The sequence below is a fragment of the Pseudophryne corroboree genome, chromosome 9 (genome assembly GCF_028390025.1).
Source record: "Pseudophryne corroboree isolate aPseCor3 chromosome 9, aPseCor3.hap2, whole genome shotgun sequence".
Classification (NCBI taxonomy): domain Eukaryota; kingdom Metazoa; phylum Chordata; class Amphibia; order Anura; family Myobatrachidae; genus Pseudophryne; species Pseudophryne corroboree.
Window position 1 is genome coordinate 244838783 of NC_086452.1, and position 72089 is coordinate 244910871.

At 43.9% G+C, this 72089-nt stretch overlaps 1 long non-coding RNA gene and 1 pseudogene across 1 annotated transcript; one reads left to right on the forward strand and one right to left on the reverse strand.

Moving 5' to 3' along the window:
- Nucleotides 1–2717: 2717 nt before the first annotated feature.
- LOC134956938 (uncharacterized) lies at nt 2718–48170 on the forward strand. Its single transcript, XR_010186316.1, has 5 exons — nt 2718–2968; nt 13908–14007; nt 28928–29027; nt 39071–39170; nt 48077–48170. It is a non-coding gene; the product is annotated as an uncharacterized LOC134956938 (long non-coding RNA).
- Nucleotides 48171–50264: 2094 nt separating this feature from the next.
- On the reverse strand, nt 50265–50383 carry LOC134963274 (5S ribosomal RNA; annotated as a pseudogene).
- Nucleotides 50384–72089: the final 21706 nt, after the last annotated feature.

The window sequence follows — 72089 nt, forward strand, 5'->3', positions numbered from 1 at the left end:
AAGCAGACTTCCTCAGCAGAGATGATCTCCATCCAGGAGAATGGGGCCTCCACCCAGAAGTCTTTGCAGAGGTAGCAGATCGTTGGGGCATTCCTCAAATAGATATGATGGCATCGCATCTTAACAAGAAGCTTCAGAATTATTGTTCCAGGTCAAGAGACCCACAAGCAATAGCAATGGATGCACTGGTGACCCAGTGGGTGTTTCAACCGGTGTATGTGTTCCCTCCACTTCCACTAATACCAAAAGTTCTCAAGATCATCAGAAGAACAAGGGTTTGAGCAATTCTCATTGCTCCAGACTGGCCAAGGAGTGCTTGGTATCCAGATCTTCAGGAGTTATTACCGGAAGATCCTCAGCCTCCTCCTCTTCACGAGGACCTGCTTCAGCAGGGGCCAAGACTTGCTGCAGCTGCGTTTGACAGCATGGCTGTTGAGCGCCAGATCCTAGTCCATAAGGGTATTCCCAGTGAAGTCATTCCCTCACTTATTCTGGCCAGGAAAGGTGTAACGTCCAAACATTACCATCGTATTTGGAGAAAATATATATCTTGGTGTGAATCCAAGAAGTCTCCTGCGGTGGTGTTTAAATTAGGATGTTTTATCCTATTTCTACAGGTGGGTGTGGATGCTGGATTGAGATTAGGGTCTATCAAGGTCCAAATTTCGGCCTTGTCCATTTTCTTTCAGAAACAGTTGGCTTCCTTTCCTGAGGTCCAGTCGTTCGTGAAGGGGGTTCTACGCATCCAACCTCCCTTTGTGCCTCCTGCGGCACCATTGGATCTTAATGTGGTGTTGCAGTTGAAGTTTCTCACTTGGAAACTGGTCATGCTGTTGGCCTTGGCCTCAGGCAGACAAGTGTCTGAATTAGGGGCTCTGTCACACAAGAGTCCTTATTTGATTTTTCATGAAGATAGAGCTGAACTGCGGACATGTCAGCATTTTCTTCCAAAGGTTGTGTCTTATTTCCATATCAACCAACCTGTGGTGGTGCCAGTGGCTTCTGACACCTCAGCCATTTCAAAGTCCTTGGATGTCGTCAGAGCGTTGAGGATTTACGTTACAAGAACGGCTCAGATAAGGAAAACAGAATCTTTGTTTGTCCTCTATGACCCCAACGAGATTGGGGGTCCTGCTTCTAAGCAAACTATTGCACACTGGATCAGAGATACCATTCAGCAAGCTTATTCCACGGAAGGATTGCCGTTACCGAGTTTGGTAAAGGCCCACTCTACAAGGAAAGTGGGTTCTTCCTGGGCGGCTGCCCGGGTGTCTCGGTGTTGCAAATTTGCCGAGCAGCTACTTGGTCAGGGGCAAACACGTTTGCTAAGTTTTACAGGTTTGACACCTTGGCTGCTGACGACCTTCAGTTTGGTCAGTCAGTTCTGCAGGAACATCAGCACTTTCCTGCCCGTACTGGGAGCTTTGGTACATCCCCATGGTACTAAAATGGACCCCAGCATCCTCTAGGACGTAAGAGAAAATAGGATTTTAATTACCTACCGGTAAATCGTTTTCTCATTGTCCGTAGAGGATGCTGGGCGCCCGCCCAGTGCTCATTTTTCCTGCAGAATTACATTTTATATTTTTACACAGGTTCTCATGTGTTAAGATGTTCACAGCTGTTGCTGTTATGTTATGCATGCACGTTAGCATGGGTTATGTTGAAAGCCATGTTAGGCAGCATGTTTTGTATGGTGTGAGCTGGTGTGAATCTCGCCACTAGTTTAATGTAAATTCTTCTCTCGAAGTTGTCCGTCTCCTCGGGCACAGTTCCTATACTGAGGTCTGGAGGAGGGGCATAGAGGGAGGAGCCAGTTCACACTGTTGAAAAGTCTTGAAGTGCCGAAGGCTCCTGCGGAACTGTCTATACCCCATGGTACTAAAATGGACCCCAGCATCCTCTACGGACTATGAGAAAAGGATTTACCGGTAGGTAATTAAAATCCTATTTTTCACTACAAGGTCCATAATGCATTGGAAAATCAACAGATGTGTTCCAATCTGTGAAAGGAGAAACCTTCGGTCTACAGTGCAACATTGCTGTCTATTGGTCGTTCCATTTTTCATGGCTGGAGTCTGGTCACGTGACCGGTCTAATCACATGGGCGGAGTTCCGGGAACTCATAGATAGTGTGATCACTGTTACATGTTTCTCAAGAAATGTCCTTTTAATAATTTACAATATAGGAGAGATTGTTATATATGCTGCATGAAAACGTAAGGTATATTCACCATTACTGACCTACATTGGATGTTGATTGAAACCTTTAGGATTTCTGCTGTACATAAAAAAGTTTTCTACTACAAATCCCACAATGCATTGCAGCAACAATAAATGTATTGCAATTTGTGATAGGACAATCCTAGTGCTCTGATTGTTTACCTTCTCCTTATTGGATATTACGTGGTCTGAGCTTCTGTTAAGTGACCATAATGATCACATGATTGGAAGTTCAGACACCCTTTGATAGTAAAAACTGTTATTGTTATTACAACCTTTGACTATTTATCACTGTTTTCTAAATATAATAATGTGGTATCTTTGATAGGACCTGGGGGACTCTCCCTGACATGGTTTTAAACATGTTTTATAACGGCTTGTTATAATTGTATTAATGCCAAATTGATTCAGACAGGTGATATTGATTTAGCTACCCAACAGGGTATATAAAAAGGCTTAAATTGCCATTTGCTATACTCTCCTGAGGAAGCTGGTTATACCAGAGAAACATGCTAAGCCCTCCACGCTGCCTACTGTGTTTTGCCACTTGGATCTTCAATATATGCTGACAACAATTGGACCTTCATCTACCTGTTTGGGATTTTCAAGCACCTGGCCTCATGGAACCCCGCCTTTTAAGAACAATCTTTCCTAAGCCAAGGATTAAGGGGACTGCATCATCCGAAATTGGCCCTCCAGTAATATTATTCCCACTGCACATGGGACATTGCTAACTTTTCATCCGGTATGCTATATATTCCCAATACAGGAACATTGGGGGTAATTCCAAGTTGATCGCAGCAGGATTTTTGATAGCAACTGGGCAAAACCATGTGCACTGCAGGGGAGGCAGATATAACATGTGCAGAAAGAGTTAGATTTGGGTGTGGTGTGTTCAATCTGCAATCTAATTTGCAGTGTAAAAATAAAGCAGCCAGTATTTACCCTGCACAGAAACAGTATAACCCACCCAAATCTAACTCTTTCTGCACATGTTATATCAGCCTCCCCTGCAGTGCACATGGTTTTGCCCAGTTGCTATCAAAAATCCTGCTGCGATCAACTTGGAATTACCCCCATTGAACATACAAATCAAGTCCTAGTTAGCCATTTCATCTATACCTGTGGCAATTCTACCTATAAACACAGACAGTGTAAACTTTCACCATGTTGCTTTTATTGCAATCCTTTTTACTGTTTGTAATCTAATGTATTTGTTACATTTATTATTATACAAGTCATATTGTCTTTCATAAACAGCCAGCGCCAGTGTATGTATATATTTAACTTTCTCTTTGATCTCCAGGAATTGACCTTCCCTACACTGGCTGCTGTTGATAGCGCACTTGATAATTTGTATATTTCACTTGGTTGCTAATTTGCTTACATATCTGATCACTGAAGCTAATTTGAAACAGATATTTTATATATATATATATATATATATATATATAAGGTAGCAAATACACTCGGCACTCCTGCTGTCACAATCAAAGCATCTTGCCCGGTGCCCTCCTTCTATGTGTAATACAAATGCAGATTGTAGGCGGCACTCACGGTCTTATGTCAAATAAATGACCCGGACACTCCTGGGTTCAATACAATGTTTCGGTTTTTATAAACCTTCGTCAGGTATGAAAGATATACAAGGAATGAGCTTACCTTTATACATAAATTGAATCACCAAGTGAAAAAACTCGTGCAGCACCACATCCCATACTTCCGCTGACGTCATCACTAGTAGACGGCGCCAATACGGTGACTTTGACAAAATCAAAGTGAGACCATCACCATGGATACATCAACAGGATTTGCATATTGTACATACAACACAGTTAATATAACACAATCACTGCAATCATAGAAACATGACATATTAGAGGAAGCAATTAAAAGAAATCATTTCGTTTAATCCATGCGGGGAGACAGTATTTAATAAGTGAATCCATTTGATCTCAAGTTGCAAAAGGATTCTTCCTCTGTCACCCCCCCCCCCCCCTAATATCTTCCTTCACATGATCCACCATCATATAACGGAGAGAAGACAGGCTATGTTTGCAAGCTTTAAAGTGTTTAGCAACGGGCTGATCCACGTTCTTCCCCTCTAGTATCTGCTTGATGGCACTACGGTGTTGTGCCATCCGTTCTTTGAATTGGCATACCGTTTTGCCAATATAATATAAACTACAGGGGCACCTGATACAATATATGACATACTTGCTAGTACATGTGAATACATGTCTTAATTTAATCTGTTTTCCATTGTGCGGGTGTCTAATATAATTACCAGTATCTAAGTAAGTACATGTGGTACAGCCTAGGCATCTGTAATTGCCCGGCTTTCTTCTCATAAAATGCTCAGGGTATACTGTTGAAAAATTAGAAATATCAGTATGTACCACATGATCTCCGATGTTCTTTCCCCTTGTATAACACGGGAGTAAAGCCCGATCGGACAATTCAAAAAGGTCTGGGTCAAATTGTACTACTGGCCAGACCCTTTTGGCAGTGCTAATAATTTTCTTAGTTGATACTGTGTAATTATTTACCCAGATCACAGTGGAATCCTTCTTATTAGGCTTATTACTAGTGTTGTCCTTTATTTTAGGTGCTGCAATTGCCTTAGTACTAGCCAGTTGCAGGTCTCTGTTGTTGTAACCCCTTTCCAGGAATTTTTTTGTCATTATGTCCATCTTACTCACTTCATCCGCGGGATCACTGCAAATGCGGTGTACACGCAGATATTGTGAGTAAGGAAGACCTCTTTTAAGCGAGCTGGGGTGATGACTGGAAGCATGAAGCATATTGTTACAGTCAGTGGGTTTTTGATAAATAGATGTAATAAAATATACACCACTAATTTTAACTTCTACATCAAGAAAATGTAAACTCTCTTTTTGGATATTCCAAGTGAACTTGATGTGCTGATCCATAGTGTTAACCTGTAACATCATATCTTTAAACATCTCCTCTGTGCCCCTCCACAGGAGGAACACGTCATCTATATATCTCGTATACAGGGGTATATGCTGAGCAAATTCCTGCCTGTCAAAGAACAATTGATTCTCAACTACGAACATAAAGGCATTTGCATAGGTTGGTGCGACACAAGCTCCCATCGCACAACCACGGGTCTGCAGGAAAAATTCATTATTAAAAATGAAATAATTCCTTTCCAAAACCAATCTCTATAGTTGCAAAAAAAATGTCACATCAGGACCATTGTAAAGATTATTATCAGTGATCAAAATTCGTACAGCCTCAAGCCCTCTATCATGAGGGATGTTAGTGTACAGGCTGACGACATCAGCCATGCACAACCAGCAATCTTCTGGAATGGCACCAAAGTTACTTATTTTATGTAAAAACATGGTCGTATCCTTAAGATAGGTACTTCTATCTTGCACCACCGGCTGAAGGTAGTGATCAAGATATTTAGAGACTTGATAGTATAAGGAGTCCCTGGCAGACACTATAGGTCTGCCAGGTGGCTTCTCACTGTTCTTGTGCAACTTAGGAAGAAAATTAAAGATTGGTACCCGGGGATGTTCACAACACAGAGCTTTTTTCACAGACTCTGTTATGTGACCAACCTCCACAGCAGACAACAAAACCTCCTCAAGCTCCCTTTGATAGGCAGCAGTAGGGTCATTCTCCAATTTAATATACACGTGTTCATCACATAACTGCCTATATGCCTCCTCTTTACAATCACTTATATCTTGCACCACAATACCCCCACCTTTGTCGGCAGGGCGTATCGTTATATCTTTACAGATGGAAAGATCACGCAAAGCCTTCCATTCTGCTGATGATAAATTCTTATTACAAGTAACATTTTCTCTATCACATAAATCAATGCAATTAGTAATTGTTCTAGTGAAAGATTTGATAGCTATGTTGGAAGAATAAGGGTCAAAATTAGATTTCAATCTGACAGGACATGCTGGTTTATCAACCGTCACCAAAGGCTTATCAGAGTCATTCTTACTAAAAAACTCTTTCAATCTCAATTGTCTGTTCAGGCGACTTAAACCAATTTTACTATTAAGACTATTATGAAGATTTGTTGGGACAAAATTGAGACCTCTGCTCAATACCGCAATTTCACAATCAGACAAAGGGCGTGATGATAAATTGTGAATCATTTTTTTGTTGTTTTTGCAGCTCGCTTTGGTTTCCCTTTCACATTGGCCGCCTCTTCGGGTTCTTTGTCTCCTCCTCCATCCATCTTGGCCCTTGATTTCACCCCTAAAGGGGATCGGCCCCTCGATTTGGCATGACTGGTGCCCGGGAGTTCTGATTCACTATAAGAGGTTCCACTAGAGGTATCAGTATCTTGAGATGATCGTCCTGCTTGTTTATTAAATTTGTTGAACCTCTTGCGATAAGGTCTCCGCCCACCCGATTGAGGGTTAGCCCAGTAATAAACCCGTAATTACACAGTATCAACTAAGAAAATTATTAGCACTGCCAAAAGGGTCTGGCCAGTAGTACAATCTGAACCAGACCTTTTTGAATTGTCCGATCGGGCTTTACTCCCGTGTTATACAAGGGGAAAGAACATCGGAGATCATGTGGTACATACTGATATTTCTAATTTTTCAACAGTATACCCTGAGCATTTTATGAGAAGAAAGCCGGGCAATTACAGATGCCTAGGCTGTACTACATGTACTTACTTAGATACTGGTAATTATATTAGACACCCGCACAATGGAAAACAGATTAAATTAAGACATGTATTCACATGTACTAGCAAGTAGTGATGAGCACCGGAAATTTTTCGGGTTTTGTGTTTTGGTTTTGGGTTCGGTTCCGCGGCCGTGTTTTGGGTTCGAACGCGTTTTGGCAAAACCTCACCAAATTTTTTTTGTCGGATTCGGGTGTTTTTTTCAAAAAACCCTAAAAAACAGCTTAAATCATAGAATTTGGGGTTCATTTTGATCCCAAAGTATTATTAACCTCAATAACCATAATTTCCACTCATTTTCAGTCTATTCTGAACACCTCACACCTCACAATATTATTTTTAGTCCTAAAATTTGCACCGAGGTCGCTGGATGGCTAAGCTAAGCGACCCAAGTGGCCGACTCAAACACCTGGCCCATCTAGGAGTGGCACTGCAGTGTCACGCAGGATGGCCCTTCCAAAAAACACTCCCCAAACAGCACATGATGCAAAGAAAAAAAGAGGCGCAATGAGGTAGCTGTGTGAGTAAGCTAAGCGACCCTAGTGGCCGACACAAACACCTGGCCCATCTAGGAGTGGCACTGCTGTGTCACGCAGGATGGCCCTTCCAAAAAACACTCCCCAAACAGCACATGACGCAAAGAAAAAAAGAGGCGCAATGAGGTAGCTGTGTGAGTAAGCTAAGCGACCCTAGTGGCCGACACAAACACCTGGCCCATCTAGGAGTGGCACTGCAGTGTCACGCAGGATGGCCCTTCCAAAAAACACTCCCCAAACAGCAGCACATGACGCAAAGAAGAAAAAAAAATGCGCAATGAGGTAGCTGTGTGAGTAAGCTAAGCGACCCTAGTGGCCGACACAAACACCTGGCCCATCTAGGAGTGGCACTGCAGTGTCCTTCCAAAAAACACCCCCCAAACAGCACATGACGCAAAGAAAAATGAAAGAAAAAAGAGGTGTAAGATGGAATTGTCCTTAGGCCCTCCCACCCACCCTTATGTTGTATAAACAGGACATGCACACTTTAACCAACCCATCATTTCAGTGACAGGGTCTGCCACACGACTGTGACTGAAATGACGGGTTGGTTTGGACCCCCACCAAAAAAGAAGCAATTAATCTCTCCTTGCACAAACTGGCTCTACAGAGGCAAGATGTCCACCTCATCATCATTCTCCGATATATCACTGTGTACATCCCCCTCCTCACAGATTATCAATTCGTCCCCACTGGAATCCACCATCTCAGCTCCCTGTGTACTTTGTGGAGGCAATTGCTGCTGGTCAATGTCTCCACGGAGGAATTGATTATAATTCATTTTGATGAACATCATCTTCTCCACATTTTCTGGATGTAACCTCGTACGCCGATTGCTGACAAGGTGAGCGGCGGCACTAAACACTCTTTCGGAGTACACACTTGTGGGAGGGCAACTTAGGTAGAATAAAGCCAGTTTGTGCAAGGGCCTCCAAATTGCCTCTTTTTCCTGCCAGTATAAGTACGGACTGTCTGACGTGCCTACTTGGATGCGGTCACTCATATAATCCTCCACCATTCTTTCAATGGGGAGAGAATCATATGCAGTGACAGTAGACGACATGTCCGTAATCGTTGTCAGGTCCTTCAGTCCGGACCAGATGTCAGCATCAGCAGTCGCTCCAGAATGCCCTGCATCACCGCCAGCGGGTGGGCTCGGAATTCTGAGCCTTTTCCTCGCACCCACAGTTGCGGGAGAATGTGAAGGAGGAGATGTTGACAGGTCGCGTTCCGCTTGACTTGACAATTTTGTCACCAGCAGTTCTTTGAACCCCAGCAGACTTGTGTCTGCCGGAAAGAGAGATCCAAGGTAGGTTTTAAATCTAGGATCGAGCACGGTGGCCAAAATGTAGTGCTCTGATTTCAACAGATTGACCACCCGTGAATCCTTGTTAAGCGAATTAAGGGCTCCATCCACAAGTCCCACATGCCTAGCGGAATCGCTCTGTGTTAGCTCCTCCTTCAATGTCTCCAGCTTCTTCTGCAAAAGCCTGATGAGGGGAATGACCTGACTGAGGCTGGCAGTGTCTGTACTGACTTCACGTGTGGCAAGTTCAAAAGGTTGCAGAACCTTGCACAACGTTGAAATCATTCTCCACTGCGCTTGAGACAGGTGCATTCCACCTACTATATCGTGCTCAGTTGTATAGGCTTGAATGGCCTTTTGCTGCTCCTCCAACCTCTGAAGCATATAGAGGGTTGAATTCCACCTCGTAACCACTTCTTGCTTCTGATGATGGCAGGGCAGGTTCAGGCGTTTTTGGTGGTGCTCCAGTCTTCTGTACGTGGTGCCTGTACGCCGAAAGTGTCCCGCAATTCTTCTGGCCACCGACAGCATCTCTTGCACGCCCCTCTCGTTTTTTAAATAATTCTGCACCACCAAATTCAAGGTATGTGCAAAACATGGGACGTGCTGGAATTTGCCCATATTTAATGCACACACAATATTGCTGGCGTTGTCCGATGCCACAAATCCACAGGAGAGTCCAATTGGGGTAAGCCATTCTGCGATGATCTTCCTCAGTTGCCGTAAGAGGTTTTTAGCTGTGTGCGTATTCTGGAAAGCGGTGATACAAAGCGTAGCCTGCCTAGGAAAGAGTTGGCGTTTGCGAGATGCTGCTACTGGTGCCGCCGCTGCTGTTCTTGCGGCGGGAGTCCATACATCTACCCAGTGGGCTGTCACAGTCATATAGTCCTGAGCCTGCCCTGCTCCACTTGTCCACATGTCCGTGGTTAAGTGGACATTGGGTACAACTGCATTTTTTAGGACACTGGTGAGTCTTTTTCTGAGGTCTGTGTACATTTTCGGTATCGCCTGCCTAGAGAAATGGAACCTAGATGGTATTTGGTACCGGGGACACAGTACCTCCAACAAGTCTCTAGTTGCCTCTGCAGTAATGATGGATACCGGAACCACGTTTCTCACCGCCCAGGAAGCCAAGGCCTCAGTTATCCGCTTTGCAGCAGGATGACTGCTGTGATATTTCATCTTCCTCGCAAAGGACTGTTGGACAGTCAATTGCTTGGTGGAAGTAGTAAAAGTGGTCTTACGAGTACGACTTCCCCTCTGGGATGACCATCGACTCCCAGCAGCAACAACAGCAGCGCCAGCAGCAGTAGGCGTTACACGCAAGGATGCATCGGAGGAATCCCAGGCAGGAGAGGACTCGTCAGAATTGCCAGTAACATGGTCTGCAGGACTATTGGCATTCCTGGGGAAGTAGGAAATTGACACTGAGGGAGTTGTTGGGGTGGTTTGCGTGAGCTTGGTTACAAGAGGAAGGGATTTACTGGTCAGTGGACTGCTTCCGCTGTCGCCCAAAGTTTTTGAACTTGTCACTGACTTATGATGAATGCGCTGCAGGTGACGTATAAGGGAGGATGTTCCGAGGTGGTTAACGTCCTTACCCCTACTTATTACAGCTTGACAAAGGCAACACACGGCTTGACAAATGTTGTCCGCATTTCTGTTGAAATACTTCCACACCGAAGAGCTGATTTTTTTGGTATTTTCACCAGGCATGTCAATGGCCCTATTCCTCCCACAGACAACAGGTGTCTCCCCGGGTGCCTGACTTAAACAAACCACCTCACCATCAGAATCCTCCTGGTCAATTTCCTCCCCAGCGCCAGCAACACCCATATCCTCCTCATCCTGGTGTACTTCAACACTGACATCTTCAATCTGACTATCAGGAACTGGACTGCGGGTGCTCCTTCCAGCACTTGCAGTGGGCGTGCAAATGGTGGAAGGCGCATGCTCTTCACGTCCTGTGTTGGGAAGGTCAGGCATCGCAAACGACACAATTGGACTCTCCTTGTGGATTTGTGATTTCGAAGAACGCACAGTTCTTTGCTGTGCTTTTGCCAGCTTGAGTCTTTTCATTTTTCTAGCGAGAGGCTGAGTGCTTCCATCCTCATGTGAAGCTGAACCACTAGCCATGAACATAGGCCAGGGCCTCAGCCGTTCCTTGCCACTCCGTGTGGTAAATGGCATATTGGCAAGTTTACGCTTATCATCTGACAATTTTATTTTAGATTTTTGAGTCCTTTTTTTACTGATATTTGGTGTTTTGGATTTTACATGCTCTGTACTATGACATTGGGCATCGGCCTTGGCAGACGACGTTGCTGGCATTTCATCGTCTCGGCCATGACTAGTGGCAGCAGCTTCAGCACGAGGTGGAAGTCGATCTTGATCTTTCCCTATTTTTGGAACCTCAACATTTTTGTTCTCCATATTTTAATAGGCACAACTAAAAGGCACCTCAGGTAAACAATGGAGATGGATGGATACTAGTATACTTATGGATGGACGAGCGACTGCCGACACAGAGGTAGCTACAGCCGTGGACTACCGTACTGCATCTGCTGCTAATATAGACTGGATGATAATGATATAAAATATATATATATATATATATATATATCACTACTGCAGCCGGACAGGTATATATTATATAATGACGGACCTGCTGGACACTGTCAGCAGCACTGCAGACTCCTAAAGTAAGCTACTAGTAGTATCAAGAAGATAGAAAAAAAAAAACACCACAGGTAGGTGGTATACAATTATGGATGGACGAGCGACTGCCGACACAGAGGTAGCTACAGCCGTGGACTACCGTACTGCGTCTGCTGCTAATATAGACTGGATGATAATGATATAAAATATATATATATATATCACTACTGCAGCCGGACAGGTATATATAATATAATGACGGACCTGCTGGACACTGTCAGCAGCACTGCAGACTCCAAAAGTAAGCTACTAGTAGTATCAAGAAGATAGAAAAAAAAAAACACCACAGGTAGGTGGTATACAATTATGGATGGACGAGCGACTGCCGACACAGAGGTAGCTACAGCCGTGGACTACCGTACTGCGTCTGCTGCTAATATAGACTGGATGATAATGATATAAAAAATATATATATCTATCACTACTGCAGCCGGACAGGTATATATTATATAATGACGGACCTGCTGGACACTGTCAGCAGCACTGCAGACTCCTAAAGTAAGCTACTAGTAGTATCAAGAAGATAGAAAAAAAAAAAACACCACAGGTAGGTGGTATACAATTATGGATGGACGAGCGACTGCCGACACAGAGGTAGCTACAGCCGTGGACTACCGTACTGCATCTGCTGCTAATATAGACTGGATGATAATGATATATATATATATATATATATATATAACTACTGCAGCCGGACAGGTATATATTATATAATGACGGACCTGCTGGACACTGTCAGCAGCACTGCAGACTCCTAAAGTAAGCTACTAGTAGTATCAAGAAGATAGAAAAAAAAAAAACACCACAGGTAGTTGGTATAGAATTATGGATGGATGAGCGACTGATGACACAGAGGTAGCTACAGCCGTGGACTACCGTACTGCGTCTGCTGCTAATATAGACTGGATGATAATGATATAAAAAATATATATATATCACTACTGCAGCCGGACAGGTATATATTATATAATGACGGACCTGCTGGACACTGTCAGCAGCACTGCAGACTCCTAAAGTAAGCTACTAGTTAGTATCAAGAAGATAGAAAAAAAAAACACCACAGGTAGGTGGTATACAATTATGGATGGACGAGCGACTGCCGACACAGAGGTAGCTACAGCCGTGGACTACCGTACTGCGTCTGCTGCTAATATAGACTGGATGATAATGATATAAAAAATATATATATATCACTACTGCAGCCGGACAGGTATATATTATATAATTAATGACGGACCTGCTGGACACTGTCAGCAGAATGCGTTTATAGAATAAAAACACCACACGACGAGTGTTTAACTTTTTCAGGCAGACAATCACAATATACTGGTGGTCAGACAGTGGTCACTGGTCAGTCACACTGGCAGTGGCACTCTGGCAGCAAAAGTGTGCACTGTTAAATAATATGTACTCCTGCTACTGCTCCCCAGTCTCCCCCACAATTAAGCTGTGTGAGCACTGAGCACTCAGCACAGTCAGATATACATAGATGATGCAGCACACTGAGGCTGAGCACAGATATGGTATACTGTTACTGTGTCACTGTGTATAATTTTTTTTCAGGCAGAGAACGGATTATATTAAATAATAATATAATAAAAAAAACTGCACTGGTGGTCACTGGTCAGTCACTAGTAAACTCTGCACTCTCTGAGTACTCCTAAGCTCCAGTAAATCAAGTGTCTCACTCTCACTCTCTCTCTTCTAATCTAAATGGAGAGGACGCCAGCCACGTCCTCTCCCTATGAATCTCAATGCATGTGTGAAAATGGCGGCGACGCGCGGCTCCTTATATAGAATCCGAGTCTCGCGATAGAATACGAGCCTCGCGAGAATCCGACAGCGGGATGATGACGTTCGGGCGCGCTCGGGTTAGCCGAGCAAGGCGGGAAGATCCGAGTCTGCCTCGGATCCGTGTAAAAAGGCTGAAGTTCGGGGGGGTTCGGATTCCGAGGAACCGAACCCGCTCATCACTACTAGCAAGTATGTCATATATTGTATCAGGTGCCCCTGTAGTTTGTATTATATTGGCAAAACGGTATGCCAATTCAAAGAACGGATGGCACAACACCATAGTGCCATCAAGCAGATACTAGAGGGGAAGAACGTGGATCAGCCCGTTGCTAAACACTTTAAAGCTTGCAAACATAGCCTGTCTTCTCTCCGTTATATGATGGTGGATCATGTGAAGGAAGATATTAGGGGGGGTGACAGAGGAAGAATCCTTTTGCAACTTGAGATCAAATGGATTCACTTATTAAATACTGTCTCCCCGCATGGATTAAACGAAATGATTTCTTTTAATTGCTTTCTCTAATATGTCATGTTTCTATGATCGCAGTGATTGTGTTATATTAACTGTGTTGTATGTACAATATGCAAATCCTGTTGATGTATCCATGGTGATGGTCTCACTTTGATTTTGTCCCAGTCACCGTATTGATGCCGTCTACTAGTGATGACGTCAGCGGAAGTATGGGATGTGGTGCTGCACGAGTTTTTTCACTTGGTGATTCAATTTATGTATAAAGGTAAGCTCATTCCTTGTATATCTTTCATACCTGCCGAAGGTTTATAAAAACCGAAACGTTGTATTGAACCCAGGAGTGTCCGGGTCATTTATTTGACATAAGACCGTGAGTGCCACCTACAATCTGCATTTGTATTACACATAGAAGGAGGGCACCGGGCAAGATGCTTTGATTGTGACAGCAGGAGTGCCGAGTGTATTTGCTACCTTGTTACAGGTTGGACTGCCATATCCAAACCATTACTAGGGCACCCGCTTTCCTCTGAACCACGTGGGTCAGTACCTTCTTTTGTTGTTTTTAATTCACGCATGGCTGTACACCATGGATACGATCTCAGAGGATAATATAGGATACAGAGCCACTACGCTGCCGACGGGGGAAACTCTGTCCTTATCCGACATTGATGCAAATCGTATTCTGGTTACGGACAGGCTGGCACAGTCCTCTGGGGCTGCAACCAATGAACAAATTTACACAGATTTCCTGAGACTCAGGAACAGGGAAACTGACTTTTATTTACATGGAGTATGTCTATCTGACTATTTTCGGGACAAAAAAATCCCCAGGGGTTTCCGTATAAAAAACATGCCCACGATTCGGCGCTATAATCCCGACTTTTGTCGGAAATGGGCAGCTGTACTTAATAAAGCCTCGTTTGATTTGATGTTGCTCGTCATTGAGGAGGCTACGAGGGAATTAACTATGACTAGAGAGAGAATTAAGACTCTGGAGCAGAGCAGCTTGAACATCTTGATTTCAGACACATCTGTAGATTGGGTCTCCAAATTAAACGCAGAGGTGGATAAATATAAATCCGAGTTAATCAAATTTAAAACCAAAAAATTGGCCACTGTGAATAGAGATTATGACGAAAACCGGGTTTATTACTGGGCTAACCCTCAATCGGGTGGGCGGAGACCTTATCGCAAGAGGTTCAACAAATTTAATTAACAAGCAGGACAATCATCTCAAGATACTGATACCTCTAGTGGAACCTCTTATAGTGAATCAGAACTCCCGGGCACCAGTCATGCCAAATCGAGGGGCCGATCCCCTTTAGGGGTGAAAACAAGGGCCAAGATGGATGGAGGAGGAGACAAAGAACCCGAAGAGGCGGCCAATGTGAAAGGGAAACCAAAGCGAGCTGCAAAAACAGCAAAAAAATGATTCACAATTTATCATCACGCCCTTTGTCTGATTGTGAAATTGCGGTATTGAGCAGAGGTCTCAATTTTGTCCCAACAAATCTTCATAATAGTCTTAATAGTAAAATTGATTTAAGTCGCCTGAACAGACAATTGAGATTGAAAGAGTTTTTTAGTAAGAATGACTCTGATAAGCCTTTGGTGACGGTTGATAAACCAGCATGTCCTGTCAGATTGAAATCTAATTTCGACCCTTATTCTTCCAACATAGCTATCAAAGCTTTCACTAGAACAATTACTAATTGCATTGATTTATGTGATAGAGAAAATGTTACTTGTAATAAGAATTTATCATCAGCAGAATGGAAGGCTTTGCGTGATCTTTCCATCTGTAAAGATATAACGATACGCCCTGCCGACAAAGGTGGGGGTATTGTGGAACAAGATATAAGTGATTATAAAGAGGAGGCATATAGGCAGTTATGTGATGAACACGTGTATATTAAATTGGAGAATGACCCTACTGCTGCCTATCAAAGGGAGCTTGAGGAGGTTTTGTTGTCTGCTATGGAGGTTGGTCACATAACAGAGTCTGTGAAAAAAGCTCTGTGTTGTGAACATCCCCGGGTACCAATCTTTAATTTGCTTCCTAAGTTGCACAAGAACAGTGAGAAGCCACCTGGCAGACCTATAGTGTCTGCCAGGGACTCCTTATACTATCAAGTCTCTAAATATCTTGATCACTACCTTCAGCCAGTGGTGCAAGATAGAAGTACCTATCTTAAGGATACGACCATGTTTTTACATAAAATAAGTAACTTTGGTGCCATTCCAGAAGATTTCTGGTTGTGCACGGCTGATGTCGTCAGCCTGTACACTAACATCCCTCATGATAGAGGGCTTGAGGCTGTACGAATTTTGATCACTGATAATAATCTTTACAATGGTCCTGATGTGACATTTTTTTTGCAACTATAGAGATTGGTTTTGGAAAGGAATTATTTCATTTTTAATAATGAATTTTTCCTGCAGACCCGTGGTTATGCGATGGGAGCTTGTGTCGCACCAACCTATGCAAATTGTTAGGTTCCTGGTGCTCAGAACAAGGGAGATGTTCATGAAGTGAGTCCAGAGCACCAGGACGTAACGCTGGGAAAGGGGAATGGTAAGGGAATAGCCTCTTGCGCCCTAACTCTGTCTCACCCGTGCTGTCAGAAATCCCTTGCGAGACTATGGTTTCTTGAGCCCTTGGCAGCCGCGTTTGAAGGGCGGATTATGTCTGCCCAACTCCGATGCCCCCCGGTCTTAGTGAGAGACAAAGGGAAATCCGAGACAGGATGATAACAAGAGGCCCTCTAACTAAGCAAACAGGCCAGGGGCTACAAGCTAACTAAAAACCTAAAGTATGTGCGGAGAAACCACCAAAGGAAAATAACAACAAAGGAAATGCTGATCACACGCCGACACAATACCTTTGTGTACCAGCGGTGACAGCATAAGCAGAACCCTCTGCAAAACACCAGGGACAGAAACAATAATGAAATACAGCGGCCTAGGCCAACGGACGTGGCAGAGCCGCTACTCACGGAACCGGTACGAATACTGGCAAACGGACAGGAACCCTCAATGATGCCGACACACACTCTCAGAACTGGAGGACAGGCAGAATCCCAAACGACAGACCGGTGGACACCAGGAAAACAGGAACTTGACCAGGGATAGGCAAAGCCACTGGACCTCAGGGCAGGAACGCCTAACAGCAGGACACAGGATCAGACACAGGAATCGACACAGGGACTGACACAGGAATCAACACAGGAAGCAGCTAGTCAGACACTGCTATACAGGAGCTCAGGGACTGGCAGGAACCAGGTCAGACTTCAAGCAGACTGAAAACCAAGAAATATCACCAGCATCTGTGAATTGCAGTCAGCCAGCATATAACAGAGAGGCCTAATTAATAATATCGTGCAGCTGCCCTCTAGCATGATTCCAAACTGACAAGATACAATTAGCAGCCAGGTGAGGCTGAACACATGGGAGCAAGCTGCAATTACACAGACCCACCAGCGGCAGCAGACAAGAGTATTCTAAAACAGAGCAACGGGAAATCCTGGCATGCAAGACAACTTTATAAACATAAAATAGGAATGAACCACTACCTGTGGTTCATAACAGTATCCCCTCCTTAAGGATGAGCTCCGAGCACCCCATGACACCCACGGGGAACATAAACAGAAGTATAACATAAAATACAAAACAGGAATGAGCCACAGCCGTGGCTCATAACATTATCCCCCCCTTGAGGAGGGGTCAAAAGACCCCAAAATTCAGACTATCCAAAACAAGGGATTAAAAAAAAAAAAACCCTGACACACTGGTCTAACAGACAAGAAAACAAAAAACAAGCTGTAGCAACAACTTGTAACAGTGCCCTCCCCTTGATGGTGGCCACTGGACACAAGACAAGGAAAAAAAAAAACTTTCTTTTTTTTTTATCAAGGCAAGAGTCAAAAATTATTTCTTTTTCTTCTTCTTCTTCTTTTTACAAAGCTCTTTAGGTCTGACCAAGGTAATTCCCCAAACATTGTCTGAACTGATGGTACCACCCAGGAACCTGAACCAATTTCTTTGGAACCATATCTTTTAATAATTGCATCACAGAATGCTAGGGGATCCTGAAGAATGGGATCTTCAGCTTTCATTAGGCTGGTCGCCCACTCAAAAGGCTCTCCTCTAAAAGAATAAATCAGATAGGGCCCAAGGTTTTCTGAAGTGATGCCCAGAAATGGTCTAGACAACATAATAGTGTAATAGTGTTTGAAAAGCGCCAGAAATTGGGCTAAGTCCCCATCAAAGGTTATGGATGTTTATTTATTTATTTATTAACAGTTTCTTATATAGCGCAGCAAATTCCGTTGTGCTTTACAATTTGAAATAACAATAACAAACTGGGTGATAACAGTCATAGAGGTAGGAAGGCCCTGCTCGCAAGCTTACAATCTATAGGGAAATAGGCATATATACACAAGGAAAGGTGCTATCTATTGCATAGAATGAGAAGACATGTGAGGATATGTGTGGACTGTACAGAGTGGATGTAATTTGATAGGAAGGTTTATGAAAGTTATGTGGGCGGTTCAGGAATTTGATACGCTTGCCTAAAGAGGTGAGTTTTGAGGGAACGCTTGAAGGTTTGGAGACTAGAGGAGAGTCTTATTGTGCGTGGTAGGGCATTCCACGGGGTGGGTGCAGCCCGATGAAAGTCCTGCAGTCGTGAGTGGGAGCGAGTAATGAGTGTGGATGAGAGACGCAGGTCTTGTGAAGAGCGCAGAGGTCGGGTTGGAAGATATTTTGTGATAAGCGAAGTGATGTACGTTGGTGTAGTTTGGTTAATGGCCTTGTGTGTGAGTAAAAGTATTTTATATTGAATGCGGTAGAGTACAGGTAACCAATGGAGGGACTGACAGAGTGGATCTGCAGACGATGAACGTCTAGCGAGGAAGATAAGCCTCGCCGCTGCATTCAGAATGGATTGTAGTGGTGAGAGTCTTGTTTTGGGAAGACCAGTTAGGAGACTATTGCAATAATCAATGCGGGAGATAATGAGAGCGTGGATTAGAGTTTTAGCAGTGTCTTGTGTAAGGTATGGTCGTATTTTGGATATGTTTTTTAGATGCATGTAACATGATCTTGAGACAGATTGAATGTGGGGAACAAAGGACAGATCAGAGTCAAGGATGACACCTAGGCAGCGAGCTTGTGGGGTAGGGTAGATAGTAGAGTTTTCAACAGTGATAGAGATATCAGGTTGGTACCTACTATTGGCCGGTGGAAATATAATTAACTCTGTCTTTGAAATATTAAGTTTGAGGTGGCGAGATGTCATCCAGGATGAGATGGCAGAAAGGCATTCAGTGACACGGTCCAGTACAGATAGGGACAAGTCAGGGGAGGATAGGTAGATTTGAGTATCATCTGCGTACAGATGATACTGAAAACCAAAAGAGCTGATTAGTTTACCAAGAGATGAGGTATAGATAGAGAAAAGCAGAGGACCCAAGACTGAGCCTTGCGGTACTCCAACTGAAAGAGGTAGCGAAGAGGAGGTAGATTCAGAGAAGCGAACACTGAAGGAGCGATTAGATAGGTACGATAGGAACCAAGAAAGGGCTGTGTCTTTAAGACCTAGGGATTGTAGTGTCTGTATGAGAAGAGAGTGGTCTACAGTGTCAAATGCAGCAGATAGATCTAGAAGAATAAGTAGTGAGTAGTGGCCTTTAGACTTCGTAGTGACCAAATCATTAACCACTTTAGTCAGTGCCGTCTCTGTGGAATGTTGGGAACGGAAGCCTGACTGAAGTGGGTCCAACAAAGTGTATGAGTTAAGAAAGTGTGTGAGTCGAGTGTAGGCAAGTCTCTCAAGTAGCTTAGAGAGACAAGGGAGCTGAGAGATAGGGCGGTAGTTTGAGAGAGCATTAGGGTCAGAATTTTGTTTTTTTAAAATGGGAGTAATCACTGCATGCTTGAAGAGTGAAGGAAAAATACCAGTAGAGAGAGAGAGATTACAGATGTTAGTTAAGGTAGGGATGAGCACCAGAGACAGAGCTTTACTTATTTGTGAGGGTAAAGGATCAAGAGGAGAGGTAGTAGAGAAGCAGGATGAGAAGAGTGATGATACTTCATCTTCATTTGTTGGATCAAATGAAGAAAGAGTGCCAGAGGGTTCAGGTACAGAACGGAGCAGGTCACTGGCTGCCGAAGAGCATACCATTTCATCTCGGATCTTATCAATCTTCTCCTTGAAGTAGGAAGCAAGATCCTGTGCCTTGATAGTGGCTGGTGGGGTAGGTGCGGGAGGATTCAGAAGTGATTTAAATGTATTAAAGAGTCGTTTGGGGTTAGAGGCTTGAGCAGAGATAAGAGTTTGGAAATATGTTTGTTTGGTAGTGTCCAGGGCATTTTTATAAGAATGGTAGACTGTCTTATATGTGAGGAAGTCACTTGAAATACGAGATTTACGCCACTGACGTTCAAGTTTTCGTGTGAGTTTTTGTAGTTGTCTTGTTGATTTGGAGTGCCATGGTTGACATCTAGGCCTACGTGGAGTGTGATGGGTAGCTGGAGCCACTTCATCAAGGGCTAGTTCTAGAGTCTTATTAAGGTGTGATACAGCCTTCTCAGGAGAGGTGAATGCAGAAATAGGTGAAAGCAGTTGTTGGAGTGAAGTGGAAAGTTCTTGAAGATTAATTGTGTTAATATTTCTGCGAGTTTGAGGAAGATTGGAGAACTTCCGCAACACAGGGTTTGAATTAACAGAGGAAAGCATGCAGGTGATAAGGTTGTGATCTGATAGGGGGAAAGGAGTGTTAGTGAGTTCAGAGATGGAGCATAGTCTGGTGAATACTAGATCAAAGTAGTGACCCGCCTGATGAGTAGAGGAGTCAGTCCATTGGGAGAGGCCAAGAGAGGAGGTTAGAGAGAGTAGTTTGGAGGCATGCGCAGCAGATTTTGGACAATCAATAGCAATATTGAAATCGCCCATGATAATGGTGGAGATGTCAGAGGATAGAAAGTGAGGGAGCCAGGCAGAAAAATCTTCCAAAAATTGTTTTGGATGCCCAGGTGGGCGGTAGATAGCTGCAACACGCAGAGAGAAAGGAGAGTAAACCCTAATGGAATGTACTTCAAATGATGTAAATGTGAGTGATGGAACCTGTGGTAGAACAGTATATGCAAAAGATTGGGAAAGTAAAAGTCCAACTCCTCCTCCTTTATGGTTATCGGGTCTGGAGGTGTGTGTAAAGTGGAGACCACCATGTGCCAGTGCTGCAGGGGAGGCTGTGTCAGATTGTGTGAGCCAGGTTTCTGTTATAGCCAGCAGATTGATGTTGTTAGATATGAAGAGGTCATGGATAGATGTTAATTTATGTTAACATCTATCCATGACCTCTGTTGAGATATCAGAGTCAGGATCTGTTTCCTTCTCATCTGACTGACTGGAGTGCTTTGCTAGGACCTGGTCACTATTGACCTTACTCGAGGCTGAGACTCTCTGAACCCCACCCGGGGCTGAGACTTTCTGAACCACACCCGGGGCAGTGACTTTCTGAACCCCACCCGGGGCAGTGACTTTCTGAACCCCACCCGGGGGAGTGACTTTCTGAATCCCACCCGGGGCAGTGACTTTCTGAATCCCAACCGGGGCAGTGACTTTCTGAACCCCAACAGGGGCAGTGACTTTCTGAACCCCAACCGGGGCAGTGGCCTCCGGGAACCCCGCTGGGGCAGTGGCCTCCGGGAACCCCGCTGGGGCAGTGGCCTCCGGGAACCCCGCTGGGCAGTGGACTCCGGGAACCCCGCTGGGGTCAGCACCTCGGATTCTTTCACTGGGACCGGGCCGTTGGCCTCCCTGACTGGGATCGGGCCATCGGCCTCCCTCTCTGAGTCGATAATTATCGAAAGTTCTCCCGGGACTATGACTTCCGGGACTTTTGCTGAAGCAATAACGTTCAGATCCTCCACTAATGCTATGCTTCTTAAGTTCTTTCCTGGGGAAGCGACTTCTAGACCCTTCTTTGGGGCTGCGTCTCTCGAGACCCCACTTGGGGATATTACTTCAAAGATCCCTTCTGGGGTTTTGCTTCTCGAGTTCCCATTCAAGAACTATGGTTTTAGAGACCCTTTCTAGGGTTGCGCTCTTCAAGTCCCTACCTGGGGTAACAGCTTCTGAGACCCCTTCTGGTATGGACACCTGAACTACAATATTTGATGTCCCTCTATAAGCTTGGGCATCGGGTACCGCACCAGCACTCTGGGCATCGGGTACCGCACCAGCACTCTGGGCATTGGGTACCGCACCAAGATCCTGAGCTACGGGCACCACTCCAGGACCCTGGGCTACGGGCACCACTCCAGGACCCTGGGCTATGGGAACCACTCCAGGACCCTGGGCATCGGGCACCACTCCAGGACCCTGGGCATCGGGCACCACTCCAGGACCCTGGGCATCGGGCACCACTCCAGGACCCTGGGCATCGGGCACCACTCCAGGACCCTGGGCATCGGGCACCACTCCAGGAACCTGGGCATCGGGCACCACTCCAGGGGCTTGCAACTCCGCTTCCACAGGAACCTCAAGAGTGGAGAGAAAAATTCTCTTTTGATTCCTGAATCTATAATGGGGCTCCCTTGCCCAAGGACCCCAATTATAGGACAGAGAGCTTTTTAGTGTGGGTTGTGTGACAAGTACCTCTGCCACAGTAGAGACAGGAGTAGGTCTTGTATCCTGACTCAACTTGGCCAGAGGGCAAGACTCGTCACCACACTTTGGCTTGCGCAACTCACAGGTCTGCAGATAGTGGCCTAAACCCCCACAATATAGGCACAAGTTTAAGTTTCTGCGACGCAGACGCTCCTCTTCTGAGAGCCTGGGCCGCAGAAAACTTTTAAACCTTTTCTCTTCAATTAAACCAGAGGATTCTCTTGTCACCATACTGTGAACAAGAGTCTCTTTAGAGATAGATGTACTCTCAACGACTTCTGGCAAGATGAGCAAGATTTTAGTCAGAAGGTTTTGCAGTTGCTTTAGGGATTGCTGCAAAACTTCTAGTCGCTCTGGTCTCAAAGCACTGAAAACAGAGTTCAGGGCTGCGACCGATGCCTGCAGGGCTTGCATAGTAGACATAGGAGGATTTAAAACTAGACAAGACAAGACAAGGCAAGATAACATTTTTGCTAAACAAAACAAGACTTTTTTTTTTTTTTTAAACACCGGACTGGATTCTAAACAGCGGACTGGATTCTAAACACCGGACTGGATTCTGCACACTGAATTCTAGACAGGACTGGATTCTAAACACCGGATTGGATTCTGCACACTGAATTCTAGACAAGACTGGATTCTAAACACCGGATTGGATTCTGCACACTGAATTCTAGACAGGACTGGATTCTAGACTAGACACTGGACTGGGCCAAAAAAGAAAAAAGTTTTATTTCTTTTTTGTGGTATGGCTGGTGATAATGTTAGGTTCCTGGTGCTCAGAACAAGGGAGATGTTCATGAAGTGAGTCCAGAGCACCAGGACGTAACGCTGGGAAAGGGGAATGGAAAGGGAATAGCCTCTGGCGCCCTAACTCTGTTGTCTCACCCGTGCTGTCAGAAATCCCTTGCGAGACTATGGTTTCTTGAGCCCTTGGCAGCCACGTTTGAAGGGCGGATTATGTCTGCCCAACTCCGATGCCCCCCGGTCTTAGTGAGAGACAAAGGGAAATCCGAGACAGGATGATAACAAGAGGCCCTCTAACTAAGCAAACAGGCCAGGGGCTACAAGCTAACTAAAAACCTAAAGTATGTGCGGAGAAACCGCCAAAGGAAAATAACAACAAAGGAAATGCTGATCACACGCCGACACAATACCTTTGTGTACCGGCGGTGACAGCATAAGCAGAACCCTCTGCAAAACACCAGGGACAGAAACAATAATGAAATACAGCGGCCTAGGCCAACGGACGCGGCAGAGCCGCTACTCACGGAACCGGTACGGACTGTCTGACGTGCCTACTTGGATGCGGTCACTCATATAATCCTCCACCATTCTTTCAATGGGGAGAGAATCATATGCAGTGACAGTAGACGACATGTCCGTAATCGTTGTCAGGTCCTTCAGTCCGGACCAGATGTCAGCATCAGCAGTCGCTCCAGACTGTCCTGCATCACCGCCAGCGGGTGGGCTCGGAATTCTGAGCCTTTTCCTCGCACCCACAGTTGCGGGAGAATGTGAAGGAGGAGATGTTGACAGGTCGCGTTCCGCTTGACTTGACAATTTTGTCACCAGCAGTTCTTTGAACCCCAGCAGACTTGTGTCTGCCGGAAAGAGAGATCCAAGGTAGGTTTTAAATCTAGGATCGAGCACGGTGGCCAAAATGTAGTGCTCTGATTTCAACAGATTGACCACCCGTGAATCCTTGTTAAGCGAATTAAGGGCTCCATCCACAAGTCCCACATGCCTAGCGGAATCGCTCTGTGTTAGCTCCTCCTTCAATGTCTCCAGCTTCTTCTGCAAAAGCCTGATGAGGGGAATGACCTGACTCAGGCTGGCAGTGTCTGAACTGACTTCACGTGTGGCAAGTTCAAAAGGTTGCAGAACCTTGCACAACGTTGAAATCATTCTCCACTGCGCTTGAGACAGGTGCATTCCACCTCATATATCGTGCTCAGTTGTATAGGCTTGAATGGCCTTTTGCTGCTCCTCCAACCTCTGAAGCATATAGAGGGTTGAATTCCACCTCGTTACCACTTCTTGCTTCAGATGATGGCAGGGCAGGTTCAGGCGTTTTTGGTGTTGCTCCAGTCTTCTGTACGTGGTGCCTGTACGCCGAAAGTGTCCCGCAATTCTTCTGGCCACCGACAGCATCTCTTGCACGCCCCTCTCGTTTTTTAAATAATTCTGCACCACCAAATTCAAGGTATGTGCAAAACATGGGACGTGCTGGAATTTGCCCATATTTAATGCACACACAATATTGCTGGCGTTGTCCGATGCCACAAATCCACAGGAGAGTCCAATTGGGGTAAGCCATTCTGCGATGATCTTCCTCAGTTGCCGTAAGAGGTTTTTAGCTGTGTGCGTATTCTGGAAAGCGGTGATACAAAGCGTAGCCTGCCTAGGAAAGAGTTGGCGTTTGCGAGATGCTGCTACTGGTGCCGCCGCTGCTGTTCTTGCGGCGGGAGTCCATACATCTACCCAGTGGGCTGTCACAGTCATATAGTCCTGAGCCTGCCCTGCTCCACTTGTCCACATGTCCGTTGTTAAGTGGACATTGGGTACAACTGCATTTTTTAGGACACTGGTGAGTCTTTTTCTGAGGTCTGTGTACATTTTCGGTATCGCCTGCCTAGAGAAATGGAACCTAGATGGTATTTGGTACCGGGGACACAGTACCTCCAACAAGTCTCTAGTTGCCTCTGCAGTAATGATGGATACCGGAACCACGTTTCTCACCGCCCAGGAAGCCAAGGCCTCAGTTATCCGCTTTGCAGCAGGATGACTGCTGTGATATTTCATCTTCCTCGCAAAGGACTGTTGGACAGTCAATTGCTTGGTGGAAGTAGTAAAAGTGGTCTTACGAGTACGACTTCCCCTCTGGGATGACCATCGACTCCCAGCAGCAACAACAGCAGCGCCAGCAGCAGTAGGCGTTACACGCAAGGATGCATCGGAGGAATCCCAGGCAGGAGAGGACTCGTCAGAATTGCCAGTGACATGGCCTGCAGGACTATTGGCATTCCTGGGGAAGGAGGAAATTGACACTGAGGGAGTTGGTGGGGTGGTTTGCGTGAGCTTGGTTACAAGAGGAAGGGATTTACTGGTCAGTAGACTGCTTCCGCTGTCGCCCAAAGTTTTTGAACTTGTCACTGACTTATGATGAATGCGCTGCAGGTGACGTATAAGGGAGGATGTTTTCCGAGGTGGTTAACGTCCTTACCCCTACTTATTACAGCTTGACAAAGGCAACACACGGCTTGACAAATGTTGTCCGCATTTCTGTTGAAATACTTCCACACCGAAGAGCTGATTTTCTTGGTATTTTCACCAGGCATGTCAATGGCCCTATTCCTCCCACAGACAACAGGTGTCTCCCCGGGTGCCTGACTTAAACAAACCACCTCACCATCAGAATCCTCCTGGTCAATTTCCTCCCCAGTGCCAGCAACACCCATATCCTCCTCATCCTGGTGTACTTCAACACTGACATCTTCAATCTGACTATCAGGAACTGGACTGCGGGTGCTCCTTCCAGCACTTGCAGGGGGCGTGCAAATGGTGGAAGGCGCATGCTCTTCACGTCCAGTGTTGGGAAGGTCAGGCATCGCAAACAACACAATTGGACTCTCCTTGTGGATTTGTGATTTCGAAGAACGCACAGTTCTTTGCTGTGCTTTTGCCAGCTTGAGTCTTTTCATTTTTCTAGCGAGAGGCTGAGTGCTTCCATCCTCATGTGAAGCTGAACCACTAGCCATGAACATAGGCCAGGGCCTCAGCCGTTCCTTGCCACTCCGTGTGGTAAATGGCATATTGGCAAGTTTACGCTTCTCCTCTGACAATTTTATTTTAGATTTTTGAGTCCTTTTTTTACTGATATTTGGTGTTTTGGATTTTACATGCTCTGTACTATGACATTGGGCATCGGCCTTGGCAGACGACGTTGCTGGCATTTCATCGTCTCGGCCATGACTAGTGGCAGCAGCTTCAGCACGAGGTGGAAGTCGATCTTGATCTTTCCCTATTTTTGGAACCTCAACATTTTTGTTCTCCATATTTTAATAGGCACAACTAAAAGGCACCTCAGGTAAACAATGGAGATGGATGGATACTAGTATACTTATGGATGGACGAGCGACTGCCGACACAGAGGTAGCTACAGCCGTGGACTACCGTACTGCGTCTGCTGCTAATATAGACTGGATGATAATGATATAAAAAATATATATATCACTACTGCAGCCGGACAGGTATATATTATATAATGACAGACCTGCTGGACACTGTCAGCAGCACTGCAGACTCCTAAAGTAAGCTACTAGTAGTATCAAGAAGATAGAAAAAAAAAACCACCACAGGTAGGTGGTATACAATTATGGATGGACGAGCGACTGCCGACACAGAGGTAGCTACAGCCGTGGACTACCGTACTGCATCTGCTGCTATAATAGACTGGATGATAATGATATAAAATATATATATATCACTACTGCAGCCGGACAGGTATATATAATATAATGACGGACCTGCTGGACACTGTCAGCAGCACTGCAGACTCCTAAAGTAAGCTACTAGTAGTATCAAGAAGATATAAAAAAAAAAAACACCGCAGGTAGGTGGTATACAATTATGGATGGACGAGCGACTGCCGACACAGAGGTAGCTACAGCCGTGGACTACCGTACTGCGTCTGCTGCTAATATAGACTGGATGATAATGATATAAAAAATATATATATATATATATATATATATATCACTACTGCAGCCGGACAGGTATATATTATATAATGACGGACCTGCTGGACACTGTCAGCAGCACTGCAGACTCCTAAAGTAAGCTACTAGTAGTATCAAGAAGATAGAAAAAAAAAAACACCACAGGAAGGTGGTATACAATTATGGATGGACGAGCGACTGCTGACACAGAGGTAGCTACAGCCGTGTACTACCGTACTGCGTCTGCTGCTAATATAGACTGGATGATAATGATATAAAAAATATATATATATCACTACTGCAGCCGGACAGGTATATATTATATAATGACGGACCTGCTGGACACTGTCAGCAGCACTGCAGACTCCTAAAGTAAGCTACTAGTAGTATCAAGAAGATAGAAAAAAAAAAAAACACCACAGGTAGGTGGTATACAATTATGGATGGACGAGCGACTGCCGACACAGAGGTAGCTACAGCCGTGGACTACCGTACTGCGTCTGCTGCTAATATAGACTGGATGATAATGATATAAAAAATATATATATATCACTACTGCAGCCGGACAGGTATATATTATATAATTAATGACGGACCTGCTTGACACTGTCAGCAGAATGCGTTTATAGAATAAAAACACCACACGACGAGTGTTTAACTTTTTCAGGCAGACAATCACAATATACTGGTGGTCAGACAGTGGTCACTGGTTAGTCACACTGGCAGTGGCACTCTGGCAGCAAAAGTGTGCACTGTTAAATAATATGTACTCCTGCTACTGCTCCCCAGTCTCCCCCACAATTAAGCTGTGTGAGCACTGAGCACTCAGCACAGTCAGATATACATAGATGATGCAGCACACTGAGGCTGAGCACAGATATGGTATACTGTTACTGTGTCACTGTGTATCATTTTTTTTCAGGCAGAGAACGGATTATATTAAATAATAATATAATAAAAAAAACTGCACTGGTGGTCACTGGTCAGTCACTAGTAAACTCTGCACTCTCTGAGTACTCCTAAGCTCCAGTAAATCAAGTGTCTCACTCTCACTCTCTCTCTTCTAATCTAAATGGAGAGGACGCCAGCCACGTCCTCTCCCTATGAATCTCAATGCACGTGTGAAAATGGCGGCGACGCGCGGCTCCTTATATAGAATCCGAGTCTCGCGATAGAATACGAGCCTCGCGAGAATCCGACAGTGGGATGATGACGTTCGGGCGCGATCGGGTTAGCCGAGCAAGGCGGGAAGATCCGAGTCTGCCTCGGATCCGTGTAAAAAGGCTGAAGTTCGGGGGGGTTCGGATTCCGAGGAACCGAACCCGCTCATCACTACTAGCAAGTATGTCATATATTGTATCAGGTGCCCCTGTAGTTTGTATTATATTGGCAAAACGGTATGCCAATTCAAAGAACGGATGGCACAACACCATAGTGCCATCAAGCAGATACTAGAGGGGAAGAACGTGGATCAGCCCGTTGCTAAACACTTTAAAGCTTGCAAACATAGCCTGTCTTCTCTCCGTTATATGATGGTGGATCATGTGAAGGAAGATATTAGGGGGGGTGACAGAGGAAGAATCCTTTTGCAACTTGAGATCAAATGGATTCACTTATTAAATACTGTCTCCCCGCATGGATTAAACGAAATGATTTCTTTTAATTGCTTCCTCTAATATGTCATGTTTCTATGATCGCAGTGATTGTGTTATATTAACTGTGTTGTATGTACAATATGCAAATCCTGTTGATGTATCCATGGTGATGGTCTCACTTTGATTTTGTCCCAGTCACCGTATTGATGCCGTCTACTAGTGATGACGTCAGCGGAAGTATGGGATGTGGTGCTGCACGAGTTTTTTCACTTGGTGATTCAATTTATGTATAAAGGTAAGCTCATTCCTTGTATATCTTTCATACCTGACGAAGGTTTATAAAAACCGAAACGTTGTATTGAACCAAGGAGAGTCCAGGTCATTTATTTGACATAAGACCGTGAGTGCCACCTACAATCTGCATTTGTATTACACATAGAAGGAGGGCACCGGGCAAGATGCTTTGATTGTGACAGCAGGAGTGACGAGTGTATTTGCTACCTTGTTACAGGTTGGACTGCCATATCCAAACCATTACTAGGGCACCCGCTTTCCTCTGAACCACGTGGGTCAGTACCAACTTTTGTTGTTTTTAATTCACGCACGGCTGTACACCATGGATACGATCTCAGAGGATAATATAGGATACAGAGCCACTACGCTGCCGACGGGGGAAACTCTGTCCTTATCCGACATTGATGCAAATCGTATTCTGGTTACGGACAGGCTGGCACAGTCCTCTGGGGCTGCAACCAATGAACAAATTTACACAGATTTCCTGAGACTCAGGAACAGGGAAACTGACTTTTATTTACATGGAGTATGTCTATCTGACTATTTTCGGGACAAAAAAATACCCAGGGGTTTCCGTATAAAAAACATGCCCACGATTGGGCGCTATAATCCCGACTTTTGTCAGAAATGGGCAGCTGTACTTAATAAAGCCTCATTTGATTTGATGTTGCTCGTCATTGAGGAGGCTACGAGGGAGTTAACTATGACTAGAGAGAGAATTAAGACTCTGGAGCAGAGCAGCTTGGACATCTTGCTTTCAGACACATCTGTAGATTGGGTCTCCAAATTAAACGCAGAGGTGGATAAATATAAATCCGAGTTAATCAAATTTAAAACCAAAAAATTGGCCACTGTGAATAGAGATTATGACGAAAACCGGGTTTATTACTGGGCTAACCCTCAATCGGGTGGGCGGAGACCTTATCGCAAGAGGCTCAACAAATTTAATAAACAAGCAGGACGATCATCTCAAGATACTGATACCTCTAGTGGAACCTCTTATAGTGAATCAGAACTCCCGGGCACCAGTCATGCCAAATCGAGGGGCCGATCCCCTTTAGGGGTGAAAACAAGGGCCAAGATGGATGGAGGAGGAGACAAAGAACCCGAAGAGGCGGCCAATGTGAAAGGGAAACCAAAGCGAGCTGCAAAAACAGCAAAAAAATTATTCACAATTTATCATCACGCCCTTTGTCTGATTGTGAATTTGCGGTATTGAGCAGAGGTCTCAATTTTGTCCCAACAAATCTTCATAATAGTCTTAATAGTAAAATTGATTTAAGTCGCCTGAACAGACAATTGAAATTGAAAGAGTTTTTTAGTAAGAATGACTCTGATAAGCCTTTGGTGACGGTTGATAAACCAGCATGTCCTGTCAGATTGAAATCTAATTTCGACCCTTATTCTTCCAACATAGCTATCAAAGCTTTCACTAGAACAATTACTAATTGCATTGATTTATGTGATAGAGAAAATGTTACTTGTAATAAGAATTTATCATCAGCAGAATGGAAGGCTTTGCGTGATCTTTCCATCTGTAAAGATATAACGATACGCCCTGCCGACAAAGGTGGGGGTATTATGGTGCAAGATATAAGTGATTATAAAGAGGAGGCATATAGGCAGTTATGTGATGAACACGTGTATATTAAATTGGAGAATGACCCTACTGCTGCCTATCAAAGGGAGCTTGAGGAGGTTTTGTTGTCTGCTATGGAGGTTGGTCACATAACAGAGTCTGTGAAAAAAGCTCTGTGTTGTGAACATCCCCGGGTACCAATCTTTAATTTGCTTCCTAAGTTGCACAAGAACAGTGAGAAGCCACCTGGCAGACCTATAGTGTCTGCCAGGGACTCCTTATACTATCAAGTCTCTAAATATCTTGATCACTACCTTCAGCCAGTGGTGCAAGATAGAAGTACCTATCTTAAGGATACAACCATGTTTTTACATAAAATAAGTAACTTTGGTGCCATTCCAGAAGATTTCTGGTTGTGCACGGCTGATGTCGTCAGCCTGTACACTAACATCCCTCATGATAGAGGGCTTGAGGCTGTACGAATTTTGATCACTGATAATAATCTTTACAATGGTCCTGATGTGACATTTTTTTTGCAACTATAGAGATTGGTTTTGGAAAGGAATTATTTCATTTTTAATAATGAATTTTTCCTGCAGACCCGTGGTTGTGCGATGGGAGCTTGTGTCGCACCAACCTATGCAAATTGTTAGGTTCCTGGTGCTCAGAACAAGGGAGATGTTCATGAAGTGAGTCCAGAGCACCAGGACGTAACGCTGGGAAAGGGGAATGGAAAGGGAATAGCCTCTGGCGCCCTAACTCTGTTGTCTCACCCGTGCTGTCAGAAATCCCTTGCGAGACTATGGTTTCTTGAGCCCTTGGCAGCCGCGTTTGAAGGGCGGATTATGTCTGCCCAACTCCGATGCCCCCCGGTCTTAGTGAGAGACAAAGGGAAATCCGAGACAGGATGATAACAAGAGGCCCTCTAACTAAGCAAACAGGCCAGGGGCTACAAGCTAACTAAAAACCTAAAGTATGTGCGGAGAAACCGCCAAAGGAAAATAACAACAAAGGAAATGCTGATCACACGCCGACACAATACCTTTGTGTACCGGCGGTGACAGCATAAGCAGAACCCTCTGCAAAACACCAGGGACAGAAACAATAATGAAATACAGCGGCCTAGGCCAACGGACGTGGCAGAGCCGCTACTCACGGAACCGGTACGAATACTGGCAAACGGACAGGAACCCTCAATGATGCCGACACACACTCTCAGAACTGGAGGACAGGCAGAATCCCAAACGACAGACCGGTGGACACCAGGAAAACAGGAACTTGACCAGGGATAGGCAAAGCCACTGGACCTCAGGGCAGGAACGCCTAACAGCAGGACACGGGATCAGACACAGGAATCGACACAGGGACTGACACAGGAATCAACACAGGAAGCAGCTAGTCAGACACTGCTATACAGGAGCTCAGGGACTGGCAGGAACCAGGTCAGACTTCAAGCAGACTGAAAACCAAGAAATATCACCAGCATCTGTGAATTGCAGTCAGCCAGCATATAACAGAGAGGCCTAATTAATAATCTCGTGCAGCTGCCCTCTAGCATGACTCCAAACTGACAAGATACAATTAGCAGCCAGGTGAGGCTGAACACATGGGAACAAGCTGCAATTACACAGACCCTTCAGCGGCAGCAGACAAGAGTATTCTAAAACAGAGCAACGGGAAATCCTGGCATGCAAGACAACTTTATAAACATAAAATAGGAATGAACCACTACCTGTGGTTCATAACAGTATCCCCTCCTTAAGGGTGAGCTCCGAGCACCCCATGACACCCACGGGGAACATAAACAGAAGTATAACATAAAATACAAAACAGGAATGAGCCACAGCCGTAGCTCATAACATTACCCCCCCCTTGAGGAGGGGTCAAAAGACCCCAAAATTCAGACTATCCAGAACAAGGGATTAAAAAAAAAAAAAAAAACCTGACACACTGGTCTAACAGACAAGAAAACAAAAAACAAGCTGTAGCAACAACTTGTAACAGTGCCCTCCCCTTGATGGTGGCCACTGGACACAAGACAAGGAAAAAAAAAATTCTTTTTTTTTTATCAAGGCAAGAGTCAAAAATTATTTCTTTTTCTTCTTCTTCTTCTTTTTACAAAGCTCTTTAGGTCTGACCAAGGTAATTCCCCAAACATTGTCTGAACTGATGGTACCACCCAGCAAGGCTGCATTCAAATCAGAGACAGGTCTCTTACCCTTGGGAGCTGAACTTTCTGGTAAAGTACTATTATTAGAAGAAGAAGTCAGAAAAGCACATCCTGCAGTCAAAACAACGGGCTGGGACTCTTGTGCCGAGTTTACAGTATTTGGTGGACTCTCAGCAGACAAGACGGGTGACTTAGAGGAACCTGAACCAATTTCTTTGGAACCATATCTTTTAATAATTGCATCACAGAATGCTAGGGGATCCTGAAGAATGGGATCTTCAGCTTTCATTAGGCTGGTCGCCCACTCAAAAGGCTCTCCTCTAAAAGAATAAATCAGATAGGGCCCAAGGTTTTCTGAAGTGATGCCCAGAAATGGTCTAGACAACATAATAGTGTAATAGTGTTTGAAAAGCGCCAGAAATTGGGCTAAGTCCCCATCACAGGTTATGGATGTTGAGATATCAGAGTCAGGATCTGTTTCCTTCTCATCTGACTGACTGGAGTGCTTTGCTAGGACCTGGTCACTATTGACCTTACTCGAGGCTGAGACTCTCTGAACCCCACCCGGGGCTGAGACTTTCTGAACCCCACCCGGGGCAGTGACTTTCTGAACCCCACCCGGGGCAGTGACTTTCTGAACCCCACCCGGGGGAGTGACTTTCTGAATCCCACCCGGGGCAGTGACTTTCTGAACCCCAACCGGGGCAGTGACTTTCTGAACCCCAACAGGGGCAGTGACTTTCTGAACCCCAACCGGGGCAGTGGCCTCCGGGAACTCCGCTGGGGCAGTGGCCTCCGGGAACCCCGCTGGGGCAGTGGCCTCCGGGAACCCCGCTGGGCAGTGGACTCCGGGAACCCCGCTGGGGTCAGCACCTCGGATTCTTTCACTGGGACCGGGCCGTTGGCCTCCCTGACTGGGATCGGGCCATCGGCCTCCCTCTCTGAGTCGATAATTATCGAAAGTTCTCCCGGGACTATGACTTCCGGGACTTTTGCTGAAGCAATAACGTTCAGATCCTCCACTAATGCTATGCTTCTTAAGTTCTTTCCTGGGGAAGCGACTTCTAGACCCTTCTTTGGGGCTGCGTCTCTCGAGACCCCACTTGGGGATATTACTTCAAAGATCCCTTCTGGGGTTTTGCTTCTCGAGTTCCCTTCAAGAACTATGGTTTTAGAGACCCTTTCTAGGGTTGCGCTCTTCAAGTCCCTACCTGGGGTAACAGCTTCTGAGACCCCTTCTGGTATGGACACCTGAACTACAATATTTGATGTCCCTCTATAAGCTTGGGCATCGGGTACCATACCAGCACTCTGGGCATCGGGTACCGCACCAGCACTCTGGGCATTGGGTACCGCACCAAGATCCTGAGCTACGGGCACCACTCCAGGACCCTGGGCTACGGGCACCACTCCAGGACCATGGGCTACGGGAACCACTCCAGGACCCTGGGCATCGGGCACCACTCCAGGACCCTGGGCATCTGGCACCACTCCAGGACCCTGGGCATCGGGCACCACTCCAGGACCCTGGGCATCGGGCACCACTCCAGGACCCTGGGCATCGGGCACCACTCCAGGAACCTGGGCATCGGGCACCACTCCAGGGGCTTGCAACTCCACTTCCACAGGAACCTCAAGAGAGGAGAGAAACATTCTCTTTTGATTCCTGAATCTATAATGGGGCTCCCTTGCCCAAGGACCCCAATTATAGGACAGAGAGCTTTTTAGTGTGGGTTGTGTGACAAGTACCTCTGCCACAGTAGAGACAGGAGTAGGTCTTGTATCCTGACTCAACTTGGCCAGAGGGCAAGACTCGTCACCACACTTTGGCTTGCGCAACTCACAGGTCTGCAGATAGTGGCCTAAACCCCCACAATATAGGCACAAGTTTAAGTTTCTGCGACGCAGACGCTCCTCTTCTGAGAGCCTGGGCCGCAGAAAACTTATAAACCTTTTCTCTTCAATTAAACCAGAGGATTCTCTTGTCACCATACTGTGAACAAGAGTCTCTTTAGAGATAGATGTACTCTCAACGACTTCTGGCAAGATGAGCAAGATTTTAGTCAGAAGGTTTTGCAGTTGCTTTAGGGATTGCTGCAAAACTTCTAGTCGCTCTGGTCTCAAAGCACTGAAAACAGAGTTCAGGGCTGCGAGAGATGCCTGCAGGGCTTGCATAGTAGACATAGGAGGATTTAAAACTAGACAAGACAAGACAAGGCAAGACTAAATTTTTGCTAAACAAAACAAGACTTTTTTTTTTTTTTAAAAACACCGGACTGGATTCTAAACAGCGGACTGGATTCTAAACACCGGACTGGATTCTGCACACTGAATTCTAGACAGGACTGGATTCTAAACACCGGATTGGATTCTGCACACTGAATTCTAGACAAGACTGGATTCTAAACACCGGATTGGATTCTGCACACTGAATTCTAGACAGGACTGGATTCTAGACTAGACACTGGACTGGGCCAAAAAAGAAAAAAGTTTTATTTCTTTTTTGTGGTATGGCTGGTGATAATGTTAGGTTCCTGGTGCTCAGAACAAGGGAGATGTTCATGAAGTGAGTCCAGAGCACCAGGACGTAACGCTGGGAAAGGGGAATGGAAAGGGAATAGCCTCTGGCGCCCTAACTCTGTTGTCTCACCCGTGCTGTCAGAAATCCCTTGCGAGACTATGGTTTCTTGAGCCCTTGGCAGCCGCGTTTGAAGGGCGGATTATGTCTGCCCAACTCCGATGCCCCCCGGTCTTAGTGAGAGACAAAGGGAAATCCGAGACAGGATGATAACAAGAGGCCCTCTAACTAAGCAAACAGGCCAGGGGCTACAAGCTAACTAAAAACCTAAAGTATGTGCGGAGAAACCGCCAAAGGAAAATAACAACAAAGGAAATGCTAATCACACGCCGACACAATACCTTTGTGTACCGGCGGTGACAGCATAAGCAGAACCCTCTGCAAAACACCAGGGACAGAAACAATAATGAAATACAGCGGCCTAGGCCAACGGACGCGGCAGAGCCGCTACTCACGGAACCGGTACGGACTGTCTGACGTGCCTACTTGGATGCGGTCACTCATATAATCCTCCACCATTCTTTCAATGGGGAGAGAATCATATGCAGTGACAGTAGACGACATGTCCGTAATCGTTGTCAGGTCCTTCAGTCCGGACCAGATGTCAGCATCAGCAGTCGCTCCAGACTGCCCTGCATCACCGCCAGCGGGTGGGCTCGGAATTCTGAGCCTTTTCCTCGCACCCACAGTTGCGGGAGAATGTGAAGGAGGAGATGTTGACAGGTCGCGTTCCGCTTGACTTGACAATTTTGTCACCAGCAGTTCTTTGAACCCCAGCAGACTTGTGTCTGCCGGAAAGAGAGATCCAAGGTAGGTTTTAAATCTAGGATCGAGCACGGTGGCCAAAATGTAGTGCTCTGATTTCAACAGATTGACCACCCGTGAATCCTTGTTAAGCGAATTAAGGGCTCCATCCACAAGTCCCACATGCCTAGCGGAATCGCTCTGTGTTAGCTCCTCCTTCAATGTCTCCAGCTTCTTCTGCAAAAGCCTGATGAGGGGAATGACCTGACTCAGGCTGGCAGTGTCTGAACTGACTTCACATGTGGCAAGTTCAAAGGGTTGCAGAACCTTGCACAACGTTGAAATCATTCTCCACTGCGCTTGAGACAGGTGCATTCCACCTCCTATATCGTGCTCAGTTGTATAGGCTTGAATGGCCTTTTGCTGCTCCTCCAACCTCTGAAGCATATAGAGGGTTGAATTCCACCTCGTTACCACTTCTTGCTTCAGATGATGGCAGGGCAGGTTCAGGCGTTTTTGGTGGTGCTCCAGTCTTCTGTACGTGGTGCCTGTACGTCGAAAGTGTCCCGCAATTCTTCTGGCCACCGACAGCATCTCTTGCACGCCCCTCTCGTTTTTTAAATAATTCTGCACCACCAAATTCAAGGTATGTGCAAAACATGGGACGTGCTGGAATTTGCCCATATTTAATGCACACACAATATTGCTGGCGTTGTCCGATGCCACAAATCCACAGGAGAGTCCAATTGGGGTAAGCCATTCTGCGATGATCTTCCTCAGTTGCCGTAAGAGGTTTTTAGCTGTGTGCGTATTCTGGAAAGCGGTGATACAAAGCGTAGCCTGCCTAGGAAAGAGTTGGCGTTTGCGAGATGCTGCTACTGGTGCCGCCGCTGCTGTTCTTGCGGCGGGAGTCCATACATCTACCCAGTGGGCTGTCACAGTCATATAGTCCTGAGCCTGCCCTGCTCCACTTGTCCACATGTCCGTTTGTTAAGTGGACATTGGGTACAACTGCATTTTTTAGGACACTGGTGAGTCTTTTTCTGAGGTCTGTGTACATTTTCGGTATCGCCTGCCTAGAGAAATGGAACCTAGATGGTATTTGGTACCGGGGACACAGTACCTCCAACAAGTCTCTAGTTGCCTCTGCAGTAATGATGGATACCGGAACCACGTTTCTCACCGCCCAGGAAGCCAAGGCCTCAGTTATCCGCTTTGCAGCAGGATGACTGCTGTGATATTTCATCTTCCTCGCAAAGGACTGTTGGACAGTCAATTGCTTGGTGGAAGTAGTAAAAGTGGTCTTACGAGTACGACTTCCCCTCTGGGATGACCATCGACTCCCAGCAGCAACAACAGCAGCGCCAGCAGCAGTAGGCGTTACACGCAAGGATGCATCGGAGGAATCCCAGGCAGGAGAGGACTCGTCAGAATTGCCAGTGACATGGCCTGCAGGACTATTGGCATTCCTGGGGAAGGAGGAAATTGACACTGAGGGAGTTGGTGGGGTGGTTTGCGTGAGCTTGGTTACAAGAGGAAGGGATTTACTGGTCAGTGGACTGCTTCCGCTGTCGCCCAAAGTTTTTGAACTTGTCACTGACTTATGATGAATGCGCTGCAGGTGACGTATAAGGGAGGATGTTCCGAGGTGGTTAACGTCCTTACCCCTACTTATTACAGCTTGACAAAGGCAACACCCGGCTTGACAAATGTTGTCCGCATTTCTGTTGAAATACTTCCACACCGAAGAGCTGATTTTTTTTGGTATTTTCACCAGGCATGTCAATGGCCTTATTCCTCCCACAGACAACAGGTGTCTCCCCGGGTGCCTGACTTAAACAAACCACCTCACCATCAGAATCCTCCTGGTCAATTTCCTCCCCAGCGCCAGCAACACCCATATCCTCCTCATCCTGGTGTACTTCAACACTGACATCTTCAATCTGACTATCAGGAACTGGACTGCGGGTGCTCCTTCCAGCACTTGCAGGGGGCGTGTAAATGGTGGAAGGCGCATGCTCTTCACGTCCAGTGTTGGGAAGGTCAGGCATCGCAAACGACACAATTGGACTCTCCTTGTGGATTTGTGATTTCGAAGAACGCACAGTTCTTTGCTGTGCTTTTGCCAGCTTGAGTCTTTTCATTTTTCTAGCGAGAGGCTGAGTGCTTCCATCCTCATGTGAAGCTGAACCACTAGCCATGAACATAGGCTAGGGCCTCAGCCGTTCCTTGCCACTCCGTGTGGTAAATGGCATATTGGCAAGTTTACGCTTCTCCTCTGACAATTTTATTTTAGATTTTTGAGTCCTTTTTTTACTGATATTTGGTGTTTTGGATTTTACATGCTCTGTACTATGACATTGGGCATCGGCCTTGGCAGACGACGTTGCTGGCATTTCATCGTCTCGGCCATGACTAGTGGCTACAGCTTCAGCACGAGGTGGAAGTCGATCTTGATCTTTCCCTATTTTTGGAACCTCAACATTTTTGTTCTCCATATTTTAATAGGCACAACTAAAAGGCACCTCAGGTAAACAATGGAGATGGATGGATACTAGTATACTTATGGATAAACGAGCGACTGCCGACACAGAGGTAGCTACAGCCGTGGACTACCGTACTGCGTCTGCTGCTAATATAGACTGGATGATAATGATATAAAAAATATATATATATATATATCACTACTGCAGCCGGACAGGTATATATTATATAATGACGGACCTGCTGGACACTGTCAGCAGCACTGCAGACTCCTAAAGTAAGCTACTAGTAGTATCAAGAAGATAGAAAAAAAAAAAAAAAACACCATCCCCGCATGGATTAAACGAAATGATTTATTTTAATTGCTTCCTCTAATATGTCATGTTTCTATGATCGCAGTGATTGTGTTATATTAACTGTGTTGTATGTACAATATGCAAATCCTGTTGATGTATCCATGGTGATGGTCTCACTTTGATTTTGTCCCAGTCACCGTATTGATGCCGTCTACTAGTGATGACGTCAGCGGAAGTATGGGATGTGGTGCTGCACGAGTTTTTTCTCTTGGTGATTCAATTTATGTATAAAGGTAAGCTCATTCCTTGTATATCTTTCATACCTGACGAAGGTTTATAAAAACCGAAACGTTGTATTGAACCCAGGAGTGTCCGGGTCATTTATTTGACATAAGACCGTGAGTGCCACCTACAATCTGCATTTGTATTACACATAGAAGGAGGGCACCGGGCAAGATGCTTTGATTGTGACAGCAGGAGTGCCGAGTGTATTTGCTACCTTGTTACAGGTTGGACTGCCATATCCAAACCATTACTAGGGCACTCGCTTTCCTCTGAACCACGTGGGTCAGTACCTTATTTTGTTGTTTTTAATTCACGCACGGCTGTACACCATGGATACAATCTCGGAGGATAATATAGGATACAGAGCCACTACGCTGCCGACGGGGGAAACTCTGTCCTTATCCGACATTGATGCAAATCGTATTCTGGTTACGGACAGGCTGGCACAGTCCTCTGGGGCTGCAACCAATGAACAAATTTACACAGATTTCCTGAGACTCAGGAACAGGGAAACTGACTTTTATTTACATGGAGTATGTCTATCTGACTATTTTCGGGACAAAAAAAATCCCCAGGGGTTTCCGTATAAAAAAACATGCCCACGATTGGGCGCTATAATCCCGACTTTTGTCGGAAATGGGCAGCTGTACTTAATAAAGCCTCGTTTGATTTGATGTTGCTCGTCATTGAGGAGGCTACGAGGGAGTTAACTATGACTAGAGAGAGAATTAAGACTCTGGAGCAGAGCAGCTTTGTACATCTTGATTTCAGACACATATGTAGATTGGGTCTCCAAATTAAACGCAGAGGTGGATAAATATAAATCCGAGTTAATCAAATTTAAAACCAAAAAATTGGCCACTGTGAATAGAGATTATGACGAAAACCGGGTTTATTACTGGGCTAACCCTCAATCGGGTGGGCGGAGACCTTATCGCAAGAGGTTCAACAAATTTAATAAACAAGCAGGACGATCATCTCAAGATACTGATACCTCTAGTGGAACCTCTTATAGTGAATCAGAACTCCCGGGCACCAGTCATGCCAAATCGAGGGGCCGATCCCCTTTAGGGGTGAAAACAAGGGCCAAGATGGATGGAGGAGGAGACAAAGAACCCGAAGAGGCGGCCAATGTGAAAGGGAAACCAAAGCGAGCTGCAAAAACAGCAAAAAAATGATTCACAATTTATCATCACGCCCTTTGTCTGATTGTGAAATTGCGGTATTGAGCAGAGGTCTCAATTTTGTCCCAACAAATCTTCATAATAGTCTTAATAGTAAAATTGATTTAAGTCGCCTGAACAGACAATTGAGATTGAAAGAGTTTTTTAGTAAGAATGACTCTGATAAGCCTTTGGTGACGGTTGATAAACCAGCATGTCCTGTCAGATTGAAATCTAATTTCGACCCTTATTCTTCCAACATAGCTATCAAAGCTTTCACTAGAACAATTACTAATTGCTTTGATTTATGTGATAGAGAAAATGTTACTTGTAATAAGAATTTATCATCAGCAGAATGGAAGGCTTTGCGTGATCTTTCCATCTGTAAAGATATAACGATACGCCCTGCCGACAAAGGTGGGGGTATTGTGGTGCAAGATATAAGTGATTATAAAGAGGAGGCATATAGGCAGTTATGTGATGAACACGTGTATATTAAATTGGAGAATGACCCTACTGCTGCCTATCAAAGGGAGCTTGAGGAGGTTTTGTTGTCTGCTATGGAGGTTGGTCACATAACAGAGTCTGTGAAAAAAGCTCTGTGTTGTGAACATCCCCGGGTACCAATCTTAAATTTGCTTCCTAAGTTGCACAAGAACAGTGAGAAGCCACCTGGCAGACCTATAGTGTCTGCCAGGGACTCCTTATACTATCAAGTCTCTAAATATCTTGATCACTACCTTCAGCCAGTGGTGCAAGATAGAAGTACCTATCTTAAGGATACGACCATGTTTTTACATAAAATAAGTAACTTTGGTGCCATTCCAGAAGATTTCTGGTTGTGCACGGCTGATGTCGTCAGCCTGTATACTAACATCCCTCATGATAGAGGGCTTGAGGCTGTACGAATTTTGATCACTGATAATAATCTTTACAATGGTCCTGATGTGACATTTTTTTTGCAACTATAGAGATTGGTTTTGGAAAGGAATTATTTCATTTTTAATAATGAATTTTTCCTGCAGACCCGTGGTTGTGCGATGGGAGCTTGTGTCGCACCAACCTATGCAAATTGTTAGGTTCCTGGTGCTCAGAACAAGGGAGATGTTCATGAAGTGAGTCCAGAGCACCAGGACGTAACGCTGGGAAAGGGGAATGGAAAGGGAATAGCCTCTGGCGCCCTAACTCTGTTGTCTCACCCGTGCTGTCAGAAATCCCTTGCAAGACTATGGTTTCTTGAGCCCTTGGCAGCCGCGTTTGAAGGGCGGATTATGTCTGCCCAACTCCGATGCCCCCCGGTCTTAGTGAGAGACAAAGGGAAATCCGAGACAGGATGATAACAAGAGGCCCTCTAACTAAGCAAACAGGCCAGGGGCTACAAGCTTACTAAAAACCTAAAGTATGTGCGGAGAAACCGCCAAAGGAAAATAACAACAAAGGAAATGCTGATCACACGCCGACACAATACCTTTGTGTACCTGCGGTGACAGCATAAGCAGAACCCTCTGCAAAACACCAGGGACAGAAACAATAATGAAATACAGCGGCCTAGGCCAACGGACGTGGCAGAGCCGCTACTCACGGAACCGGTACGAATACTGGCAAACGGACAGGAACCCTCAATGATGCCGACACACACTCTCAGAACTGGAGGACAGGCAGAATCCCAAACGACAGACCGGTGGACACCAGGAAAACAGGAACTTGACCAGGGATAGGCAAAGCCACTGGACCTCAGGGCAGGAACGCCTAACAGCAGGACACGGGATCAGACACAGGAATCGACACAGGGACTGACACAGGAATCAACACAGGAAGCAGCTAGTCAGACACTGCTATACAGGAGCTCAGGGACTGGCAGGAACCAGGTCAGACTTCAAGCAGACTGAAAACCAAGAAATATCACCAGCATCTGTGAATTGCAGTCAGCCAGCATATAACAGAGAGGCCTAATTAATAATCTCATGCAGCTGCCCTCTAGCATGACTCCAAACTGACAAGATACAATTAGCAGCCAGGTGAGGCTGAACACATGGGAACAAGCTGCAATTACACAGACCCACCAGCGGCAGCAGACAAGAGTATTCTAAAACAGAGCAACGGGAAATCCTGGCATGCAAGACAACTTTATAAACATAAAATAGGAATGAACCACTACCTGTGGTTCATAACAGTATCCCCTCCTTAAGGGTGAGCTCCGAGCACCCCATGACACCCACGGGGAACATAAACAGAAGTATAACATAAAATACAAAACAGGAATGAGCCACAGCCGTGGCTCATAACATTACCCCCCCCCTTGAGGAGGGGTCAAAAGACCCCAAAATTCAGACTATCCAGAACAAGGGATTAAAAAAAAAAAAAAAAAAACCTGACACACTGGTCTAACAGACAAGAAAACAAAAAACAAGCTGTAGCAACAACTTGTAACAGTGCCCTCCCCTTGATGGTGGCCACTGGACACAAGACAAGGAAAAAAAAAAATCTTTCTTTTTTTTTTATCAAGGCAAGAGTCAAAAATTATTTCTTTTTCTTCTTCTTCTTCTTTTTACAAAGCTCTTTAGGTCTGACCAAGGTAATTCCCCAAACATTGTCTGAACTGATGGTACCACCCAGCAAGGCTGCGTTCAAATCAGAGACAGGTCTCTTACCCTTGGGAGCTGAACTTTCTGGTAAAGTACTATTATTAGAAGAAGAAGTCAGAAAAGCACATCCTGCAGTCAAAACAATGGGCTGGGACTCTTGTGCCGAGTTTACAGTATTTGGTGGACTCTCAGCAGACAAGACGGGTGACTTAGAGGAACCTGAACCAATTTCTTTGGAACCATATCTTTTAATAATTGCATCACAGAATGCTAGGGTATCCTGAAGAATGGGATCTTCAGCTTTCATTAGGCTGGTCGCCCACTCAAAAGGCTCTCCTCTAAAAGAATAAATCAGATAGGGCCCAAGGTTTTCTGAAGTGATGCCCAGAAATGGTCTAGACAACATAATAGTGTAATAGTGTTTGAAAAGCGCCAGAAATTGGGCTAAGTCCCCATCAAAGGTTATGGATGTTGAGATATCAGAGTCAGGATCTGTTTCCTTCTCATCTGACTGACTGGAGTACTTTGCTAGGACCTGGTCACTATTGACCTTACTCGAGGCTGAGACTTTATGAACCCCACCCGGGGCTGAGTCTTTCTGAACCCCACCCGGGGCAGTGACTTTCTGAACCCCACCCGGGGCAGTGACTTTCTGAACCCCACCCGGGGGAGTGACTTTCTGAATCCCACCCGGGGCAGTGACTTTCTGAATCCCAACCGGGGCAGTGACTTTCTGAACCCCAACCGGGGCAGTGACTTTCTGAACCCCAACCGGGGCAGTAGCCTCCGGGAACCCCGCTGGGGCAGTGGCCTCCGGGAACCCCACTGGGGCAGTGGCCTCCGGGAACCCCGCTGGGGCAGTGGCCTCCGGGAACCCCGCTGGGGCAGTGGCCTCCGGGAACCCCGCTGGGCAGTGGACTCCTGGAACCCCGCTGGGGTCAGCAGCTCGGATTCTTTCACTGGGACCGGGCCGTTGGCCTCCCTGACTGGGATCGGGCCATCGGCCTCCCTCTCTGAGTCGATAATTATCGAAAGTTCTCCCGGGACTATGACTTCCGGGACTTTTGCTGAAGCAATAACGTTCAGATCCTCCACTAATGCTATGCTTCTTAAGTTCTTTCCTGGGGAAGCGACTTCTAGACCCTTCTTTGGGGCTGCGTCTCTCGAGACCCCACTTGGGGATATTACTTCAAAGATCCCTTCTGGGGTTTTGCTTCTCGAGTTCCCTTCAAGAACTATGGTTTTAGAGACCCTTTCTAGGGTTGCGCTCTTCAAGTCCCTACCTGGGGTAACAGCTTCTGAGACCCCTTCTGGTATGGACACCTGAACTACAATATTTGATGTCCCTCTATAAGCTTGGGCATCGGGTACCGCACCAGCACTCTGGGCATCGGGTACCGCACCAGCACTCTGGGCATCGGGTACCGCACCAAGATCCTGAGCTACGGGCACCACTCCAGGACCCTGGGCTACGGGCACCACTCCAGGACCCTGGGCTACGGGCACCACTCCAGGACCCTGGGCTACGGGAACCACTCCAGGACCCTGGGCATCGGGCACCACTCCAGGACCCTGGGCATCGGGCACCACTCCAGGACCCTGGGCATCGGGCACCACTCCAGGACCCTGGGCATCGGGCACCACTCCAGGACCCTGGGCATCGGGCACCACTCCAGGACCCTGGGCATCGGGCACCACTCCAGGGGCTTGCAACTCCGCTTCCACAGGAACCTCAAGAGTGGAGAGAAACATTCTTTTTTGATTCCTGAATCTATAATGGGGCTCCCTTGCCCAAGGACCCCAATTATAGGACAGAGAGCTTTTTAGTATGGGTTGTGTGACAAGTACCTCTGCCACAGTAGAGACAGGAGTAGGTCTTGTATCCTGACTCAACTTGGCCAGAGGGCAAGACTCGTCACCACACTTTGGCTTGCGCAACTCACAGGTCTGCAGATAGTGGCCTAAACCCCCACAATATAGGCACAAGTTTAAGTTTCTGCGATGCAGACGCTCCTCTTCTGAGAGCCTGGGCAGCAGAAAACTTTTAAACCTTTTCTCTTCAATTAAACCAGAGGATTCTCTTGTCACCATACTGTGAACAAGAGTCTCTTTAGAGATAGATGTACTATCAACGACTTCTGGCAAGATGAGCAAGATTTTAGTCAGAAGGTTTTGCAGTTGCTTTAGGGATTGCTGCAAAACTTCTAGTCGCTCTGGTCTCAAAGCACTGAAAACAGAGTTCAGGGCTGCGAGAGATGCCTGCAGGGCTTGCATAGTAGACATAGGAGGATTTAAAACTAGACAAGACAAGACGAGACAATGCAAGACTAAATTTTTGCTAAACAAAACAAGACTTTTTTTTTTTTTTTTAAACACCGGACTGGATTCTAAACAGCGGACTGGATTCTAAACACCGGACTGGATTCTGCACACTGAATTCTAGACAGGACTGGATTCTAAACACCGGATTGGATTCTGCACACTGAATTCTAGACAAGACTGGATTCTAAACACCGGATTGGATTCTGCACACTGAATTCTAGGCAGGACTGGATTCTAGACTAGACACTGGACTGGGCCAAAAAAGAAAAAAAGTTTTATTTCTTTTTTGTGGTATGGCTGGTGATAATGTTAGGTTCCTGGTGCTCAGAACAAGGGAGATGTTCATGAAGTGAGTCCAGAGCACCAGGACGTAACGCTGGGAAAGGGGAATGGAAAGGGAATAGCCTCTGGCACCCTAACTCTGTTGTCTCACCCGTGCTGTCAGAAATCCCTTGCGAGACTATGGTTTCTTGAGCCCTTGGCAGCCGCGTTTGAAGGGCGGATTATGTCTGCCCAACTCCGATGCCCCCCGGTCTTAGTGAGAGACAAAGGGAAATCCGAGACAGGATGATAACAAGAGGCCCTCTAACTAAGCAAACAGGCCAGGGGCTACAAGCTAACTAAAAACCTAAAGTATGTGCGGAGAAACCGCCAAAGGAAAATAACAACAAAGGAAATGCTGATCACACGCCGACACAATACCTTTGTGTACCGGCGGTGACAGCATAAGCAGAACCCTCTGCAAAACACCAGGGACAGAAACAATAATGAAATACAGCGGCCTAGGCCAACGGACGCGGCAGAGCCGCTACTCACGGAACCGGTACGAATACTGGCAAATGGACAGGAACCCTCAATGATGCCGACACACACTCTCAGAACTGGAGGACAGGCAGAATCCCAAACGACAGACCGGTGGACACCAGGAAAACAGGAACTTGACCAGGGATAGGCAAAGCCACTGGACCTCAGGGCAGGAACGCCTAACAGCAGGACACGGGATCAGACACAGGAATCGACACAGGGACTGACACAGGAATCAACACAGGAAGCAGCTAGTCAGACACTGCTATACAGGAGCTCAGGGACTGGCAGGAACCAGGTCAGACTTCAAGCAGACTGAAAACCAAGAAATATCACCAGCATCTGTGAATTGCAGTCAGCCAGCATATAACAGAGAGGCCTAATTAATAATCTCGTGCAGCTGCCCTCTAGCATGACTCCAAACTGACAAGATACAATTAGAAGCCAGGTGAGGCTGAACACATGGGAACAAGCTGCAATTACACAGACCCACCAGCGGCAGCAGACAAGAGTATTCTAAAACAGAGCAACGGGAAATCCTGGCATGCAAGACAACTTTATAAACATAAAATAGGAATGAACCACTACCTGTGGTTCATAACAGTATCCCCTCCTTAAGGGTGAGCTCCGAGCACCCCATGACACCCACGGGGAACATAAACAGAAGTATAACATAAAATACAAAACAGGAATGAGCCACAGCCGTGGCTCATAACACAAATGCCTTTATGTTCGTAGTTGAGAATCAATTTTTGCTTGACAGGCAGGAATTTGCTCAGCATATACCCCTGTATACGAGATATATAGATGACGTGTTCCTCCTGTGGAGGGGCACAGAGGAGATGTTTAAAGATATGATGTTACAGGTTAACACTATGGATCAGCACATCAAGTTCACTTGGAATATCCAAAAAGAGAGTTTACATTTTCTTGATGTAGAAGTTAAAATTAGTGGTGTAGATTTTATTACATCTATTTATCAAAAACCCACTGACTGTAACAATATGCTTCATGCTTCCAGTCATCACCCCAGCTCGCTTAAAAGAGGTCTTCCTTACTCACAATATCTGCGTGTACACCGCATTTGCAGTGATCCCGCGGATGAAGTGAGTAAGATGGACATAATGACAAAAAAATTCCTGGAAAGGGGTTACAACAACAGAGACCTGCAACTGGCTAGTACTAAGGCAATTGCAGCACCTAAAATAAAGGACAACACTAGTAATAAGCCTAATAAGAAGGATTCCACTGTGATCTGGGTAAATAATTACACAGTATCAACTAAGAAAATTATTAGCACTGCCAAAAGGGTCTGGCCAGTAGTACAATCTGACCCAGACCTTTTTGAATTGTCCGATCGGGCTTTACTCCCGTGTTATACAAGGGGAAAGAACATCGGAGATCATGTGGTACATACTGATATTTCTAATTTTTCAACAGTATACCCTGAGCATTTTATGAGAAGAAAGCCGGGCAATTACAGATGCCTAGGCTGTACCACATGTACTTACTTAGATACTGGTAATTATATTAGACACCCGCACAATGGAAAACAGATTAAATTAAGACATGTATTCACATGTACTAGCAAGTATGTCATATATTGTATCAGGTGCCCCTGTAGTTTATATTATATTGGCAAAACGGTATGCCAATTCAAAGAACGGATGGCACAACACCGTAGTGCCATCAAGCAGATACTAGAGGGGAAGAACGTGGATCAGCCCGTTGCTAAACACTTTAAAGCTTGCAAATATAGCCTGTCTTCTCTCCGTTATATGATGGTGGATCATGTGAAGGAAGATATTAGGGGGGGGTGACAGAAGAAGAATCCTTTTGCAACTTGAGATCAAATGGATTCACTTATTAAATACTGTCTCCCCGCATGGATTAAACAAAATGATTTCTTTTAATTGCTTCCTCTAATATGTCATGTTTCTATGATCGCAGTGATTGTGTTATATTAACTGTGTTGTATGTACAATATGCAAATCCTGTTGATGTATCCATGGTGATGGTCTCACTTTGATTTTGTCCCAGTCACCGTATTGGCGCCGTCTACTAGTGATGACGTCAGCGGAAGTATGGGATGTGGTGCTGCACGAGTTTTTCCACTTGGTGATTCAATTTATGTATAAAGGTAAGCTCATTCCTTGTATATCTTTCATACCTGACGAAGGTTTATAAAAACTGAAACGTTGTATTGAACCCAGGAGTGTCCGGGTCATTTATTTGACATAAGACCGTGAGTGCCACCTACAATATGCATTTGTGTATATATATATATATATATATATATATATATATATATATATATACCAAGACTATTTGGCGGCACTCAAACAGGCTGCTTCAGTGGCTTAGGGAAATGTCCATTTATTTAGCCTAAATAAATGGACATTTCCCTAAGCCACTGAAGCAGCCTGTTTGAGTGCTGCTGCAAAGTCTTGGCCTGTTTAGTAAATTCACATGAGTTTACCAGGAGGACACCACAGCACATATAATATTCTACTATTATTGGAGTATATATATATACACTGCTCAAAAAAATAAAGGGAACACTAAAAAAACACATCCTTTATCTGAATGAATGAAATATTCTTATTAAATACTTTGTTCTTTACATAGTTGAATGTGCTGACAACAAAATCACACAAAAATTATCAATGGAAATCAAATTTATTAACCCATGGAGGTCTGGATTTGGAGTCACCCTCAAATTTAAAGTGGAAAAACACACTACAGGCTAATCCAACTTTGATGTAATGTCCTTAAAACAAGTCAAAATGAGGATCAGTAGTGTGTGTGGCCTCCACGTGCCTGTATGACCTCTCCACAACGCCTGGGCATGCTCCTGATGAGGTGGCGGATGGTCTCCTGAGGGATCTCCTCCCAGACCTGGACTAAAGCATCCGCTAACTCCTGGATAGTCTGTGGTGCAACGTAGCGTTGGTGGATGGAGCGAGACATGATGTCCCAGATGTGCTCAATTGGATTCAGGTCTGGGGAACGGGTGAGCCAGTCCATAGCATCAATGCCTTCGTCTTGCAGGAACTGCTGACACACTTCAGCCACATGAGGTCTAGCATTGTCTTGCATTAGGAGGAACCCAGGGCCAACCGCACCAGCATATGGTCTCACAAGGGGTCTGAGGATCTCATCTCAGTACCTAATGGCAGTCAGGCTACCTCTGGCGAGCACATGGAGGGCTGTGCGGCCCCTCAAAGAAATGCCACCCCACACCATTACTGACCCACTGCCAAACCGGTCATGCTGGAGGATGTTGCAGGCAGCAGAACGTTCTCCTTGGCATCTCCAGACTCTGTCACGTCTGTCACATGTGCTCAGTGAGAACCTGCTTTCATCTGTGAAGAGCACAGGGCGCCAGTAGCGAATTTGCCAATCTTGGTGTTCTCTGGCAAATGCCAAAAGCCCTGCACGGTGTTGGGCTGTAAGCACAACCCCCACCTGTGGACGTCGGGCCCTCATACCACCCTCATGGAGTCTGTTTCTGATCGTTTGAGTAGACACATGCACATTTGTGGCTTGCTGGAGGTCATTTTGCAGGGCTCTGGCAGTGCTCCTCCTGTTCCTCCTTGCACAAAGGCGGAGGTAGCGGTCCTACTGCTGGGTTGTTGCCCTCCTCCGGCCTCCTCCACATCTCCTGATGTACTGGCCTGTCTCCTGGTAGCGCCTCCATGCTCTGGTCACTACGCTGACAGACACAGCAAACCATCTTGCCACAGCTCGCATTGATGTGCCATCCTGGATGAGCTGCACTACCTGAGCCACTTGTGTAGGTTTAAGGGAGGTCATACAGGCACGTGGAGGCCACACACACTACTGAGCCTCATTTTGACTTGTTTTTTTGGACATTACATCAAAGTTGGATTAGCCTGTAGTGTGTTTTTCCACTTTAATTTTGAGGGTGACTCCAAATCCAGACCTCCATGGGTTAATAAATTTGATTTCCATTGATAATTTTTGTGTGATTTTGTTGTCAGCACATTCAACTATGTAAAGAACAAAGTATTTAATAAGAATATTTAATTCATTCAGATCTAGGATGTGTTATTTAGTGTTCCCTTTATTTTTTTGAGCAGTGTATTTATAAATAAAAGTTTTTTTGTTGTTTATTGTGTCCGTATGTAAATCGGTAATAATGAAGGAAGTTACAGAAAGCAGATCTGCTGTTAGTGTTTGGCACGGAGCCACGCAATTGACACCAATTCTACAATACTTGGTATTCTCAGGAGATCTTTCATCTAAGTACTAACCAAGCCCACCACTGTTTACCTTCCAAGATCAGATGGTATTGGGAATTAGCAGTGTGGTATGATAGCAGTAATTATCTGGATCTGACTCTGGGATCACTAATGAGAGTCCACATAGCACATTGAGATGTGCTGAAGAAGGGTAATCTCAGCATGTGTACCTAGATAGGTTTTGGCAAGAAGTAGTTGGAAGAAAAGTATAAAGCGGATTTGCTGTCTCCATTAGACACAGTGGGGGTCATTCCAAGATGATTGTAGCTGTGCTAAATTTAGCACAGCTACGATCATTCACACTGACATGCAGAGGTACACCCAGCACAGGGCTATCCCGCCCCAAATGTCAGTGCCGCCCCCCCCCCCCCCCCACAGAAGTGCAAAGGCATCACACAGCGGCGATGCCTTTGCACTTCAAGAGTAGCTCCCGACCAGCGCAGCTTTAGCGTGCTGGCTGGGAGCTACTCATCGCTCCCCGGCCTGCAGTGGCTGCGTGTGACATCACGCAGCCGCTGTGGCCCGCCCCCCATTTGGTCCGGCCATGCCTGCATTGGCCAGACTGCACCCAGGAAACGGCGGCCAAACACTGCCATTCTGCCCCTCGCCCAGCGACCACCTCTGCCTGTCAATCAGGCAGAGGCGATCGTAGCAGGCCGACGGCCTTCTGCCATCTGGCATGCGCCGCTGCACTGCGGTGCCGGCACATGTGCAGTTCTGACCCTATCACACCGCTGCGATAAACTGCAGCGTGCGATCAGGTCAGAATGACCCCCAGGGCCCTGTGCTGCATAATGTGCCCTTGAATCAGAGATGAGAGTCCATAATGAAACTAAGAATGCAGTTATAGTTTAAGAAAGAGAATTTCACAATGCAATTACCATTGCCTGATTCTTCCAATCAACTGGATTTGGACAATGCAAAAGTCATCAGCAAAACATGTGAAATGAATTCTAATTATCTGGCTTAGTACAAAAAAGTCATCAGTAACAAATATGAAATACAGTTCAGACTAACTGGCTGCTTCCCCCCCCCCCCCCAAAATGGACATTTATATTAGTTCTGTAGCTCTATCAAAGCTTATTTCATATACCACAAACAAGTTCACAAATATAAATATATAAGAAAGAACAACTATAGGAGGTCAAAAAATAATAAGTATCCCACTGAGGCTCAATTCAATGCAATCTCACTATTATACGCACCATACATAGCATATATTACTGTGTTAATGATAACTGGCCGTGCTGGAGATACAGCGCATTCCCTAGCAGGGCCGTTTCTTGGGGCAGGCGAGCAGTGCAACCGCACTGGGCGCTCGCCGCGGCACTAACTGTGGCTCCCTGCTTCCCCCTCCTATTTCTCCCTGAGTAACCCGCTCGGGGGGCGGAGTTTCACGGAATGACGCAACCGCGTCATTACGTCACGACGCAACCCCATCACTAGGCAACCCCCCCCCCGAGCGGAGTACAGAGGGGGATCCAAGTTAGGAAGAGGGAAAGGCCGGCACGAGGAGCGACTGGTGAGGTGGGCCGAAGAGCGGTAATCGCCTCTGTAAGTATTCTCTCTCTCTCTCTCAATGTGTAAAATGGGGACACCTGCTGCCGTAATGTGTGAAATGGGGACTCTTGCCTGCCGTAGTGTGGGGATTTAACGTATCAAGGGCATTGCGGTGTGTGGCATAATATGGTGCAGGGGGCATTACTGTGTGGGGCTTAATATGGTAGAATTTTTTTTTCCTGTGGTAGTCGTGATCTGTTGGAGCAGGGTCAAAAACTGGATTGTGAGGTAGTCTTTTCAGATGAGGCCATGCCCATTTAAATGAGGCCACACCCATTTAGATGAGGCCACGTCCCCTTGCCGGATGTGCACAAAAAAATTTTTTTCTAGGTGTGTGGGGGGGGGGGGCACTTTTTTATGTCATGGGGGGGCGCATTTTTAAATCTCGCACTAGGAGCCAAATTGGCTAGAAACAGCCCTGTTCCCTAGTGCTGCTCACCCAGTTTCTACCTGTCAGATGGCGCAAAGATTAGGAGTCGACCGTAAATCGGGAAATGGGATAGATTCACCAAGGATCCATGAGTTGAAAGTTGGACGTGGCAGTAATGTAGTCCCGAAGATGCGTTTTGCCCATATACCGGGCGAAACATGTCTTTGTGACCAAATTAAAGTTACAGAATTGATATATGTGCTACTGAACTGATATACATATCTGTTTCAAATTAGCATCCTGCGGGAAAAATACTAGTATCCTTATAGTGGGGCTAAGCATGAGCTAAACTTGGCCACAGACTCCATGTGACACGCTAATCAGTTGACCTATTTTTTTGCATACACATATCCTGCACATTTTGAATGCCAACTGTGAATTTCCATTATTTCAAATAACCATTTAAATGTCAGCATTAATATTTACTGTGAACGCAAGGCGCATCTTATTACCATATACGATAATAGTGCACTGAACATCGCAGCACTATTTCCCTTAATAGAAAGCAAGTACTCACACACATGGTATACTGAGGTCCAATGCTCAGAGATTTATATATGTATTTGATTATTAAAAGTTATGCATACAAAATAACATATGTACAGTATATCATTCAGTATAACATTTATAAGCCTAGGTAAGTGGTACAGAATTACAGTTACAAAAGAAACAGATACAGCTAGCTTACATCACCCTTTGCATATTTGGACAGTCATCTCCATGTCTTCCTCACAGCAACTAACTAACTATGCCTTAGAAAAATGCATATATCAAACAGTGGGAGTTAACAGGTTGTTGGTTTCGGTCTCCTTCCATTAGCCCAGGAGAGGGAGGTTTCTCATTCATTGTGTGTTATTGATCAGTTCATATGTAAGCAATGTCCAGTTTAAAGATGTAGATACAGGGATTAACCACCAGGATCCTACCCACATGCTTTCTCAGGAATGTCCATTGTTCTCATAGAATGTGACTTTATATTCATACATTTTATCATAACTAATCATTGCAATGTGCTACTATTTACCCATAGCTATCATATTAATCCACACATTCTCCTGACCATTTTGACACTAAGCATGATATAATAAACTTGTTCCATCCCAAAAATACATATATATCTGGTTTTACACTCTATTATATAAATACACTATAATACAAGTCTTGTGCTGGACGTGTTTTGTCTATGTGTAATTTATGTGTTGTATAAAATTTTTCTGTGTGCGTCTTTATGGTGTTTCTCAGTTATTGCGCCTTTTACTGTATATACACCCACCACGCTGCAACACGCACGCCGTGCGACTCTATGCATGATGTACGGTAAAGAAACATGGTGCATCCATATACATCAATTGCGTCCTTACGCCACCATCGAGAAGCACCAATCTGTGTGTGGTTTGTATTGTCTTCTTTTTCCGACTTCGACACATCTATAACCTTAATTATTTGTTTGGTCACATGGACTCCTTTTTCTGAATGATAAGTGTTGTATACACTGGTTATTCTTATTTCATTTTTAGGATATAGCCATACGTAAAAATCAATAAAAGTTAAATTTTAAATGCTATTTTAAAATGTATATTCTAAAGGGTGCGCCCAAAAAAGAGTCTTCTTTTTTCTTGCTTGGCTTTTACCTATTTCTCACTGACTCAGGGTGCACCGTCTACCAGTTTATTAAGGGATATATTACCCTATCATTGGTTATTTAGGTGATCTATCATACTATTAAAAATTGGCTGGTGCTGAATCTAAAATATTATTTCTTCTAAGACATTGGAGATATCAGCTATAATCACTGGCGGCTCAAGAGGTGGGACTGCAGCGCAGTCCGAAGTTCAAATAGGGGAGTGTTGCTTCCCTACTTGAACTTTGGACTGTGCCACAGCCCCATCTTTAGACCCTCAACTGGCTGTAATCCCTCTCTGTTTCTTCCTAGAGATGCTCCAATTTTTTCCAAAATTACGATTAAAAAGCTCTTTCTTTGCAATTTTCAACAATTTACAGTAACTTATTCCCCTTAACTAATTAACCAAATAATCAGAGAAAAACAAAAAATGATCTCCCTTTTAATACATTTCATATAAAAATAGCTTCATCTGTCAGTGCATTTTTTCTTTGCTTATTATAAATACTTCAAGCAGACAAGTTAAAGACAATATTTATAATCTGTGAGGAATTGCTTGATGATTTTTCATTAAAGCAAGAAGCAATCACACATTATAGCAGCCTACTTAAGAGAAAAAACTGCCCTATTTTAGCTGCACGTCAGATAAAAAAATGTTTGTTTCCAATTTAGTTCTAAATGGCTTACACAAACCATTATGATTTCTTGAGTACATCTCTCAGTGCAGCACTTATTCATACATTGATGCAAATGCTAATTCTGATGTGATTTCTTCTCAGAACATTCCTAAGACATTCAGCAATTATAAGAAATGAAGCACCTGTTCCGGGAAGCTCCATTTTCATTATCTATCATGATTTCAAATTTTTTATGCCTCAGTTAGTCTAATGTGTTACACCTGAATAGCTAATTGGCTGTATTGTTCTAGAGTACACCTGCCTATAGTTTGCCTTTCTATTTTACCTCAAACATAATGGTGCTCTGTACCTTCAGTGATAAGTTTATTGGCTTACAACAGAGCCTTTTTATAAAGGGATAGCGGAAAAATTGTGAAAGGAGATTTATATATATTAATATACTCTAGCTATACTTTATCTTTATGTAATATATAACACAATGTAGAAAATGCTATTTGGTGAATGTTGTTTATTAAATTTGTCAAATAACTTATTTAATAATAACTTATTTAATTAGGGCATGAAAAAAACCCATTTCAGTTATCTTATAGAAGTGATGGTTAAGTGCAAACCTATGCCTTATTTTTAACCAATATGAAGGATAGCAAATTTAGAAGAATAAATAAAAGATAGTTTTGCACAATCTAATAATTTAAATATACAAAATAAATAAACTGCACAAAAAATAATGAAACTTGGTGGTTGCTCAATCAATTTAATGGTGCATGACATTTTAATAGTTAATCTAGATAAGAAAAAAGTTACAAAATATTCCTCCAACACACTGTAAAGTATCAGCAATGAGATTTGAATACTACGTGATAATAGAAATATAAAACTTTATTTTCAAATATATGTTTAAGCCACCAGATCAAGTTAAATCTTTTCTGGCAGTCCCTAAAGGTGGGTACACACTGATAGATATATCTGCAGATCAATTGATCTGCAGATATATATATGGACGGATCGGGCAGTGTGCTGAGCATACACACTGCCCGGTCCATCAGGGACTGACGTCATGAACTCGGCGGGCGTGTACACACGCCCGCCCGGTTCATCTGTCAATCACCGCCGGCCGCCGCATCATGTGTACGGGCGATCGGCTGGTCGCCCGTACACACTAAGCGATGCGCCAACATACCAGTAGATATATTGGCAGTCGGCTGTGCTGCGTGGCTGAAGCGATATGTCTTTGAACTATGGAGTTCACAGACATATCGCCGTAACACACTGGCCGACAGAACCGATATATCGGCCAGTGTGTACCCACCTTAACACTGGTTAGTGCCATCTGGGGGTATATTTGATTTCATTTAAAAGACTGGGAATGGGACATCAGCTTACCTGATTTGTTATAATATTTTTATCCAGAAGGTTCGTTGTAATACTGCCTTTTTATAGCTGACAGCCTTTAACAACTATAGGTAACCACCTAGCACTATTAAAAGTATAATTTTCTGTATTATTTAGTATTTTCTCTTATGAATTACATAGGAACATCCACTTATGGCATATTTAGGAGCCTTATGCTTTTATTGTGGTAGTTATAATTTAGAATTCTGTGGGACCAATTTATCACAAGCCGCATCTGAGGATGCAGATGTGATAATATCGGCCCAATCTGCAATGCAATAATTGATTACATTGCATGGATGTGTCAATCATTGCATGTAAGGAATGAGCTTGCGAGAAAGCTCTGTCCCTGTGATAACACTCTGCAGCCTTTTTGGGATTTTTCTCCATGAAAAATAGCAAGAGTATGTTCTGCACATGTGCCGCTGCTGATGTCACTGCTACCCCCACTGCCGGGTACTCCCACTGCCACCACTACATCCTCCTGCAATGTGACCCTCTGCACCACTGCTCATACTCACCTACACCCAGGGACCGCTAATAGGTGCTCTAGGAGGGCTATCGGTCATCTGATCCTCTTCCTGTTGTGACTCCTGGTATTGTACAGTGAGCTACCATTTCACAGCATCACTTAAGTGTACTGGGGGTCATAAATAAGTGCAGAAGGATCTGATTACCAGCAGCCGTCACTGGAGTACCAATCACCTGTCCATTTGGGCGTAAGTGAGTATATATTTTTTCAAACTTTTTTTTCACACTGTGATCAGCTTGTATATCCATCAGACCCACATAGCTGATCACACTGGCCGGGTCCCCGCACAGCTTTCTCTGTCAGCGGGCAGAGAAAGCTGTGCTGAAGGCAGGATACCACAATGAGCACTGTGATTATGCTTTCTGAAGATAGCGTTATTATTACAAGGCTCGCCGCATTTGTCATTGTAAATTATTATTACAAAAATGAGAATTAAAGGTTTTTTTTTATTTTCACTGAAATATATTAAAGGGCTGTTGGAGCATTCTTTGAGAAAAACTGCTCCAACAGTCCTTTAATACAGTACATTTCAGTGAAACTAAAATAATGTGAAAAGGGTGTGAGAACAAAATTTTCACATTATTTTACTAAAAGTAATGTTAAGAAATCTTTTATTGTTGAAACATATGTACCATAGATGTATAGTATTTTTTCAACTGCAAACTAATACCATGTGTGATAAAAAATTTTATTGAGGTGTCAGGTGACTAAATCACATAATTTGTTTAAGACATTTGATTGGCTGTCTTACCACTTAAATATGGAGTATCGCTAGTTCCTCAATATCCACTTATTGAAAAAGATGCTACTGTACATTTGTATTAAAATGTGCATGCATTGTGATGATACTGTACAGCACACTTCTGAATACTGAGAGGAGGGAGGATTGATGGTTGTCATTAGAATCTGGTATTCCATCTGCATAAAGCACCTGTAACATGCATCTGTTTCACTGTGTTCTAGTATGAATATATTTTTGTGTAAACATGTAGAAGACATTGCTACATGTTTATTTTTAATGTTCCATTGTAAGTGCAATTATTTAAAAAAATTAGAATGAATTTCTGGCATTAGTGCACTGGTTTTCTATTTTATTTTGTGCAGTGATTTGATACTGTTGTTGATTTGAAGAAATTATTTTTTAAATGTATTATAATATTGTGCTGTGATTGCGTGTGAATCTGGGATTAAGTACCCTTTGTCCCAAAACCAGTAATCCAGATCTAGGAGGCTGTGAATGTGTGTTATGGGAGTAACATCACTGACACTGGTGGGAGGTACAGAGTTCAAACTTCATACTAACTGCCAATGTGATGGCAACAGTCGATTTTATCAAATAGACTACTACACTCATTAATTATTGAAGATTAGCACATGTTGAGGATTTTCTGCTATGTTAATTGTTAAATTGATGACACAATAAGATGGGGTTTTTTATGCAAACATCCTAAACATTCATCTTGTACAACAACTAATCGGTTAAGGCAAAAATTCAGTAATAGATATCATTGTATTAAACAAATCTTTTAATTAATCAAACAAATCTTTAAATTAATTCATTGTTACACATTAATAATTGTATCATTAATTTAACCTTATGTTTTCTAGACCACCACAAAGGTAGAATTCAGTTCAGTGCAATGTGCTGCCATGATATTCAGCTATGCGAATTTCAGTTTTTTTTTTCAAATTGAGTTTTATTTTATTTTTTAACATATGATACAAATATTTCATTGACATTTACATACACTTTAAAAGAGTTTCCCCTTCCAAAAAGAAATCAAACATACTGTTTAAACAAGTTACATAAATACATTTTGTCCTGTCCTTCCTTTACACTCCCCATCCCCTTTCTGTCATTGCGCATGGTAATAGATTTCAGTTTGAACACACCACACCCAAATCTCTAACTCTCTGCACATGTTATATCTATCCCCCCCCCCCTTGCAGTGCACATGGTTTTGCCCATTAGCTAACAATTTTGCTGCTGCGATCAGATCTGAATTAGACCCTAAGTTTTTAACAATTCTGTTTTTCGCTTCTTTACTCACCCTCCATCCCCCTCTGTTTGTCTCCCTCCTATCTTATTACACATGTCCTGTGCAGTGTGTCATTCCTCTTCTTATATTTCTAATTCTATATTTGCTGTGCCACATCTATAATGTATATTATTTTAGTGCTTCCACTATATTTCTCCTTAAAGTGCACAGTATTTGCAATTATCCCACTCTTACTCATGTGATTAATTTTCATTTTGTTGTGCACATTCCTGCATAATATGTTATGTTAATATTAGAGATATGCAGGGGGCATGTTTTGTGTTTTGTGTTTTGGTTTTGGATTCGGGTCCGCGGTCATGTTTTGGATTCGGATGCGTTTTGGCAAAACCCCCCTTTTGGGTTTTGGATTCGGATGTGTTTTGGATTCGGGTGATTTTTAAAACCCCCCCACAAAAACAGCTAAAATTATAGAATTTGGGGGTAATTTTGATCCTATAGTATTATTAACCTCAATAACAATAATTTCCACTCATTTCCAGTCTATTCTGAACACCTCACACCTCACAATATTATTTTTAGTCCTAAAATTTGCTCCAAGGTTTCTGGATGACTAAGCTAAGCGACCCAGGTGGCCGGCACAAACACCTGGCCCATCTAGGAGTGACACTGCAGTGTCAGACAGGATGGCACTTAAAAAATAGTCCCCAAACAGCACATGATGCAAAGAAAAAAAGAGGTGCACCAAGGTCGCTGGATGGCTAAGCTAAGCGACACAAACACATGGCCCATCTAGAATTAGACTCCAATATCATGTGAATTATAAGGCAATATCACTGGAATTATTCGTTATAATCAATGGAATTATTGGTCCAAATCACTGTAAGAAAATTACAAAATCACTAGAATTAAAAGTCAGTATCACAGGAATTAGTCGTTCTAATCAATGGTATTATTGGTCCAAATCACTGGAAGAAAATGACAAAATCACTGGAATTAAATGGCAGTAATGTCGGGAATTATATCAAATGGCAGTACCACTGGACATATACGGAAGTGTCAGACAGGATGGCACTTTTAAAAAATAGTCCCCAAACAGCACATGATACAAAGAAAAGAGAAAAAGAGGTGCACTGACACTGAGCACTGACCAGTGATTCTGAGCACTGATGATACTACTGAGCAGTGATACTGAGCACTGATGATACTACTGAGCAGTGATACTGAGAACTGACACTGAGCAGCCCAAGACACTGAGCACTGACCAGTGATACTGAACACTGATGATACTACTGAGCAGTGATACTGAGCACTGATGATACTACTGAGAACTGACACTGAGCAGCATGATGCAGCACAAGACACTGTACTAGTATTAGTATTAGTGAGCAGCAGAAAAGCACTCTGGAATTGTCACCCCTCAGATACCACTGTGACTGGAATGATGATGACCAATGCACAGTCACAGGACACTACTACCACAGCACCGTACAGCAGCAAGATGCAGCACAAGACACTGTACTAGTATTAGTTTTACTGAGCAGCACGATGCAGCACAAGACAATGAGCACTGATACTGAGCACTGATACTGAGAAATGACACTGAGAGAACGTAGCCACGTCCTCTCTGTACTCTCTGCAATGCACGAGTGAAAATGGCAGCGACATGCGGCTCTTTGTATGGAAGCCGAATCTCATGAGAATCCGATAGCGGGATGATGAAGTTTTGCCTCGTTCGGGTTTTCCGAGTCAGACGGGAATAACCGAACCGGGCTCGGATGCGTGTTTGACACGTGTAGTTCAGTGGGGTTCGGTTCTCGGCGAACGGAACCAGCTCATCTCTAGTTAATATGTTAATATGTTGATCAAACATTGGTCATTTTCCTGTACACCATTATGGGGAACAAAGGAAAGTTAGCCATTTAAAGGTTCCAAAGTACCTTTATAGTATTATTCCAGAGTTATTTTACAGGCAAAATGGTAAACTGAATTCCCCACAAACTATAAATGTATACTTTTTCTCAGTTATCCTGATCATACAAACAACTCCACAAGAAACTTTAATTTGAGCAACATATAAGTAAATACATATAAGGCCTTACATATCATACATACAATACACAGTTAAACAGAAAAAATATAATAAACTAACCACTCACAAAGGCAGTTTTCAGTTTACCCAGGAATATGATTATTTTTCTGCTCTGAAATAATGCTTTGGGTTAGACATACTTGTTATACTCCATTATGTTAATGAACCCTCCAACTGTACATAATTTATTACTACATTTATTATAAAAAAATGTGATAAATTAAAATTCACGTATGTTCACAATATATTCCCCTCACAAAGGGGAGTTATGAGACTGTACCAAGCTGCTGAGGGGGAGTAATTGCTCTCGGACAGTGTCCTCTATGCAGAGTGGAGAGCAAGCAGTGCGAGTGGGAAGCAGGAAACTGACCGCTTGCAATTGAGGTGATAAAAGGGGTTGCCTGTTAATCATTGCAAGAGCTCTGAGGGGACCGTGAGTATTCCCAATGATAACTTGGGTGAACAACTAGTTAACCCAGCATTAATAACACAATGGGGGTAATTCCAAGTTGATCGCAGCAGGAAATTTTTTAGCAGTTGGGCAAAACCATGTGCACTGCAGGGGGGGGCAGATATAACATGTGCAGAGAGAGTTAGATTTGGGTGTGGTGAGTTCGATCTGCAATCTAAATTGCAGTGTAAAAAAAAGCAGCCAGTATTTACCCTGCACAGAAACAAAATAACCCACCCAAATCTAGCTCTCTCTGCAAATGTTATATCTGCCCCCCTGGGTTTTGTTCTCAGAGAAACGAACCCTACCGCCACTTCACCATTCGAGTCCGGTTCCGAGCTATGCTCGGATTTTCCCGCCTGACTCGGAAACCAGAACAAGGCAAAACGTCATCATCCTACTGTTGGATTCTCATGGGGTTTGGATTCCATAAAAGGAGCCGCGCATCATTGCCATTTTCACTCCGGCATTGGAGAGTGTACAGAGAGGACGTGTCTCCGTTCTCTCAGTGTCCGTGTCTTGTGCTGTATTTGTCCAGTCACAGTGGTTGTGTCCTCTTGCTGCCATATGTCCAATGCTGCTGTGCTGCATCAGTTCAGTGGTGGTGTATTGTGCTGCATCAGACCAGTGGTAGTGTCCTGTATATCAGCCATCAGTCATTCCAGTGACCAGGCAGTCACAGTGGTATACTCTGCAGCCATATGCCCACTGCTGCTGTATAATAATAATAATAATAACAACAAGTCCATTAAGTGTTGCTGTGTTGTCCTGCAATAGACCAGTGGTAGTGTCCTGTATATCAGCCATCAGTCATTCCAGTGACCAGGCAGTCACAGTGGTATACTCTGCAGCTATATGTCCACTGCTGCTGTATGATAATAAATTATAATAGAAACAAGTCCCTTACAGTGTTGCTGTGTTGTCCTGCATCAGACTAGTGGTAGTGTCCTGTGCATTAGCCGTCAGTCATTCCAGTGACCTGGCAGTCACAGTGGTATACCCTGCAGTCATATGTCCACTGCTGCCATAAAATAATAAATTATAATAATCACAAGTCCCTTACAGTGTTGCTGTGTTGTCCTGCATCAGACCAGTGGCAGTGTCCTGTGCATCAGCCATCAGTCATTCCAGTGACCAGGCAGTTACAGTGGTATACTCTGCAGCTATATGTCCACTGCTGCTCTATGATAATAAATTATAATAACAAGTCCCTTACAGTGTTGCTGTGTTGTCCTGCATCAGAAAAGTGGTAGTGTCCTGTGCATCATCCATCAGTCATTTCAGTGACCGGGAAGTCACAGTGGTATACTCTACAGTCATATGTCCACTGCTGCCATATAATAATAAATTATAATAACAACAAGTCCCTTACAGTGTTTCTGTGTTGTCCTGCATCAGACCAGTGTTAGTGTCCTGTGCATCAGCCATCAGTCATTCCTGTGCCGCAAATTGTGTTATATAATGGAGTTAATGTGTTAAATAATGGAGAACAAAAATTAGGAGGATAAAATAGGGAAGGATCAAGAACCACTTCCTCCTAGTGCTGAAGCTGCTGCAACTAGCCATGACATAGACGATGAAATGCCATCGTCGTCTGCCAAGGCCGATGCCCAATGTGATAGTAGAGGGCATGTACTGTATAATCCAAAAAGCCAAAGTTCAGTAAAAAGACCCCCAAAAAAGAAATTTAAATAGTCTGAGGAGAAACGTAAACTTGCCAATATGCCAGTTACGAAACGGAGTGGCAAGGAATGGCTAAGGCCCTGGTCTGTGTTCATGACTAGTGGTTCAGCTTCACATGACAATGGAAGCCCTCAACATCCATTTTGCCATTTAATTCCAGTGATTTGTACGTATAATTCCAGTGATTTTGATGTATAATTCCAGTGATTTGGACCTATAATTCCAGTGATTTTGCCATTTAATTCCAGTAATTCGGAAGAATAATTCCAATGATTTTGCCATTTAGTTCCGGTGATTTTGCCATTTAATTCCAGTGGATTGGATGTATAATTCCAGTGATTTTGCCATTTAATTCCAGTGATTTGGACGTACAATTCCAGTGATTTTGCAGTATAATTCCAGTGATTTGGACGTATAATTCCGGTGAAAATTAAGTCGTCTGAGGAGAAACGTAAACTTGCAATATGCCATTTACGACACGGAGTGGCAAGGAACGGCTAAGGCCCTGGCTTATGTTCATGACTAGTGGTTCAGCTTCACATGACGATGGAAACCTTTAACCTCCATTTTGTCATTTTATTCCAGTGATTTGGACGTATAATTCCAGTGATTTTGACGTATAATTCCAGTGATTTGGACCTATAATTCCAGTAATTTTACCATTTAATTCCAGTGATTTGGAAGTATAATTCCAGTGATTTGGACGTATAATTCCAGTGATTTTGCCATTTATTTCCAGTGATTTGGATGTATAATTTCAGTGATTTTTCCATTTAATTCCAGTGATTTGGACGTATAATTCCAGTGATTTTGCCATTTAATTCCAGTGATTTGGATGTATAATTCCAGTGATTTTGCCATTTAATTCCAGTGATTTGGATGTATAATCCCAGAGATTTTGCCATGTCATTTCAGTGATTTGGACGTATAATTTCATTGATTTTTCAGTATAATTCCAGTGATTTGGACGTATAATTCCAGTGATTTTGCCATTTAATTCCAGTGATTTGGATGTATAATTCCAGTGATTTGGATGTATAATTCCAGTGGTAATTGTTTGTGTCATTTGGCTTAGTCATACAGCTACCTCATTGCACCTCTTCAACATCTTTGCATGAGGTGCTGTTTGGGGCCTAGTTTTTGAGAAGTGCCATCCTGTCCGACACTGCCATATGAGTCCAGGGGTACTGCTGTATTAGTCCTGGGGTACTGCAGTATAATTCCACCAATTGCAAAAAAATTTAATAATGACAGGGGCATGCTGGAGATGCTGTCAGTGGACCGAACAATTGCGGCCCACTTTGGACATTCAGCCACTGCGTGACACTACTAGATGGGCCAGGTGGTTGTGTCGCTTAGCTTAGTCATACAGCAACCTTGGTGCACCTTTTTTCTTCTTTTCATCATGTGCTATTTGGGGTCTGTTTATATCTGCCCTCCTGTCTGCCACTGCAGTGCCGCTCCTAGATGGGCCAATTGTTTGTGTCGCTTGGCTTAGTCATACAGCTAACTCATTGCACCTCTTCTACATCTTTGAATGTGGTGCTGTTTGCTGCCTTTTTTTTGCATATCTGTCCTCCTGTCTGCCACTGCAGTGCCATTTCTAGATGGGCCAATTGTTTGTGTTGCTTGGCTTAGTCATACAGCTACCTCATTGCACCTCTTCTACATCTTTGCATGAGGTGCTGTTTGGGGCCTAGTTTTTGAAAAGTGCCATCCTGTCTGACACTGCAGTGCTACTCCTAGATGGGCTAGGTGTTTGTGCTGCACACTTGTGTCATTTAGCTTAGTCATATAGTTACCTCGGTGCAACCTTTTGGCCTAAAAACAATATTGTGAGGTGTTCAGAATAGACTAGAAATGAGTGGAAATGAATGTTATTGAGGTTAGTCATACCATAGGATCAAAATTACCCCCAAATTCTGTGTTTTTAGCCATTTTTATGTTGTTTTTTTTAAATCGTCCATATCCAAAACAAAAACACGAAAGGGTGGTTTTGGCAAAACCAAGCCAAAAACAAAACACAAAAGTGGAATTAGAACCAAAACACAAAACACGAAAAGTGCCAGCAACACATCTCTACTTTAAACTTAATGTTATATGTGTGTGTACCCATGAACAATGACCAGTGTTGAAGACTAGCACCAGTCATGGCTAGAACCCCATTTTGGGGGTTGAAATTGTATACCAATGGCTGATAATTAGTTATCATTGTGAACTTTTGTCCATAAAATGACCAATTCATTTTATTTACTCCCAATACTAGACTTAAGGCCCATTGAAAAATTTGAGCATACTATCTCTATTGTCAAGGACCATGAAGCAAACACTATTACAGTAGTTTCTCACATCCATCTCTCATTTGATGGGACTTCACTGCTCTAATGCTATGTGGCGAGGCATCACATGGCAGTGTGATGGGCAGTTTTGGATTAAAATGGGTAAGCCCTTAATTAGATGTAATAAGTCTTTGTGCTTCTGAGAATGCTTTTTCACTGTCTTTTGTCATCTTCCAATGTGTGTTTTTCTGTAGTAGGGCATTTAGTGTGTGAAGTACTATGGAAATATCTGGCAAGAACTGGTGGCAATACTTTACTATGCCCAAGTAAGATATCAGTTGTGACAGGGACTGGGGGCAGGGTGCTTGCAGTACTGCCTCAAATTCGTTGAAATGTGCACTGTGTGCAGGCCTTTAGTAATGATTTCTTGAAATGCCAGAAGCACTAAGACAGGCACTTGAAGCAACCAAACATGCTGTTTCTCCCAACTTTCCAGCTAATTTAAATAGAGCAGTTCTGATCTGGATAGCAAGATATACACAAATCAAGACTACAGACCTAAATTAGGAAAGTTGGGATGTATGAAAAAACACAGACATATACAGATGTGTCATCAATCAGTATATCTAGCCTCAATATGCAATGCACCTCATAGACCAAAAGAAAGGTAGTATTCCCTATTATGGGCACACATGGACAATTGCATTAGAAATTACTTATAGTCAATTATCATTAGATAGTTGACCACTTGTCATAAAATATAGATGTTATTATTTTCATTTAAAACATTTGCAAAATATGGTGCAAGTGATAAAATGTGTAAACAAATTAAAGGTGATTAAAATACTTGACCACTGTTATCACAGTAATTTTTTCTCTATTACAAGTGTATCAAATGTTGTAACAAAATTTCCATGTGAGGAAAGGAGTCTGGAACTTTCCAATACCAGGTTTTTACCATCGCCTTCCCTTGGTTCCCTCCTCTCATTCTGTAATGTATGAAGTGCTTCTGTTTTAATAATTTTTTTTTATATTCACATTTTTTTATGTACCCCTATTGAATGTTCTAAGTGAACTTTCATTGTTCTATGTATACTGTTTTACCCCTATGTTGGGAATTTTTTATTAAATATCCCCATTTTTTACTAAATCTTGGATTTTGTTTATCTATACCAATCAGGCTGTATAAAGATACCTTGATATGCATGTTCCAGTATTTTAAACTGTGAGTTGTGGTACGCTATATTCAAAGTACTAAAGATACCTTTACAATTCTTACTTCACACTTTCATTCTGAGTTTGGGTAAGCATTTCCTAGAAGTTAAAAGATACCTTAACTTACACATACTCTTAATGAGACACTGTGAGTTGGGGTATGCTAGTCTTCTAGCAAATCTACATAAAAATACCTTTATATGTAGCAGACACTAAGTCATTTTGGGAGTTTGGTACACCATCTTGCAAATACCATAAGAGAGATTACCTTGATGGTTCTATTTTCTATATGAAACTACTGTGTTTATACCCTGTACTTGTTCTATATTTTATTGAATTGTATATCACTGTCTTCATGTTTTGCTTATTTGTTTACTCTGTAATTGGGCGCTGCGGATTCCATGAGGTGCCATATAAATAAAGGATAATAATAATCATAATAATAATAATAATAATAATAATATTATTATTTTTTTTATTATTATTATTATTATTATTATTTTATGAGAATCCTGCACAAATGCTTCTGATTTACAAACTGTTAAGACATACTATACAATGTTTTGTTTTTCTCTTGTTTCCATATACCTCCTACCTGTGAGAATATCATAAAGAGCTGTAAGGTTTACAACAATCAACTGGATTCAAGGCACTCTCACCAGACAAAGGGATATAATTGTGTCTTACGTGCTTTTTCTGCATCTATCCCATTCTCTATGTATATAGGGGGTCATTCCGAGTTGATCGTAGCTGTGCTAAATTTAGCATAGCTACAATCATTCACACTGACATGCGGGGGGAGGCCCAGCACAGGGCTAGTCCGCCCCGCATGTTAGTGCCACCCCCTCCCCCCCCCCGCAGAAATGCAAAGGAATCACACTTCAAGAGTAGCTCTTGAACAGCGCAGCTTTAGCGTGCTGGCTGGGAGCTACTCATCGCTCCCCTGCCCGCAGCAGCTGCGTGTGACGTCATGCAGCCGCCGCGGACTGCCCCCCAATGGTCCGGCCACGCCTGCGTTGGCCAGACCGCTCCCCCTAAACGGCGGCTTAACACCGCTGTCCATCCCCCTCCCGCCCAGTGACTGCCTCTGCCTCAGAGGCGATCACTAGGCAGTGACGGCTGCCATGTGACAGCGCACTGCGGCACTGGCGCATGCACAGTTCCGACCCGATCGCTACGCTGCGAGAAACTGCAGTGAGCGATCGGGTCAGAATGACCCCCATAGTCTGTTTCTCAGAAGTGTGGTAAAACATTTTTTTTTTTTTGGTGGGGCGTGCTTTTGAAGCTGTTCTTATTGTTCTGTAAGAATTTACTCTATAATTTCTTCTATTTGATGTAAATGTTATTTCATTAGTCTTTCATTTGTCATTTATGTTTATTTGTATAGTATCTGCTCATTTTAATCACTTTTAGTTACTCCTGTCCATATTGCAATAGCAAATTACCAGGCACAAAGGTACAGTATTGCAATTGTTTTAATGTAGCCACAGGCAATAACTTGAGATGTATCAATATTTACAAATTGTTACTGATATTAAAGAATCAAAATTATGATTAAATCAATAGAGAAATGTTGCAATGCAAGGATACATTTCCACAGTTTTAGCTTTATATTGGAATTATAATGGTATTTGTTATCTAAAATGATTCCCCCAATCATTTTAAATAACAAATACCATTATAATTTCCAATATAAAGCTAAAACTGTGGATGGGTATATGTTATTGTTTTATTATTGGGCTGGATGGGTATATGTTATTGTTTTAATAGCCATGGCACTGCTGTAATTTTATAGGTTATTCTGGTCAATGTGGAGCCAGAGGCAGTTGTGAGAGGTAATATCACTTAATATATTAATTTATACACTGCAATGCCAGATTGGAGAAGGATTAGGATTGAAGAGTCACATCTGTCTCAAGCCATCAGATCATTTGTCACACATACTTTACCAGTGCTGTTCAGTGTTATGTCTTCTCCCGAATACTGACTGAATGGAATTGCAATGGTATTGCAATGCCTTTGCTAGAAAATGAAGGTTTGATACTGGTCTGTAGTTATTCATTTTTTTGGGGATCTACGGATGTTCCCATCCTTATATGTCCCGGGGTGCGTACACACATGGGCATGCACTACTGTAGAGACTAGACACACCAGTGACCAGACAATGTAATCTCTTATTAATCACAGTTTGGATGAGGCAGAGCATATATGTAAAATAGGTTGCTTGAGAATAGGTCAAACAGTTGTTTTCTTTAGTGGTTCAGGAGAAAGGCCTCTGCAAAGAGCATTCAACTATTTTTTGCAACTACAGGGCCATTTATGTTTATACACCTTACAAGAAATTTGTTTGAGGCAGGGTCCAGATCACAGATGATGGGACCCTTGACAGTAACTCTGTTTTCTATGGGTAGTAGTGGATCGCCATTCTTCAATATATTTTAACTTATCCTCTACCAGGTTAGTCTTTCTTCATAATCTTTAAAGTCTATGACTCCTTATCTTGAGCTCACTAACACTGTTATTAAAACAAGGAGATTGGCAGTGTGGAATTTGGGTTGTTCTGTATATGCACAAAAGCAATCATATATATTTTGCAGCCGTCACATCCCTATTATAGTAATGGACAAGGCAGCAAGAATCTTCACAGGCACCCAATACAACAGAGAGATCCAGATTTGCTAAATAGCCTGGTGGGTCATCCCTCCTTGGATGAAACCTGGTCAACTCTAAAGTTCTATTTTGAGGGACTGTGACTGAGATTTAAACTGAGCAATGGTCTGGAGGTAAAACATTGCATTGGGTCATAAATGAGAGTACTGTAAGTATGGAATTTATTTGAGGATAAGAGAAGATTAAACATTTTTTTCCAGTTTTGTGCATGATCCAGAAATTATAATGGGTTCATGAACAAAATCTAATTTATCTATTTATTGATATAGCCAACTGCTTCTCTAGTATCCTAAGGTTATATTTTAAACAAGGATTAGTTAAATACGGTATTGTGTAGGTGTGCAAGTCTTAGTGGTATACCCCTTTTGAAATGGACAATCTTTGCAAGGGAAAAGAAAGTAAGTACTGTATCCTGGGCTGGGCTGCCATCAGAAACTGTAAGGCCGTAACTGACAAAATAAGCAGGGCCCCCCCCTTCACAATCGTGACATCACATAAAGGTGGAGCACCATGGACCTGTGACTCACAGAGGGACAATGTACAAGAAAGGCTAGATGTTAAGACGTCATCCATGTGCCCACTTTTGTTGTGCAGACTGGTGCAGCTTTTAAGGTATCTGAAGTACTACATTCTTTTCTGTACAGATATCTGATCAGAAGCTCAGAGGTATACTGGAAAAAATTAACAGCATTTCTAACCCAGAGTCTCCTCCTGCACCATCTGCTTCTCCTCAAAAAGTTCCAATAAAAAAGTATTATGGGCCGAATTCATGTTTGAAGGAATTGCACAGCTTCAAGGATGCAGCTGTACAATTCCATCTAATTCAAATTCAAATGTAGCAGGAGGCAACTGTAGGAAATAGACCCTGCCTGTTGGCATTTGCGAGATCCAAGTGCTGTGTTTGAAGATGCAGCCTTGGATCACCATCACAACAATTAGTCACAATTCTTAATGTTTTCAGGTACTGGCTTCCCTGCGTAAGCTCAGACTTACTCAGACTGGTCATAGGATCTGAACACCTGGCTCCAGGATACATCCTGTACCTATTACGCATTCAAAATGGGGCCAACACACCCATGTTTTGAAGAATGGTGTTGGGTGTTGCCCACGCACCTCCACCCAGATGTTGTAGCATGTCAATAATGCTACAGCTAATAGGGGTCTGCGAGTAATATGGGAAGACCATTCTGCACATGCGCAGAACAGGTCTTGCACCTGTTCAGACCCATAACCATTGTATTTGTTTCATGTTAACCATTGGGTTTAAGTATAAATATGAATTAGGCACAATTCCTTGTAAAGCCTGCAGACAATAAGAAATATGCTCTTGCTCCACTGAAAGCTATGTGTCCTTCTGTGTAATATGGGAGGGTCTCCAATATCTCAAAGCCCTCTCTCTCCACTATACCAAATAAAAGTACTTTCTGGTGTGTTTGTGTGCAGGCAAAGCTGCTCACTGGTGCTGGCTCCCTGATGGCAACCCTGCCTATATATATGTGTCTTTATTCCTTTGTAGGTTTCTGTGTCAAACATACTGAATTTGCAAATATTTGACACTATTCACCAAAATCCCCAATGTCCCTATTTTTTTGTGTAGAAAGAAATGCATTTGAAGGCAAATCTGCTCACCAATTATTTAACCCACCTCTCTAGCTGCTTTTCTCTGATGCGCTAGAGGGTATGGGGGTGCTGCTGGACTGCAATGTTACATAAGGCTCAACAACAGGATCTGCCTCTTACCCAGGACCCCTGGCATCTATTCTGATAGGCACCTCTGCTCACAGAGACATGGACCTCTTCCAGCAGCCTCAATGCAGTGTGCACCCTCATACAAGGCTACTGGCAGCAGGTGTCAGTGGCACAACAACACAGACATGGTCTCACCGGGAATCTCAAAACAGCCACATCTACAGGTCCACCCTAGCAGGTGAAACACCTCCCAAGCTGCAGGTCACCCTGACAGACAAAATGCTCCAAGTGCAGTTCTTCAAAAGTCTTTCATTTTCTATCAGTTGCCTACAGCTTCCTCCTTCCTACCAGTGGCGTGAGAAGCATTAGATGCTATACTTAAATGCAGGGGTGTGAATGGGCAGGCAGGTGGTGTGAGGTAGGAGTCAGGAGTAGACCCCACTTTCTGTCAGGGCCCAGGACTCCTGTACTGGAAGCAAACCCCCTCCCTCTTTCCAATTTTGGCTCTGATCCTGGGAACTAGATAAGATAATGTTTGTTTAAAAAATAAACAAGTATCTCAAGAAATTCAGAGACTGAGGATATTGTATTTTTAATGAAAATTTTATTTGGTGATCAGAGAACAAAGTTAAATGATGTCTATGGAAGGGGTTTCATGGAAACAAATATAGTTTGTTTTTCATGGTTCCTTGCAATGGGACATCCAATGCAGAGGTAATACCAATCTGGAAGGAGACCTCAGTGGGAGAGGTAGCGGTTTCTATTCAATGTCAATCCGTTGATTTTGGAAAGATGTCCATGTAGAGTAGTACAAATTAAAGATAAGACCTTGGATTTTTATGATGATTCTGAAGTTAGTTCTGGTGAATTTAAGCTGTTCTATGGAATATGTAGAAGACAATGTAGCCATTGTGGGTGAACTCAGATCATTAGATAAGTGATTCCCAACGACAAATGTTTTGTAACAAATAGAAACATCAATAATATTTTTTTTATGTTTTAACATCATTAGTTTACAATGTCACCAGTAATTAGGATGTCAACATTTTTAAACTGTTGTCATGCTTCATGTCAACATTCTTACAATGTCAACATGTTCACGATGACATCTGATATGTCCTCATGTGAAATGCAAACATTATAAGAATGTTAAGATAAGGGTTAGCATACAGGATGGGAGGAATAGTGTTAGACACTAGGGGAGAGGTAAGGGTTAATCTGCAGTATGACTGAAGGTCAGGATTAGGAACTAGAGTAGGCATGGGGAACCTTCGGCCCTCCAGCTGTTGTTGAACTACACATACCAGCATGCCTTGCTATACAGTAGTTTTGCTATTTGGCCATGCTTAAACTGTTGCACGGCATGCTGGGATGTGCAATTCAACAAGATTTGGAGGGCCAAAGGTTCACCATCCCTAGAGTATAGATTCCTAAACTAGGTCCACAAGGACACCCAACAGTTCACATTTTCGAGGTCTCCTCACAGATACAAAAGTGAAATAATTAGCTCCACCAGTGGATCTTTTAAAATGTGTCAGT